This window comes from Ranitomeya variabilis, chromosome 4 (assembly GCF_051348905.1).
Source record: "Ranitomeya variabilis isolate aRanVar5 chromosome 4, aRanVar5.hap1, whole genome shotgun sequence".
Taxonomy (NCBI): Eukaryota; Metazoa; Chordata; class Amphibia; order Anura; family Dendrobatidae; genus Ranitomeya; species Ranitomeya variabilis.
Window position 1 is genome coordinate 562,861,965 of NC_135235.1, and position 60,948 is coordinate 562,922,912.

Consider the following 60,948-nt stretch of genomic DNA (forward strand, 5'->3'; position numbering starts at 1 on the left):
TTTATAGATGATATAAGAAATGTGCTGAAATTGGATGTGGCATAAATCAGCTGAGAGGAGCTCAGAAAAGTACAGATACAAGAGGTTAGCTTACTGATAGATTCTCAATTAACTAATTCTACATTAAGCAAAAGGCAGGAAGCAAAAAGCCTATAAAAGCCAAATGGTGAAAACCCACCAGCAAAACTTATTTCTAGCCCAAAATACATGCATTTTTAGATAAATAATAAAAACACACAAAAAAACTACCCATGCAGGTGTCCATATATTTTTCAGCCTTTCTACTTTATATACCCTTGTGGTTTATACCCACTAAAGGACCAACAGTTCAGTTAAGGGGATTTCCTAAAAGATGTTGAGAAAGATTTGAAAAAAAGGTCTGTCTTTCATTTTTGGCAGAAACAGTGCCACTCCTGCCTATGGGCTGTTTCTGGTACTGCAGTTTGTCCAAATGAGTTGTATGAAGAGGAGATGCAATACCAGACACAAGCCATTGACAAGAAAGCCTCCATTTATGACAAAGAAAAATGCAGACCTTTTTTCTAATCCTTTTCTAGCAATTTAAAGGAGAGAATACAGTGCGATTAATCAGATCCTCCCTGCTTTTTTTTTTTTTGTATTTGCATTTACATATTTGTGCATGGCAAATTTTATATTATTTACCCTAGCCAAAACAGTTATTTATTCCTTATACTGTGAACTTTCTTCCCAAATTTAGCCTCTGTGTTGAAAAATGTCATTTTTTTTTTACATTTTTGTTTTAAATGGTGTAGTAATTTTTTCCATCCACAGGTGGAGCTCAAGGGTACAAATTTTCGCACTGAATAAAATCCCTCGTTAGCACCACCGCAGGTTGTTTTGGGTACTGCAACGCGGAAAAGGTTGCAGATTTCCAATGGCTTGCAGACTAATGTGCTTATTGGAATAGGTTAAACTTTATACCTACTACCTGCCAGACGGTCACTGCCTAAAGTTATAAATTATAGAACGATTTCACTGCCCTTTTATGATAAAACAGAATTACATATAGCATTCATTGTTGTTTTTGTAAGACTTCATTACATGCTGAATTGATATAATGTGGGAGGCATGTAGGTGAGGCTTATAGGATAGCATCAGCGATTTGTAGCATACCCTGTAAGATGCCGCTGCCCATCTCTCACATGTAGATATGTGATATTCTCAGTAATTTATTTCCCCCAATGAATGTACTGTGTAAATTATTAGTGTACATTTGACTGATTCCTGGAAATTTACAATGTTCTGTAAGTCATGAATTACTATGGGTTTTATAGGACCGGGACGTCACTCGGACTCTTCCATCTGTCTTTCTGTTGTATTCTAGAAGAAGTCTGTATATTGTGTGTTCTGTAATTCTCAGTAAAGAATTACCTTCTCCTGCTCATAGGTTGTAAAGAAATAAATATCATATTTTCTACTGGATTTGTCTCTGATTAAAGAAAAAATAACCAATTATATAGGAAAATATTCAGAATTATAAGGGGGGGCATAAAACCATTAATTGACAGAAAGTAAGGGTGGGCATTTTTGTCATCACAGACAAATTTTATCACAGATCAGTGTTGAAATATCTGTAAGGCCGGTTTCACACGTCAGTGGCTCCGGTACGTGAGGTGACAGTTTCCTCACGTACCGGAGCCACTGACACACGTAGACCCATAAAAATCAATGCATCTGTGCAGATGTCATTGATTTTTTGCGGACCGTGTCTCCGTGTGCCAAACACGGAGACATGTCAGTGTTCGTGGGAGCGCACGTATTACACGGACCCATTAAAGTCAATGGGTCCATGTAAAACACGGACCACACACGGACCTTCTCCGTGTGCAGTCCGTGTGGCGTGCAGGAGACAGCGCTACAGTAAGCGCTGTCCCCCCCCACATGGTGCTGAAGCCGCGATTCATATCTTCCCTGCAGCAGCGTTTGCTGCATAGAAGATATGAATAATAGTGTTTAAAATAAAGATCTATCTGTCCCCCGTCCCCCCACCCCCTGTGCGCCCCCCCCCCCGCTGTTCTGAAAATACTCACCCGCTCCCTCGTTGGCTGTCGCTGCTTCCTGGTCTGGCCGCCCCTTCTACTGTATGCGGTCACGTGGGGCCGCCGATTAGAGTCATGAATATGTGGCTCCACCTCCCATAGGGGTGGAGCCGCCTATTCATGACTGTAAATGAGCGGCCCCACGTGACCGCATACAGGAGAAAATGGGGCCAGACCAGGAAGCAGCGACAGCCAACGAGGGAGCGGGTGAGTATTTTCAGAACAGCGGGGGGGGCGCACAGGGGGTGGGGGGACGGGGGACAGATAGATCTTTATTTTAAACACTATTATTCATATCTTCTATGCAGCAAACGCTGCTGCACAGAAGATATGAATCGCGGCTTCAGCACGATGCAGTGTACCACACGCCTACGTGAGCTCACGGACACGGATAACTCCGGTACCGATTTTTTCCAGTACCGGAATTATCTGGACGTGTGAGACTGCCCTAAAAAGGTGCCATATGTGACTGTGGCATGCTCTGTGGCAGGCGTCCATCACTCGTCCGTCAATAGCATAATTGCCCTGATGATTGGAGGCAGCACAGTTGCGTAACCTGACAAACTGGTGATGGTGGTGGGATCTGTGCGACCTCCCCTGTTCTCCCTGACAAAATGGTAGAAATCGCAGTGCACTAGTGATCCGGGGTGAACGATCCTGTCACTTAAAACTTTCACGGTCCCAGCAAGGATTCTGTGCAAATCTGAGGATCGAACTCAGTGTTTATTTATACTCTGGACAATACTGTACGTGTAGCAGTTACATCCCTCCCCCCTCTCTTGTTTTTCTGTTCTATCTTTTATTTGACCCCAAAAAAATTGCGCCATTTTACGATACCCGTAGCGTCTCCATATTTTGTGATCTTGGGTAGGGTGAGGGCTTATTTTTTGCGTGCTGAGCTAACGTTTTTAATGATAACATTTTGGTGCAGATACGATCTTTTGATTGCCCGTTATTTCATTTTAATGCAATATTGCGGTGACCAAAAAGATGTAATTCTGGCGTTTTTACTTTCTTTCTTGTTACGCCGTTTAGCGACCAGGTAAATTATTTTTTTATATTGCTAGATCGGGCGATTCTGAACGCGGCGATACCAAATATGTGTCTGTTTGATATTTTCTTTTATTGTTTTATTTTGAATGGGGCGAAAGGGGGGTGATTTGAACATTTATATTTTTTAAATATTTTTAAAAACATTTTTTTTTTACTTTTGGCATGCTTCAATAGTCTCCATGGGATACCAGAAGCTGCAATAACCCGATCGGCTCTGCTACATACAGGCGATGATCAGATCGCCTGTATGTAGCAGAATTGCTGACTTGCTATGAGTGCTGACCACCGGCAATGTGGCAGTGACAACCATAGAGGTCTGCTGGAGACCTTTGGTTGCCATGCCAGCCCATCGGTGAGCCGCGATCAGGCGACGGGGTCACCGATGGGCTGGATTTCCGGCGGACTTGTTGGAAGCACGTGTTAAATGCGCTGTCAGAGGTTAACTGTGGCATTTAACTAGTTAACAGCCATGGGTGGATCGCGACTCCACCCACGGCTGTTAGAGGCACATGTCAGCTGTTCAAAACAACTGACATGTGCCAGAAAGATGTGGACTCAGAGCACACATCAAAGGGAGGGAGTCCGACATTGGCGAACTATTACGCCCGTTGTCGGAAAGGGGATAATACACCATACAAATGCGTTGTCCAATTATCGACAGCCCTTTTAACTGAAGTTTTGCATCTTTCCTCCTTGCCACATCACAACTTGCCACAACTTTTCATGTAAGACACAACAGAATCTAAAATATTGGGATTTCCTTATGGGATCAGCACACAAATGCCATTATCTTTACAGCCCAGAAGAGCAATGAGAGCGGCTTGTAAACAACCCCCTGTGTGCAACCGCCATAAAACAGATTCATGATGAAGAAAGATGGAGACGTGGCAGTGCTGATATGGCACAGATCAGGTGTTATCTCAACTGTGTAGTGACTATTATCTATCAATTATAAACGAGCCTTATCAATAGATAGAAGTTTAGAACACTAAACACTGATATAATTCATTAAAGGGGTTATTTATACTTGTGTAAATGAAGCTTAAAGGGGTTTTCAGACTCCTGTAAATAACACACTTACCTTTAAAAATTGTCTTTGTTCCTGTGGCGCTAATCACCTGGGACCCCTAACAGGGCTTACTATGACGCACAGTGTCACATGACCACAGCCAATTAGTCGCTGACCAATGCTGTTCTATGGAAAACATGTTAGCGAAGTTATTGGGATATGTCCTAACTTTACGATGGGTGAGTATTCAACCTCTGAGACCCCCCACCAATAATAAGAAGCAATCAGTAACAGTCATGCAGCCTTAGTTTTGCACCTGGGTTCTGATGGGGCCCAAAGACCCCTCTGCCAAATGAAGACATACCGGTAGGTATTAGAAGTGGAATACAGTAGGTCACACAAATGTCGCATTGGGCTCAGAAGCTTGAGTTATGTCTCTACGACGCTGAATACTCATCCTGCACTAGCCTTGCTAATACAGCTGAGAAGTTGTTGCAATGTACCAGTATGGACAAACCAGTAATCTCCCTGCAGTGTAATTCTTACCTACATTAATCAAAAAATAATCCAAAACAATTTTATCCAATTTTTATTAAAATGCTGACCTTAAATCTTAATCCCATTATACCCATTGATTTCTGATGCCATCTGTGCCATTTGCTTTCAATTAAAGTCCAACATGTTAATTACACATTGTCCTACAACCATTGTGCTGACTCCAGCAGTGTAAGTCAATAAGTTATCTCACTTTTCTTACCCCGGGCACGAAAATGGCTCATTGTACCAGAAACATTAACATGATGGAGTTAGATGGTTAACAGGGTGCAGGATTACTGTGATCTATGCAGTGTTTAATGGTTATTATAGATGATTAAGCTTCTCGCATGCCATTAGCGGAAAGGTGTAACCTGCAGCTCCGGGGGCCCGATACAAAATCTGTACGAGGGCCCTAAATCGTTACATTATATTTATAGGACTGGTGTCCCTTGATATGGACTTTCTCATAAGTGTGAATCCAATTTTACATACTGCTTGTTACCATATTGCCAAAAATCTGAAACTAAATTCTTTGCCTTTTATTAAACTAATTGGAAAAGAAACCTCTTTATGCTTTTAACAATACAGAGCTCCAGCTGTGATCTAGGTTTGCACCGCAGATATTCACACAGCTTAGTCCCTAGGATGGCATCAGAAGCGTGTATAGAAATCATGGGGCTCCATAGGAAAATTCTGATTTATGTATCGCCCACTCATCTTTCAGCCCCCTTCGAAAAGATAAAGAGATAAATGTTCGGTGATGTCAAATAGGGAAGCTATGTATAGACAAAGTCTCAAAAGGGCATATCTGTAAACTTTTAAATATATGGAAGGTAGTCTTGCAATGTGATGTGCACAAAGAAATAGTGGCCCCCATGGATACCTCTATCATAACCCCATATAGATCCCCATGCAATATGACATCCCATAGTTGCTCCCAAGGGCTATGAAGCCCCCACAATGCTCTTAACAAGGTATGATGTCCCCAATGTGACCCCAACACATTAGAATGGCCCCACAGTGCCTTACAGCACTTTATGTTTCCGGCCAAGTACAGTATGATGCCCCCACAGTGCACTGCAACTTAGAATAATTCCCCCACAACGCTTCCAAGACAGTATGATTCCCCCATGGTCTCCACTTAACACAGTATGCTGCCTCCACAGTGCTCTGCAAAATAGCATGATACCCCCCAGTGCTCCCAACATAGTATGATGCCCCACAGTCACCAAACCAAACACAGTATGATGTCCCTACGGTGCCCCACAACACAATATAATGCCCCACAGTTCCCCTCAACACAGTGTGATGCCCCTTGTAGAATAAGCCATTGATAAAATAAAAAACAAATACTTACCTAGCTCTGTTCCCATGATATATTGCTCCAGTCTGTGCTATGCGTGGGTCTGCACATAAGGCGTAATCTAGTGACATCATTGTGCCTGCTGCATCAAGACTCAAACGCATAAGATGAGTGATGAAGCAGGGAGCTAATGGGTCTCTGTTCCACCATTGTAATCGTTGGATCTGCGCCTTGAGGAATCAAATAATGTTGAAATCTGGTCACTTTGTGGGGGCCCTAAAGCACATACAGAGGACTAATAATGCCTCTCCGTGACCTGACCAGACCCCATATTACCACCACATAGTGACCGAATAATACTACATACAAGGGAAAAATATCGCCACACAGTGACTAGACCACATATTACCACCACATTGTGACTGTATAATACCACATACAAGGGATAAATACCACCACACTGTGACCAGACCACATATTATCACCACATAGTAACCGAATAATACCACATACAAGGAACAAATACCGCCACACCATGATCAGACCACATATTACCACCACATAGTGACCGAATAATACCACATACAGAGGACTTAATACTGCCTCACCGTGACTACAACATATTACCACCACATAGTGACCGAATACTACAATATTGATCATGAATAAAAACCACAATACTAATATTACCATAAGTACCATTATACACAGGAGCTCTGTATATAGTGTCAGTGTACAGGTAATACAGAGATCACCAGTGACATTATACAGAGGAGCTCTGCATATAGTGTCCATGACCAGCATCAGCACATGGAGCACCCGGTCAAGTGCCGGGGCCCTGAACAGGCGGGGGAGGCCCACTTGCCGTTGGGGACACCGACGAGCTATGGGGGTCCTGTGCCAGTGTGAGTGGGCCCCCTGCCACTTAGTCAGCCCCAGCACTTGTGCAACTTACCTCTCCCTGTTCCACCGCTGTGGCATCTTCCGCATCTCCTGACTGTGACGTTTCAGGTCAGAGGGCATGATCACTTGACTAGTGTACACCCTCTGCCTGAACAGTCGCAGTGTAGAGAGCCGGAAGACACCGACACTGAGGAGTCCAGAGGAGAGCAGCGGCCAGCGAGGAGAGGTGAGTATTTCATTTTTTATTTTATTTAATTTATGGGGCTCATCATACACTGGGGCATTATATATGGGGCCCATTGTATATGGAGAATTATATGAGGCCCATCATACACTGGAGCATCATATACAGGGCTCATTATATATAGAGCATTATATGGTGCTCATCATGCACTGGAGCATCATATATGGGGCTCAATATATATGGAGCATTATATGGGGCCCATCATACACTGGTGCATCATATACAGGGCTCATTATACATAGAGCATTATATGGTGCTCATCATGCACTGGAGCATCATATATGGGGCTCAATGTATATGGAGCATTATATGGGGCCCATCATACACTGGTGCATCATATATGGGACCCATTATATATGGAGCATTATATGGGGCCCATAATACACTGGAACATCATATATGGGGCCCATCATATTATGAAGCATCATATGGAGCCCATCATATACTGGAGCATCATATGGGGCCCATTAAATATAGAGCATCATATGGGGCCCACTATATATGGAGCATCATATGAGGCCCATTATATACTGGAGTATTATATGGGGTCCATTCTGTTTGGAGCATTATATGGGGCGCATCATATATTGTATGGAGCATTATATGGGGCCCATTATGTATGGAGCATTATATGGGGCCCATTATGTATGGAGCAATATATGGAGCTCATTATACTGTATAGAACATTATATAGGGCTCGTTATACTGTTTAGAGCATTATATGAGGAGGCCCATTATATTGCATGGAGCAATATATGGGGCTCATTATTCTGTATGGAGTAATATATGGGACCTATTATATACTGTTTGGAGCAATATATGGGGTTCATTATTTTGTATGGAGCAATATATGGGGCTCATTATTCTGTATGGAGCCCTATGTGGTGTCCATAATACTGTATGGAGAACTATACTGCCTGGTTTCTGAGCTATTGTAGAATTTACAATACATATCACTCATGTAATGCAAGAAGTAAGTGAAATCATTGTAGGCATTGTACTATACCTATAATTATCTGCCTTTTTTTGTGCATCATGAATTGTGGTATGTGTTAAAGACACTGAGACTCTTTCGCCCGAGGCCCACGAAAACCTGGAGCCATCCCTGATAGTGTCAGTGTACAAGTAATACAGTGATCATCAGTGACATTATACACATGAGCTCGGTGTATAGTGTCAGTGTACAGGTAATACAGTGATCACCAGTGACATTATACACAGGAGCTCTTATATAGTGTCAGTGTACAGGTAATACAGTGATCACCAGTGACATTATACACAGGAGCTCTGTATATAGTGTCAGTATACAGGTAATACAGTGATCACCAGTGACATTATACACAGGAGTTCTGTATATAGTGTCAGTGTACAGGTATTACAGGGATCACCGGTGACATTATACACAGGAGCTCTGTATTTACTGTCAGTGTACAGGTAATACAGTGATCACCAGTGACATTGCACACAGTAGCTCTGTATATAGTGTCAGTGTACAGATAATACAGTGATTACCAGTGACATTGTACACAGGAGCTCTGTATATAGTGTCAGTGTACAGATAATACAGGGATCACCAGTGACATTGTACACAGGAGCTCTGTATATAGTGTCAGTGTACAGATAATACAGGGATCACCAGTGACATTGTACACAGGAGCTCTGTATATAGTGTCAGTGTACAGATAATACAGGGATCACCGGTGACATACACAGGAGCTCTGTATATAATGCATAGTGTATAGTGTCAGTGTACAGGTATTACAGGGATCACCGGTGACATTATACACAGGAGATCTGTATTTACTGTCAGAGTACAGGTAATACAGTGATCACCAGTGACATACACAGGAGCTCTGTATATAGTGTCAGTGTACAGGTATTACAGGGATCACCGGTGACATTATACACAGGAGCTCTGTATTTACTGTCAGTGTACAGGTAATACAGTGATCACCAGTGACATTGCACACAGTAGCTCTGTATATAGTGTCAGTGTACAGATAATACAGTGATCACCAGTGACATTGTACACAGGAGCTCTGTATATAGTGTCAGTGTACAGATAATACAGGGATCACCGGTGACATACACAGGAGCTCTGTATATACTACATAGTGTATAGTGTCAGTGTACAGGTATTACAGGGATCACCGGTGACTTTATACACAGGAGCTCTGTATAAAGTGTCAGTGTACAGGTATTATAGGGATCACCGGTGACATTATACACAGGAGCTCTGTATATAGTGTCAGTGTACAGGTATATTATCCCCTTTCTGACCTCGGACGGGATAGTACGTCCGAGGTCAGATCCTCCGCTTTGATGTGGGCTCCGGCGGTGAGCCCGCATCAAAGCCGGGACATGTCAGCTGTTTTGAACAGCTGACATGTGCCCGCAATAGCGGTGGGTGAAATCGCGATTCACCCTCTGCTATTAACTAGTTAAATGCCGCTGTCAAACGCTGACAGTGGCATTTAACCGGTGATTCCGGACGGAAATGAGCGCATCGCTGACCCCTGTCACATGATCGGGGGTCAGCGATGCTTCTGCAGAGTAACCATAGAGTTATTTGAGACCTCTATGGTTACTGATCCCGGATAGCTGTGAGCGCCACCCTGTGGTCGGCGCTCATAGCACACCTGCATTTCTGCTGCATAGCAGCGATCTGATGATCGCTGCTATGTAGCAGAGGTGATCGAGTTGTGCCTGCTTCTAGCCTCCCATGGAGGCTATTGAAGCATGGCAAAAGTAAAAAAAAAAGTTACAAAAAATGTGAAAAAAATAAAAAAAATATAAAAGTTTAAATCACCCCCCTTTCGCCCCATTCAAAATAAATCAATAAAAAAAAAATCAAACCTACACATATTTGGTATCGCCGCGTTCAGAATCGCCCGATCTATCAATAAAGGAAAAGCATTAGTGTCAGTGTACAGGTAATACAGTGATCACCAGTGACATTATACACAGGAGCTCTGTATATAGTGCAGTGTACAGGTAATACAGTGATCAGCAGTGACATTATACACAGGAGCTCTGTATATAGTGCAGTGTACAGGTAATACAGTGATCAGCAGTGACATTATACACAGGACCTCTGTATATAGTGTAAAGTGTGCATGTACATTTAATACACTGAGTCACCAGTGATGCCTCTAGGTGAAGGCCTTCATCTTCACTTTTCTTCTTCATCTGGCACAGACCGCCATCACTTCATCCTGCCTGGACTCATCTCTGCAGAAAAAAACAGTCATTTATAGCTGACCTCTTTCAGCGCACATTCCCCACTTTTTCCCTGACTTCTACACTATGCCAGATGAAGAAAAAAAGCGACATAGTGCTGCCCTGCACAGCTACAGGACCTCCCTTTTGTCCCTCCCCACCCATGGAAAACAATCTCCTAAAATAAATAAATTATATTACAGCAGTAATAACATTCCCCACTTGCCACCATAAATTAATAATGTATGTTCCTCATTCTGGCCCCCATACAGTAGTTAAAGGGAACCCGTCAGGTCTCCCATGCCCTCAAACCCTGCAGCATTCACGTATGTGTGAGTAAATTCCTTGCCTAATAAGCTCTGTATAACGTTTTTCTGTAAAAACTAGGTATAAAAAAAGCATTTATATTGGCGCCCATTTCTATGCTAATGAGGGCTTTGACTAGTCAATGGGGCGTTAGTTGCCCAGACTAGTCAGCCCTCTTTCCATGTTATCACACCCCTGTGGGCTTGATAACATAATTTGCAGGAGCGGCGTCATCTCCAGCACAGGCAAATCTTGCACCCACAGTAGACAGCAAGGACGCACATTCAGTTGAAACTAGCGGACCCACTCTACATCCTGCTCGGGGGCCCACCAGAGAATTCTTCGGTGTCCTGGTGGACCAGTCCGACCCTGTATATATACATATATATGCATAAATATATATCGGTTCTATATTGGCTGCTATTTAAGAAAAAAATCAACATATTTGGTGACGTCATATCTAAAAGAGTCTGATCTACCAAAATATATAATTATTTACACTGTACGTTAAACATAAAAAAAATGCAACGGCAGAACGGCCATTTTATGGTTGCAGCACTTCTAATAACAAAAGTAATGAAAAGCAATGAAAGCATCATCTGGACCCAATACGTAATCAATGTAAGCATCAGACCAGGAGCAGCTCCATCGACAGTTAAAGTTATGGGTCTTGGGAAATATTGACACAAATTTTTATTTTTTACATTTTTTTTTTTTTTTACAAATTTCCCAAATAAAGATTCACTGCTAAAATAATCAAAAACCTGGAAACATTTGGTATGACAGTAATCGTCCTGACCTGGAGAATCACTGTAGCAGGTCATGTTTGCCCTAGAACGAACAACGTAGTAACAAAAGCCAAAAACCAACGGTGGAAATGCAAGGTAGGGTTTATTTTTGCCTGTTTTTTGCAATTTCACCTCAGTTGTCTTTTTGTCAGGTTTTCACTCATTTATGTGGTAAAGTGAATTGTGTCATTCACAACTACAACTCGTCCCACAAAAAATAAGACTCGAGCTTTTTTTTTTATTAAACATGGATGAAGTGATTTGATCGGCTGCTATAGATAACAACGTGGACACAAGTTTCAATGTAAAAAGCCCATTATGTGTGCTCAGCGCGCCCTCTGCTGGCAACAAACCGCGACTGCAGGTATATGTCTGCGAACAGACGTGACCGCGCACGCCAGACGACGTCACAGAGCACGCCTCCATCCGTCACACCTATAGACGCGCGCCGTACAGGTGGGTGGACATTGGACGCGCGGACACATGATCGTTGGCAGCCTATCAGATGAGAGTGCAGGTGAGAGCCTGTGAGAGGAGACCTGGAGGTGGAGAAGAGGTGAGCGGCTCCGCCTGATGCTGCAGAATTCCACAAACCCTGAGACGTCTCCCCCTACCTGCAGGTAATTGGTTTCGTCCTCAGCTCGCAGGACAGGCGCTGGGGTTATTTTGAGGACTGAACGGATATAGTGCATCATTACATGTCAGCCCGGGGGAAGGGGCGCTGTGGGCGTGTGTGACCGCCCGGCATCCATGGTGAATGCGGCTATTCATGGCCCTCACTAGTGTGTGGCCCCAGTGTGCAGTGTTACATAGCATGTATGTACAACACCTCTGTACACAGCGTCTATGGTAAGATATCACCTCTGTACACAGCGTCTATGGTAAGATATCACCTCTGTACACAGCGTCTATGGTAAGATATCACCTCTGTACACAGCGTCTATGGTAAGATATCACCTCTGTACACAGCGTCTATGGTAAGATATCACCTCTGTACACAGCGTCTATGGTAAGATATCACCTCTGTACGTGTAGAGTCTATGGTAAAACATCACCTCTGTACACAGCGTCTATGGTAAAACATTACCTCTGTACACAGCGTCTATGGTAAAACATCACCTCTGTACGTGTAGAGTCTATGGTAAAACATCACCTCTGTACACAGCGTCTATGGTAAAACATCACCTCTGTACTCGTAACGTCTATGGTAAAACATCACCTCTGTACACAGCGTCTATGGTAAAACATCACCTCTGTACTCGTAGCGTCTATGGTAAAGCATCACCTCTGTACGTGTAGCGTCTATGGTAAAGCATCACCTCTGTACGTGTAGCGTCTATGGTAAAACATCACCTCGGTACGTGTAGCGTCTGTGGTAAGACATCGCCTGTACACATAGGATCTATCTATAAGATTGTGATTCGAAAACACCATCTGCTTTATTCCAGAATCAGTGCCCGTGCGCCTCCCTTGTACAGAGGCCGTGTCTGGTACTGCAGGTCAGCTCCATTTACTTGTAGAGGGTTGAGCTACATTACTGGTTACGGCCTCAGCACAACGGTGACACTTTAAAGGGCTTGTTCAGGACAAAACATTTGAGTGGATTCCAGCTGATCAATGGGGGTCCCAAGTGTCGGACCTCTACCCATCTCATATTGATGACGTATCGTGCGGATACATTGGATAAGGTGTTGCTTGCCAGTCCCCTCATCTCCTCCCGTTCTGTGCAGCAGCTCGTAGGGTGAGACGGGGAGAGGTTGCCTGCTCTGATAATGATAGATTCATGTCTGAGGTCAGGCTGGGATGGGTGTGATCACACATCTTCCTCCAGGGCATTTTGCAATTTAAAGATGTTTTCTAGGGTGACTGCTTTATTTTTTCTTTCTTCCCGAAACAGCACCACACCTGTTGGAGGGTTGTGTCTGGTATTGCAGCTCTGCTCCATGTACAGTGAATGGGGATGAGCTGTAACATTACAAACACCTTGCAGACCAGTGTAGAGATGGTTTTTCTAATCTCTGATAACCCTTTTAATTTTGCACATGGTAACTCTGGAGCTACCCGACCCCTTTGGCTGGGACACAGGTTGTGCAGCCAGGGATCGCCTGGTGTCACTGCGACATCTGAGTGCAATACAAGGGAACGGTGCTGACCGCAACCAGCAAGTTGCAAATTATTTCATCCGGTTGGACTTCCATGTCGCGATCGTAGTACCGTAGGCGGACTAAATCTGATCCCATTCACTTCTTTTGCACAGTGATGTAAACAATTAGCGATCTTTGGACACACAACCTGTATCACAGTTAATAATTTGGTTGTGACGTGTGCTAGGGCTGTATTCACACATTCAGGCTTCGCAGTCTACTGGGACAACTATGTAGGCACTGGTCGCAGGTCTCCGTATATTAGGTCAGGGTTCAGGCCTGGAGACCCACGGCCGCTCTGTGCATTATGACAGAGGTGTCAAACTGCATTCCTCGAGGGCCGCCAACAGGTCATGTTTTCAGGATTTCCTTGTATTGCACAGGTGATAATTTAATCACCTGCACAGAATGATTCCAGCACCTTGTGGAATGCTAAGGAAATCCTGAAAACATGACCTGTTGGCGGCCCTCGAGGAATGCAGTTTGACACCTCTGCATTATGAGATATGGATGAGTGAATCTGGCCTAAAGGCTCATTCAGACGTTGGGGGATTTATCTCGTGCCAAAAATCCATGCACGTGTCATCACGGATGGGGTCCTGATTGCTGAGAAAAACTAAAGTCTAAATGAGGCCTGATGCTCATCTCTATCCACATACTTTATTGACCTGTATTTAGATTAGGACATGCGTCCTCCTGGTCATTGTAGTCATTATGATGCCAGTCCTTCCACCTTTCTCGGGTAGGGTCACAAACAGTGGTCATTATGAATATAACTCGTGTCCATTAACAAGTTCTCAGATTACACTATTTGATGGCTGAGGCAACTATCTGAGTGGCCCAACTAGACAGATTTGACAGTCAGGTCATTGGGAAAGCTGGATGACACCTATTATGGCTGCTGTTAACGCTCCCACAGGGGCTGTCACTTTGATGGAGGAAGCGGCTCATAGGCAACCACCCCATTTGCCTTTTGTGCCAATTTTGATAAACTTCCCCGACTGTTAGTTGCTGCCATCTGTACCATAATATTCTTGGTGACTCACAATTGCAGGAAGTCTTGTGTCACCTCACATCTCAGTGTGATTGCTGTATAATGAAATTGCTCTGGTTTCTTCGAATGTTCTACAGCTGCTTCTCAGGCCGGTCACACTTCACATGAGGCAGGGGACAAGTGTTCGAGGCCCCCATACACATTAAGGTACCGTCACATTAAGCGACGCTGCAGCGATAACGACAACGATGCCGATCGCTGCAGCGTCGCTGTTTGATCGCTGGAGAGCTGTCACACAGACCGCTCTCCAGCGATCAACGATGCCGAGGTCCCCTGGTAACCAGGGTAAACATCGGGTAACTAAGCGCAGGGCCGCGCTTAGTAACCCGATGTTTACCCTGGTTACCAGCGTAAAATGTAAAAAAAACAAACAGCACATACTTACATTCACGTCCCCCTGCGTCCACTTCCTGACTGACTGAGCGCCGTACAGTGAGAGCAGAGCGGTGACGTCACCGCTGTGCTGCTTTCACTTTCACTTTGCGGCGCTGAGTCAGAGGAGGAAGCAGACTGCAGGGGACGCAATGTGAGTATGTGCTGTTTGTTTTTTTTACATTTTACGCTGGTAACCAGGGTAAACATCGGGTTACTAAGCGCGGCCCCGCGCTTAGTTACCCGATGTTTACCCTGGTTACCAGTGTAAAATATCGCTGGTATCGTTGCATTTGGTGTCAAACACAACGATACACAGCGATCAAACGACCAAATAAAGTTCTGGACTTTATTCAGCGACCAGCGACATCACAGCAGGATCCTGATCGCTGCTGCGTGTCAAACTAAACGATATCGCTAGCGAGGACGCTGCAACGTCACGGATCGCTAGCGATATCGTTATAAAGTCGTTTAGTGTGACGGTACCTTTAGATGTAACGTTGGCCAATATCTGTAGACTCATCCGACAGCCTCCTCCATCAGATGATGTCGTGGGAGATAATAAACTGGCTTCTCCGATTTCAGGCCCCCAATTCCTTTGTACTTTGAGATAAGCCAGAGGAGTCTACCGCAGGTGCTTCATAGGTAACACAGAACCGCTCCTTTGTATGGGACAGTCCGGTGAGATAACTTTCGGCTGAACCTTTGTTCAGTTGGCGCTATACATTGTGTATGGGGTCCCTTGGGCTGTCTTCACATGTTGCAGCCGTGTCGTGTCCTCTCTGGAGATGTTTTCCTAATAGGAGCTTTAAATCACGTAGATCCAGCTATCACAATTTATTCGCAGATAATCAAATTTTATTCTTAGTAACTTGCCCTGAATTACAAACAAGGATCACCAGCAGCGGAGGGTGGCACACGTTTTGTGCTTGTGTAGGCATCAGGGTGTAACAAAAAGACATCCAACCTGGTAGAAGTGCGGTGAAAACTTTCCAAACAGCTGATTGCCCTATATGTGCAGAATAATGGCTATGTTTGTTGTTGCCCAAAACATCAGATATAATTAGGAGACCTGTCTTTAAAAAACTGCCTGATTACCGTACTAATATCCAACCAAACAGAAACCATCAATGGGACTCTTGGCATCAAATAAATTATCCAAGGACAAAATTGTGTACTCAGAAGACAGCAGCCAAGTGTTCCAGAATTTTGATAGCTGCTTTATTTTTATGATGCCATTACCTGCCAGTTGCAGAATTTGCACCATGAGTGGAATTTTTGTGGATGAGGTTTTTGGGTCTGCATTTGACTGTCCTCCAACAGGGTGTACCGGAGCAGTTATTGGCCTGTTTCTTTGCCTCTTCTTGGTGTCCGGTATGTCTGGTCGCCCCTTGTCAGCCTTCACATAAATATAATGTCCAGGCCGTATAGTTGTCTCATGTCTGTGACCAGTATACCGCTGCTGGCAGTGGCTTTAGGCAAATCTCAACAAGTTAAAGGAAAATCTTGCACATGGTTGGTTGGCCATTGACCATAAGTCTAAAAAGCTGGTGAGAGATGTTTCCAACTTTGGCTTCATATTTACTGTGCCATGAATCTAGAAGCCAAGCCTAGAAGTATGTTTCTTGGTGGTCAAAGCTTTTATATGCACAGTTTAGCACTGTGAATCCTCTCCCAAAGACCAGATTGTTGAGAAGACCATCCTCTTATCCAGACCAGATTTCCTAAGACAGGTTACTTGTGCATACTGGTCCTCTTTTGTGAGAAGACCAGCCCCATGTGTGGAAGAACCACAGTTTTATGCAATCATGGCTGGCTATCTCAAATTTTCACTGTATTTGGTCCCACACAAGGGGTCAAAGATTGGGTCCTATGCATTGGGTGGTTTGATGATGTAATATGGAAGATAGATTATAGAATTTGTAGAAAATGACCAAGTTCTTGTCATTCACAGCTGCCGCGTCTTCAATGGCACAAGACAATGAGACTTCGGTAGGAAGTTCTTCTGTGTCCTCTTCCCTGGAAGTAGACTCCACTCTTCACGAGGGCTACGTCTGTACATTGACCCCGGAGCTGATCCTTAAGGCTAGGGAAGAATTGCAGGAGAAGCCAGAATGGAGGTTACGTGACGTGCAAGCTTTGAGGGACATGATTTGGAAGGACTACCCTAACCTAAAGACACGAGTCGATGATGCATTCCTGCTCCGCTTCCTAAGGGCTCGCAAGTTTGACTATGACAGAGCTCTACAGCTCTTGGTCAATTATTACAGTTGCCGTAAAGGGTGGCCAGAAGTATTTACCAACCTGAGACCTTCTGCGGTGAAACCTGTGCTGGACTCTGGCTTCTTGACTGTTCTACCTCACACAGACACAGAAGGAAGACGCATTGTCTGTATTCGCCCTGGTACGATTAAACTTTAATTTCTGTGGGTAGAATCTAAAAACATCATGGTTGGAGTTTATGGGATCCATTTTTTTTTAAATTTATTTATTTATTTATTTTTAACATCTGTTTCTCAAAATCCGTATTTCACCAAATACTTAAAAAATAAATGGCCCTGTGCTGCCCATCGCACCCCCGAGACATCAATTACCACTGCCACATAGTGGCAGCAAAGCTTACGTTTTGGTCTGTGGACAAAAAAATGTGTAAAAGGCGCACATTTAGGTAGAAATCTGCCTAGGCGGGGGACACAATGGGATGTGTCCTGTTAAGGGGTGGGGGACGCACGAGGATGTCAGGTCAGTAGGGGACCTACTGAAGACTCCCATGGCTGCCATCTTTATCCTCCTGTGAGATCCAGCCTGTGGCGTATAGTTGTATAGAAGAAGCGATCACTGATTTCAGGTTCATGTCCCCAAAGGAAACTTTAAATAAAGTTGCTTAACTGGGAAAAAAAAAATCAAAACTCCAGAAATGTGAGGTTTTTTTGTCATTGCTCTTTTGTAGCAATTGCAATAAAAAGATTTTTTTTTAAATATTGTATCTACGCAAAAAAAAGTATAAATAAAAACGTCATCTGATCGAAAAGAATTATGGGTCTCTGAAAATAGCAACACAAAGCATTTTTTTTTTTTTAAATACAACCCCCTCCCCCCAAAAAAAATAATGTTAATCAATAGATCTTGGATTAATAATAAGTTCCGCAATTGGATGCATTAAATAAAATGTTCCTGTGCTGAGATAATCTTATAAATGTGCCCTGCTGTGTAATGGCCGTGTCTGACCGTACAGGAACATGGTCTCATCATATCACAGCTCCTGGGCAGGGGGGAGAAAAAGAGGATAAAGGCAGGACAGTGGGGATCGCATTTTTTTTTACACAGCACAGGCACATTTATAAGATTATCTCAGCACAGGAACATTTTATTTAAACATATCCAATTGTGGAACTTATTATTCAAGATCTATTGATTAACATGAAGTTTGTTCGTGGGAAAACACCTTCAAGTAAAAAAAAAAAAAAAAGAAACACACAAACCTTATAAATGATTGATATACATGTAATCGTACTGACCTGGAGAATCATGTCCCCTTGCGATTTTTTTTTTTTTTTTAAATTTATTTATTTATTTTTTTTAACCGTACAATGAACACTTTTTTTTTTTTTCTTCTCCATTTACACCACACTTTTTATTTTTCTTGTTTTTGTAATCAAATGAAAATCATTGAAAACTATAACTCGTCCCATTGACAGTAAGTCTTTATATTGGTCGGGAAAAGAAAAAGTAATGGTCCTGGAATAAAGGGAGCGCAGAAAATGAAAACTCGCCCGATAGTGAAGGGGTTAGAGAGGGAGCTGCAGTGGGGGAGACTCCTGATTGGTTGGGAGACAAAACCGTGCTCACCCTGGCAGCCATACTGAGGATTGACTCTTCATGTTAGTTACATTGCTGCTTCTTTCCATAAGGTCAGTGGAATCCCCGAACTTTCCCAATTACCGAAAACCTCCGTGCCATTTACCTTTCGCTGGAAAAACTGATAGAAGCCGAGGAAACCCAAGTGAATGGCATTGTGATCCTGGCGGACTACGAGGGGGTGGGATTGTCCCAAGCGTCTCATTTTGGCCCATTCATTGCCAAGAAGATCATCGGAATTCTTCAGGTAAGAGACGTGTGTGTTTGTTTTTTTTCTTAAAGGGATGCTGACAAAGTTATGTTTCATTTATTAATCTTAAGCTTAATGTTTTATAAAAATTGTTTTTTTTGCAACAGCTATTTCAGTTTCATATATCTAATAACTGTTGGACACAGTAATGTTTCTGCCTTGAAATGAGGTTTATTGTACTAACAGAAAATGTGTAATCTGCATTCAAACAAAATTTGACAGGTGCATAAGTATGGGCACCCTTATCATTTTCTTGTTTTAAATACTCCTACCTACTTTTTACTGACTTACTAAAGCACTTTTTTTGGTTTTGTAACCTCATTGAGCTTTGAACTTCATAGCTAGGTGTATGCAATCATGAGAAAAGCTACTTAAAGTGGCCACTTGCAAGTTGTTCTCCTGTTTGAATCTCCTCTGAAGATTGGCATCATGGGCTCCTCAAAACAACTGTCAAATGATCTGAAAACAAAGATTATTCAACATGGTTGTTCAGGGGAAGGATACAAAAAGCTGTCTCAGAGATTTAACCTGTCAATTTCCACTGTGAGGAACATAGTAAGGAAATGGAAGAACACAGGTACAGTTCTTGTTAAGGCCAGAAGTGGCAGGCCAAGAAAAACATCTGAAAGGCAGAGAAGAAGAATGGTGAGATCAGTCAAGGACAATCCTCAGACCACCTCCAGAGAGCTGCAGCATAAACTTGCTGCAGATGGTGTCACTGTGCATCGGTCAACTATACAACGCACTGTGTTTTTTTGCCGCCATGCATAACGCCTTTTTGTATTACCAACAACTCAATCTTGGTTTCATCAATCCACAGGACCTTCTTCCAAAAAGAAATTGGCTTCTCCAAATGTGCTTTTGCATACCTCAGCTGACTCTGTTTATGGCGTGCTTGCAGAAACGGCTTCTTTCGCATCACTCTCCCATACAGCTTCTCCTTGTGCAAAGTGCGTTGTATAGTTGACCAATGCACAGTGACACCATCTGCAGCAAGTTGATGCTGCAGCTCTCTGGAGGTGGTCTGAGGATTGTCCTTGACTGATCTCACCATTCTTCTTCTCTGCCTTTCAGATGTTTTTCTTGGCCTGCCACTTCTGGCCTTACCAAGAACTGTACCTGTGTTCTTCCATTTCCTTACTATGTTCCTCACAGTGGAAATTGACAGGTTAAATCTCTGAGACAGCTTTTTGTATCCTTCCCCTGAACAACTATGTTGAATAATCTTTGTTTTCAGATCATTTGACAGTTGTTTTGAGGAGCCCATGATGCCACTCTTCAGAGGAGATTCAAACAGGAGAACAACTTGCAAGTGGCCACTTTAAGTAGCTTTTCTCATGATTGCATACACCTGGCTATGAAGTTCAAAGCTCAATGAGGTTACAAAACCAAAAAAAAGTGCTTTAGTAAGTCAGTAAAAAGTAGGTAGGAGTATTTAAAACAAGAAAATGATAAGGGTGCCCATACTTATGCACCTGTCAAAATGTGTTTGGAATGCAGATTGCACATTTTCTGTTAGTACAATAAACCTCATTTCAAGGCAGAAACATTACTGTGTCCAACAGTTATTAGATATATGAAACTGAAATAGCTGTTGCACAAAAAAAACAATTTTTATAAAACATTAAGCTTAAGATTAATAGGGGTGCCCAAACTTTTTCATATGACTGTAAATCTTGTACAGGTTACTCTAATAACACTGAACTTGGGGGTGCGGCGGTGCTATTCTGTATAGACCCCTGTCCTCTGCGTCCCCAGAGCTGGGTATTTAGTGCCCATCAGAACTGATTCTACAGATGCTGTACTGATCATGTGGATGTTAAATGGTCTCTTTCTTATTTAGAGAAGCCTGTTTCTTTAAGAGCCGCAACTAATACATCTGATTGCTTGTTATGCACCTGTCATAGGATGGATTTCCAATACGGATAAAGGCCGTCAACATCATCAATGAACCCCGGATCTTCAAGGGCATTTATGCCATACTGAGGCCATTTCTGAAAGAGAAGATAGTAAAGCGGGTAAGTGCAGCATTCTGCAAGCGGCCACTAGTCACTGCCCTCGCTACTTATGCATGCCCAGAATGCTGGGGATTTGTAGTACTACACTGGCTGTCATGGTATTGGAGGTTTTGACTCTTCCTGCAGTCAGAACACAGTATTCAGAATTCCAGCAGTGACACTTTCACTCCAGTAGTAGTACCGTATTTTACGCTTTGTAAGACGCACTTTATTTCCCCCAAATTTGGGGGGGGAAATGTGGGTGCGTCTAACAAAGCGGATATAACGCTTACCATTACAGGGGGGTGTCCGCCGCCGCTACCGCCCGCCGCCGCTGTCATCCGCAGCCGCTGCCGGGGTTGTCCGCTGCTTCCCCGGGTGATGCTGGAGGCTCCGGTGCTGCGGGGGGCTCTGGCGACATTTTGTGAAAGACCAGAGCTCCCCGGCAGTTCGTCCATGCGTTCCTGTATGACTAATTCCGGGAAAATGGCCGCCGGAATCTCGGGAGATGAGATTTCAGCGCTGAGATCTCATCTCTCGAGATTCCGGCGGCCATTTTCCCGGAGTCAGTCATACAGGAATGCATGGAGAGCCCCCCGCAGCTCCGGAGACAGCCCTGCAGCATCGGACACAGCCCTGCAACACAGGAGCCCCCTGCAGACCCCTCATCCCAGCCTGCAGCACAGGAGCCCCCCTGCAGCACAGGAGCCCCCCTGCAGCACAGGAGCCCCCCTGCAGCACAGGAGCCCCCCTGCAGCACAGGAGCCCCCCTGCAGCACAGGAGCCCCCCTGCAGCACAGGAGCCCCCCTGCAGACCCCCTCATCCCAGCCTGCAGCAATGCTCCACTCCTGCCTCCAGCAACGACCCTGGGACCCTGATCCACCACAGCCACAACCCCTGGTAAGTAATAAGATGCATGGATTATAAGACGCCCCACCAATTTATTAAAAAAAGTTTTTTCCTATTTTTCTCCTCAAAATTTGGGGTGCGTCTTATAATCCGGAGCGTCTTACAAAGCGTAAAATACGGTATGTGTCTTGTCCTTTTTATTCCCCCAGTAGTCACGGCAGGCTGCCCAAACTTCTGTCTGTGACAGAATAAAGGCATTAACAATCTGGTTGTCAGTCTTTTCTGTCCAAATGGCGATTTTTAAGTTTCGTCCTGCCCTAGCTCAAGGCGACACTAAACCTAGAATTAAAGGGGTTGTTCATTACTTATGCAACCAGTTTTTTAAATGAAGGAGTCTCCCTTGTAAAATAAAAATAACATATACTCACCACCCTTCAGTCTGCGTTTTACTATGCGAGCCCTGCAGCCAATCAGGGGCCGCTATTCATTCTTGCAGACAAATGCCAAACAAGACTAAGTAAGGGTGCACTGGTCGCAGGGTAAAGTGGCATACTAGTGCCACGTGATCCCCAGCAGACCCGGAGCCGACATCCCTGGAACGGCACTGCTGCGACAAGTGTATGTCTTTTTTTATTTTATAACTGGGACTACATCATTTTAAAAAAGTTGACCAGGTTGTGGACAATCCCTTTAAGAAAGTCAAAGCACAAGGCTTAGTTTAAAGGGGATTTTGCACGTAGAAACATCTTTGCTGTCATTTAAAACAACCAAGCCACATAGTACTCACCACCTCCCCAGGTCCAGCACTGGCTCCCTGCCGCTGCATCAGTCTCAGTGGTGGTGACATCATTTATTTTCGCCACCATATTCCACAGCGTTTTACAGACATTGCAACCCTCACTGTTCCCATCGGGGTTCACAAACTAAATTCCCTAGCAATATGTCTTTGGAGTGTGGGAGGAAACACAGGGAGAACATACAAACTCCTTGCAGATGTCCTTGGTGGGAATTGACCCCAGGACTACAGCGCTGCACAGCAAAAGAGCTAACCACTGAGCCACCATGCTGCCCCTTATATAGGCGCTGCAGCCAATCACTGATCTCCGCAGCTCTGCTGATGTAGAATTCCCATTCATTATGTTGAATTGAAAGGCACAACTAGTTTTTCCTTTTCCCCCTATAGATATTCCTACACGGGTCAAACCTGAGCTCCCTCCACAGCAATGTCCCCAAGGCCATCTTGCCGGAAGAATATGGAGGCACAGCCGGGAAGCTGGATATTTCCGCTTGGAGCCAGACCCTCTTGGCAGCTGAAAACGACTTTGTACAAGACTTTCACCAGGTCGACCTTGCCCGAGACGGCTCCCTCCAAGGGTTTGTAATGAACGATGGCGAATCAGACTACCTGCAATGCGAAGAGTCTGCACGTGGGGTTAAATCCCAGCTCTACTGTTACTGAATAGTATTCTTGTGTCGTCCAGACCAGCGGCGGAGATCCGGGCCGAGCATCCGAATAAATGTCCACTAGGTGCCCTGTTTTATATTGTCAGTTTTAAGTTCCCTTCCTCTTAACCCCGTGTTTCATTCCTACGGTTCTTAAAAGTGTAATAATTCACTGTATCATTGCCAAGTGCTCTTCAGTTCCATTTTAAAACTTTACCCTTTTTTTTTTATTATTTTTATAAAGCCTGTAATTATTTTATTGCTTAAAACAGTGTTCCCCACTCCGGTCCTCAAGAGCCACCAACAGGCCATGTTTTCAGGATTTCCTTAGTATTGCCCAGGTGATCATTGCATTACCTGGAAAGGCAAGAATGCCATCACCTGTGCAATACTAAGGAAATCCTGATAACATGACCTGTTGGTGGCTCTTGAGGACCGGAGTGGGGAACACTGGCTTAGAACAATAAAAGCTCTTGTTTGCATTACTACAACCCCCATCATGCCCTGATGTGATCTGTTCCTGCATTAAGATCTGTACTTATTGCAGGAAAGGTCAATTTAGAACATGATGGGGGGCCTTAAAATGTGGTGCGATAGAGGACTGCAGCAAGGGGTAGTATTTTGGGGGCCATTTATCCCTTGTCAAGGCTTTAGGTAGTGAACGGCCACTACACAATGCGTGGCGCTATAGGGTTAAAACTAAATCAGAATCAGTCGGGGGCGGGTATTGGACCCCAAGTACTCAAGGCATCCATAATGTGCAGTGTGTAAGCGCCTCCAGTGTGTGTTGGGTGAGGCTCTTGCCATTATATTGTGCATATAGGTAAAAGGGCATCCATGAGGATATGGTCATAATAAAGGCAACTGTTGTAATAATATATCACGTTGAAAGGGCTTTATATGAGCACAGAACAAATAAAATCATGCTCTTACAAGCAGAGAATATATGGAATTATGAGGGATATGCGGCTCACTACATGTCAGCTCGCTAAGCTCAAAAGTGCCCTCTAGTGGTGAATTCAGGCGGCTAGAATTATAGCAATTAAAGGGGTGGCCCTAGCGGAAATGAAAAGTCTGTAGTTACTCTGTTAAGGTATGTGTACACGTTCAGGATTTACAGCAGAAAATTCTGCTGCAAATCCTGGTGTTAGCAGGGAAAATGCTGCATAAAATAATTGTATTTTTCACAACTTATTAGTATTGGTAAAATCTGCTGCAAGAATTGATGGCTCCAAATCTGAAAGGAAAAAAATAAGCAGGGTGTGCAAGAGACTTTCAGAAACTCATTCACTTTGATTAAATTTATGCAAAAAAACCCGCAATGTGTACACATAGCCGTACTGCAGGTTAACAAATCGTGTCTGGTGTTTTCTTGCTAAACAGGTAATTTATCATCCTAGTCACCATATACTAATCTGGGCGTGCGTTCCTTAAAAGGGAACCTGTCATGAGGATTTCATGCTGATACAATCCATACCTTCATTGTAGAAATGCATTTTGCAGTTTGAGAATGCGACAGTTGAACGTGTCTGAAAATGAGCTGCAAGTGCTTCAGGGTTGAACATTGCACTTGCAGCGCTCCTGCCCTCCCTCCCTATTCCCCACCTCCTATGTCTGACTGACAATCTACCAAGAAACTGATTTTTTTTCAATCAAGGTAAGGATTTAATCAGCATGAAAGCACCTGTACATATACAGTGGCATGTAAAAGTTTTGTCACCTCTGCTCATAATTACTGTTACTGTGAACAGTTAAGCAAGTTGAAGATGAAATGATCTCTAAAAGGCCTATAGTAAAGATGACACATTTCCTTTGTATTTTAGGCAAAAAAAAATGTATTTTAATCTTTTACATTTAAAAAATTACAAAGAGGGGCGATGCAAACGTTTGGGCACCCTGCATGGTTAGAACCTAGTAGTGCTCATATTTGAAAGTATCACAGCTTGAAAACCCTTTCTTCTACTGTAGTCTTTCAATTCTTCCTTGTAAACTTCTTCCAGTTCCAGGAGATTCCTAGGTCATCTTGCATGCACTGCTATTTTGATGTCTAGGCACAGATGAGAGGACTGTAAGGGCCATTATAAAACCATCTGCTTGCACCTTTTGAGGTAGTCTGTTGTGGATTTTGATGTGTGCTTAGCATCATTATCTATTTGTACAAGTCAGCCTCTCTTCAACTTCAGCTTTATTTACAGATGGTGTTATGTTTGCATCAATTATTTGTTGAGATTTCATTGAATGAATTCATCCCTCTACCATTGGCTATTATACAACTCTAAAGCATGATTGATCCACCTCCATTCTCAACGCTTGGCAAGATTTTCTTTGCCCTTTTTCCTCCACATATACCTTTTGATCATTGAGGCATAATAGTTCTATTTTAACCTCATCAGTCCACAGGACTTGTTTCCAAAATGCTTCAGACCTGTTTGTTTGTTTTAGATGCAGGAGAGGTTTTCTTCTGATGACTTGCATGAAGACCATATTTGAGCAGGTGTCTCTGAGCAGTAGAAAAATGTACCACAACTCCAGGGTCTGCTAAATCTTACTGAAGGCCTTTTGCAGTCAAGTAGTTGTTCTGATTTGCCTCTCTAGCAGTCCCACAAGCAGCTCCCACTGAAATGTTGCTTGGTCTTCCAGACCTTATCTTGACCTTCAATGTTGTTGTTAACTGCCATTTTTTTTTATTACATTTTGAACTGAGGAAAGAGTAACTTGAAAACACTTTTCTATCTTCTTATAGCCTGCTACTGCTTTGTGGACCTATACTATTTTCAGAGTGGTCGACAGCTACTTAGAAGAATTCATGACTGCGGTTTTTGGCACAAGGAGGCTGGGTTTTTATAAAGCTGGGAAATTTGCATCACCTGGCCTTTCCCAATGATGATAGTGAGCATCGCATAACCCATCTCAAACCTTGGTCAAAGTTATCTTCAAAGGGTGCCCAAACTTTGTTGGCCCATTTTCCTTTTTGTAATTTAAGAAAAAAAAAAATACTGTCTAATATACAAAAGAAATGTATCATCTTTAGGCATTTTAGAGATCATTTGTTCAATATGCTTAACTATTCACAATAATAGTAAATTTAACCAGAAGTGTCCAAACTTGTACATGCCATTAACTTAAAATTCTCATGACTGGTTCCCCTTAAGATGGCATGGGCTGCAATGGCAAGAATGCCGCATTGTAACTAAATTGTCTAAAACTAGTGACCATTATTTTAATGCTCTCCTATCGTTGCGTAAAAACTTAATTTATTTGCTCCCCTGAAACTGCAGCTGCATCCCCTTCCTACCCACCTTTCTTTTAGTAAATATGACAGTAGATGTGCTTTTAATCTTATGGTTCCTTAATCTAGTTTTATGTAATTGGGTGACAGATCTATAGAAACATCCCACAAAAGTTTTCATTTGGTGTTGGGTAAATATAGTCATGTCTATCTGTGCTCTAGGTTTCAGCTGTGGTGGTAGGAAGGTATGTGGATAGCAGAGAAATGTGGCCTCCAGCCTTTTGCAAACTACACTTCTCACCAGGCCCTGACGGCCATGGCTGTTGCTTGACTGCCATCGTGGGTTCTAGTTATACTGCAGGCTGGAGACTACAGATCTGGATGGAAATGAATAGTTCTATTTTGCTCGGTGTATAGGAATATTTTTCTATGATGCACTTTGTCTATCACAGGGGCTGGAATGTGACCATGATCCCTATTTAAACCCATTGTCCTGTCTCTCCTGGTGAGGAAGGTGATCTTCTTTAGTAGTCTGTATGTTATATCATGCTGCAGTTTTGACAGTCACTGCTTTTACCATCAGCATTGAGGAACGTTCACACTATTAGATTTTTTTTTTCTTTTGCCCATGCTGTCCGTTGGGCTCATGGCCTGAACTAATGGTATCAGATTATATAAAATCTCTGTAAATACAACAGATTTTGGTTGTCAAAAACTTTTCAGGACAGAATCCCACCGCTCTGTGCTTCATGGCTGAGCCAATCATTTCTAGAAGCCCTTCCCCTTTATTTGATTGACCGCTCTAGCCTCATAGAGCCAGAGAAGGGCGGCGATAGAGTGAAAACAAGCAGGTGGGAAGGGGTGGTTAAATGATTGGCCCTGCCCTAAAGCACGGGGCACCTGTACTTTGTTTGAACAGTCTTTCTGTGCTGACAGTCCCTTTAAAGACTATAGAAACGCCAGTAGGAGTCTACCTTTAAAGAGAATCAGATACCAGGTTTTTTCAATGTGATTGGAATGCAGCACGAGGTAGTGGCTGGTATCCAGATTCTAGTGAGGTGTCACTTACTGAACTATTTGCTGCGGTTTTAATAAAATCCTTGTTTTCTCTGCTGGAGATCTAGCAGTTCTCTAAATGCTGAGCTCTGTATCCCTACCCCCTCCACTGATTAGTAGCTGCATACATTGGCAGAATGCTGTCGGTGGTGTGGGGTTACAGAGGACTACATGGCATAAGACAGATTTTTATTGAAACTACATTAAGCAGCCCATAAGTGACATCACATGAATCAGTGTCTCGGCACCTACATCGGGCTGCTCTCAGATTACATACAAAACAACACTGATATAAACAGGCAGATAATGTAATATATACTCTGTTGGGACCTTCGTGCTGAATGAAATGTTTATTTTTGTATTCTGGTTTATCCATTACCATTTTATAAATGGAGGTGCAATTTGCTTTCAAGTGTTACTTTGTATGCATGGGTCAAATAAATCCTGTATATATAGATCGTGCCTCATTATTTGTACTGGTGTCTCTTGGGGGGGGGAAGGAAGGAATCAATTTCCAGCACTTTCGTCACTTTTTTTTTCTTCAGCTCAAAGTTACTAGTGGCTGTTGATATACTGTATTTTTCACTCTATAAGACGCACCTCCAAATTTGGTGAATAATTTTTTTTTTATGTTAAATGGGGGTCTTTCCAATAATGCCAGTGTCCATCTTACAAATCATATATACACTGCTCCAAAAAAATAAAGGGAACAATAAAATACCACATCCTAGATATCACTGAATGAAATATTCCAGTTGAAAATCTTTATTCATTACATAGTGGAATGTGTTGTGAACAATAAAACATAAAAATGATCAATGTAAATCAAAATGAATAATCCACGGAGGTCTGGAGTTGGAATGATACTCAAAGTGGAAAATCAAATTACAGGCTGATCCAACTTCAGTGTAAATGCCTCAAGACAAGGAAATTATGCTCAGTAGTGTGTGTGACCTCCACGTGCCTGTATGGCCTTCTTACAATGCCTGGGCATGCTCCTGATTAGGCGGTGGATGGTCTCCTGAGGGATCTCCTCCCAGACCTGGACTAAAGCATCCGCCAACTCCTGGACAGTCTGTGGTGCAACGTGACATTGGTGGATGGTGCGAGACATGATGTCCCAGATGTGTTCAATCGGATTCAGGTCTGGGGAACGGGTGGGTCACTCCATAGCTTCAATGCCTTCATCTTGCAGGAACTGCGGACACACTCCAGCCACATGAGGTCTGGCATTGTTCTGCATTAGGAGGAACCCAGGGCCAACTGTACCAGCATATGGTCTCACAAGGGGTCTGAGGATCTCATCTCGGTACCTAATGGCAGTCAGGCTACCTCTGGCGAGCACATGGAGGGCTGTGCAGCCCTCCAAAGAAATGCCACCCACACCATTACTGACCCACTGCCAAACCAGTCATGCTGAAGGATGTTGCAGGCAGCAGATCGCTCTCCACGGCGTCTCCAGACTCTGTCACATGTGTTCAGTGTGAACCTGCTTTCAACTGTGAAGAGCACAGGGCACCAGTGGTAAATTTGACAATCGTGGTGTTCTATGGCAAATGCCAAGCGTCATGCACAGTGTTGGGCTGTGAGCACAACCCCCATCTGTGGGCATCAGCACTCAGACCATCCTCATGGAGTCGGTTTCTAACAGTTTGTGCAGACACATGCACATTCGTGGCCTGCTGGAGGTCATTTTGCAGGGCTCTGGCAGTGCTCCTCCTTTTCCTCCTTGCACAAAGGCTGAGGTAGCGGTCCTGCTGCTGGGTTGTTGCCCTCTTACAGCCCCCTCCACATCTCCTGGTGTACTGACCTGGCTCCTGGTAGCACCTCTGGACACTACGCTGACAGACACAGCAAACCTTCTTGCCACAGCTCGCATTGATGTGCCATCCTGGATGAGCTGCACTACCTGAGCCACTTGTGTAGGTTGTAGAGTCCGTCTCATGCTACCACGAGTGTGAAAGCACAACCAAACATTCAAAAGTGGCAAACATCAGCCAGAAAGCATTGGTACTGAGATGTGGTCTGTGGTGCCCACCTGCAGAACCACTCCTTTATTGAGTGTGTCTTGATAATTGTCAATTTCTATCTGTTGTCTATTCCATTTGCACAACAGCATATGAAATTGATTGTCAAAACAGTAGTGATGAGCGAATATACTCGGTACTCGAGATTTCCCAAGCACGCTCGGGTGACCTCTGAGGATTTGTAAGTGCTCGGAGATTTAGTTTTCAGCGCCACAGCTGAATGATTTACATCTGTTAGCCAGCATAAGTACATGTGGGGGTTACCTGGGAATCCCCACATGTAATCAAGCTGGCTAACAGATGAAAACTAAATCTCCGAGCACTTACAAATACTTGGAGGACACCCGAGCGTTCTCGAGTACCGAGTATATTCGCTCATCACTATCAAACAGTGTTGCTTCCTAAATGGACAGTTTGATTTCACAGAAGTTTGATTTACTTGGAGTTAAACAGAATATAAGTGCTCTCTTTATTTTTTGAGCAGTGTATGTCCCTCATCCTGGTATCTATATAACCCCCATGCTGGCACACTGCCCCCCCCGGTCACTTATTGCCCCCTGCTCAAATACACATGGTCCCCCCGGTCACTATATGCCCCCCTGCTGGCACGCACATAAGTGTTTATAATTTTAACTCATCTTCTGATGATGGCTCAGTGCTCCCAGCACCTCGGTTGCACTTCCTGTTTCCCGGGTATCGGATCATGTGACCTGGGCACACAGTGATGACATCACTGTGCTGTGCCAATCAGATCAGATGTCAACACAGGAAAAGCTACGGGGGAACTGGGAGCACAGAGCCATCATCGGAAGGTGAGTTAAGTGTTTGTTATTTTATCATGTGTGTGCCTGCAGGGGGGCATATAGAGTGACCGGGGGCAGAGTGCAGGCACATGCAACATGCCCCATTCCCGTTAACCAACTGAGCACTGCTTCAGCACCGAGGTGATGGACAGCGGGTGCAGTGAATATTACATGAGGCTGGAGCATGTGACCTCCTGTCTCTGCAGCCCGCTCCAGCTCCCTGACATCACTCCACAGCCGCGCCCCCCCCTCAGCACACAGATTCGGATTATGAGACGCACTCCCCACTTTCCCCCCACATTTGGGGGAACAAAAGTGTGTCCTATCTGAAAAATACGCTGTGTGTGTGTTACAGCAAGTAACTCATTTTTCCAATTAAAGACATTTAGAGAAAATCTATTTGATTCTTCAAGGTCCAAACACCAGTACCACCGTAGATCCTGAGAAAGGGGGCCCCCAGTATGCTATGGAGATAAAACTACATCATCTATAGAGTTCACTTATACAAGTTTTCCATGTCCCCTTTCATAAACTGGCAATGTTGCTCTGGAAAGACATCATGAGATGTAAACTACCGTTCAAAAGTTTAGGGTCACTTAGTAATTTCCTTATTTTTTTTATAGAAAAGCAGTTTTTTCCAATGAAGCCAACATTAAAATATAAAGAAATACACTCTATACATTGTTAATGTGGTAAATGACTATTTTAACCATACCATAGATATCTAAAGAGATCCGCAAAGAAAATCACCGTAGTGAGTGTCTGATATACATCTATAATGGCCAATTTCAGTATGAATGTGGTAAATGAAATAAGCATCAGGAGCAGAGAGTGAAATTCACCCATTGTACTCCAATACCAATAATGAACCACAGCAAGTTATTTTTTGTGATAGATACTTATAGACATCGCAGCCCCAGAATAGGGTTAGAGAACCTTACTGCCCAGCAAAATATGGTGAAATTCACAGCCACCACACAATGAGGACTGTACCGACCAATAATAAGCTGCATGTGGTTAGAACAGGACTGTTCCTTCATCGGTCCTTCTGGGCTCAGGTTAAGCCCTGGTTACAGACCAGCTTACCGTACTACAAGGAGACCTGCAGGACAGAGGCCCTGGACTGCAGAAAGATCAAACCAATAACAGTTAGTACATGGATAATGGCTCAGCATTGGGTGTACGCACTGTACTCATCCAGGAGATCACGTCTATTCCAAATCCTTAGATGTCTAACCCCAAGAAGGGTTATATATTATTGAAACTAAGGAATACAACGTCCGGCAGGTAATATCTCCTGCCACTACCAACGTCTGGCTTCTCATTAGAAGCTCTGAAAGAGAAACGTGGGTCATCACTCCTGTTTTACTGATGTAAGACACAGGGAGTCTGGACTCTGAATCGATGAAGGTGGTGGTAGTGCTAGTAAAGATCTTCCGACACTTGAAATTATTCGGAACTGCATTTATATGAGTCATTAGTCCAGACATTATAAGTATGTCAACTTATTTGTCCATATATGCATATTACGCTCATACATATCCCAAGAGGCAATCTTCTCAGGGATCTTTATACACTCAGACTGCCATTGTGGGAGTAACCATATTCCATGGCTAGAGAAAAGTAGGTTTCTTCCTCATAACAGAGGGAGATTATCTACTGTGAGGCAGTGAGACTATGGGGTCTTAACAGTAAGAGCCCTGGACACAGTTTCATTTATCTTAGGAGCCGCGACTGCTGTAAGAGCAGCGAGAATGGGATCCTCTGTCACACGACACAGTGCTGCTGCTTCACCACAAGGTACAAAAGGCAGTGCTGATGTCCCTGGTAAACATAACGCAACAGACTTATGGGACAAGAATCTGATTGCCGAATGTAGAGTTTGGGATGGATTAATAATAACGACAATAATAAACTTTATATAGCGTCAATATATTCCGCAGCGCTTTACAGTTTGACAGTTTCAAACACAACGGTCATAAGTAACAACCATATAATAATTAATGCAAAATAAGACGACCCTGCTCTTGAAAGCTTAGAATCTACAATGAGGCGGGGAAGATACAAAGTACAGGTGTGTATCAACAATATTTTATTTACAATGATGGCACAACCATCTCAGGGGGTGGGGGATAGATGGAGACAGTGAATGGGCTACACGCACAAACATAAAATGACTGATTAGGGAACGTGATAGGTCACTCTGAACAAATGTGTCTTAAGGGAGCGCCCAAAACTATACAAATTGTAGATGGTCCTAATATCTTAGGGCAAAGCATTCCGAGGCGGAAGGAATCCTTCCTTTCAACTCGTGGGATTTTCTGCTCCCGGGACAGTAGTATGTCCTTCTATAGGATTATAGAATGTATCAAAATGACATCTGTCATCTTTTAAAGCTAATTATGAAATAGACTTGCCTTTAGCACTCAAGGTAGAACCTACCTGAGAGAACTGTTCCAAACAGAAGAAATGCAGATTTTACTAAGCCAATTCAAGCATATCTGTTTGCTTGACTAAGCCCTGTTGTAAAGAATGAAGTAACAGAAGCTGGATCTGGGTCCAAAACACAAGGACTCCATATCCAGAGTTGATATAATGCCCAAGACAAAAATGTGAAGTGGTAGGCCGATGATACAATGTGCAGCCACACAACAAGGCACCAGACAGAAGGTCTGATCCAGTGGCTCACAGCCAGAGGCGAAAAAGGCACCAAGCCCGACACTCTGATACCCTCTGCCTTGCAAAAGGGCACCGAAACCTTGAAACCTTATAATGCAAAATGATGCATATAGGACCTATGAAGCATATAGGAACTATGAAGCAATATAATGCAATATGATGTACAAAGTTACTATGAAGCGTTATGATGCATATAGCAACTATGAAGAAATATGGTGCACAAAGGCAATTTGAAGCACTACGATGCATATAGGAACAATGAAACAATATGATGTAAATAATGAAGCAATATGATGCATAAAGTAACTATGAAGCGCTATGGTGCATATAGGAACAATGAAGCAATATGATGAATATAGAGACTATGAAGCAATATGCTGTAATATAATGCGCAAAGTCACTATGAAGCGTTATGATGCATATAGGAACCATGAAGCAATATGCTGTAATATAATGCACAAAAGGCAATATGAAGCGCTGATACGTATAGGAACCATGAAGCAATATGCTGTAATATAATGCACAAAGGCAATGTGAAGTGCTATGATGCACATAGGAAACCTGAAGCAATATGATGCACAAAGGCAATACGAGCACTATGATGCATATAGGAACAGTGATGCAATATGACGCGAAGAGTCACTATGAAGCGCTATGATGCACAATATGATGCAGAAGGGCAATATGAAGCACTATGATGCATATAGGAACAATGAAGCGCCATTATGCATATAGGAACCATGAAGCAATATGATGCAATAGGATACACGAAGTAACTATGAAGCGCTATGATGCATATCGGAACAATGAAGCACCATGATGCATATAGGAACCATGAAGCAATATGATGCAATATGATGCATGAAGTTACTATGAAGTGCTATGATGCATATAGGAACAACGCAACATAGTAACTAAGGCTGAAAAAAGACATTTGTCCATCCAGTTCAGCCTATATTCCATCATAATAAATCCCCAGATCTACGTCCTTCTACAGAACCTATTAATTGTATGATACAATATTGTTCTGCTCCAGGAAGACATCCAGGCCTCTCTTGAACCCCTCGACTGAGTTCGCCATCACCACCTCCTCAGGCAAGCAATTCCAGATTCTCACGGCCCTAACCGTAAAGAATCCTCTTCTATGTTGGTGGAAAAACCTTCTCTCCTCCAGACGCAAAGAATGCCCCCTTGTGCCCGTCACCTTCCTTGGTATAACAGATCCTCGATATTTGTATTGTCCCGTTATATACTTATACATGGTTATTAGATCGCCCCTCAGTCTTTTTTCTAGACTAAATAATCCTAATTTCGCTAATCTATCTGGGTATTGTAGTTCTCCCATCCCCTTTATTAATTTTGTTGCCCTCCTTTGTACTCTCTCTAGTTCCATTATATCCTTCCTGAGCACCGGTGCCCAAAACTGTACACAGTGCTCCATGTGCGGTCTAACTAGGGATTTGTACAGAGGCAGTATAATGCTCATCATGTGTATCCAGACCTCTTTTAATGCACCCCATGATCCTGTTTGCCTTGGCAGCTGCTGCCTGGCACTGGCTGCTCCAGGTAAGTTTATCATTAACTAGGATCCCCAAGTCCTTCTCCCTGTCAGATTTACCCAGTGGTTTCCCGTTCAGTGTGTAATGGTGATATTGATTCCTTCTTCCCATGTGTATAACCTTACATTTATCATTGTTAAACCTCATCTGCCACCTTTCAGCCCAAGTTTCCAACTTATCCAGATCCATCTGTATCAGAATACTATCTTCTCTTGTATTAACTGCTTTACATAGTTTTGTATCATCTGCAAATATCAATATTTTACTGTGTAAACCTTCTACCAGATCATTAATGAATATGTTGGAGAACAGGTCCCAATACCGACCCCTGCGGTACCCCACTGGTCACAGCGACCCAGTTACAGACTATACCATTTATAACCACCCTCTGCTTTCTATCACTAAGCCAGTTACTAACCCATTTACACACATTTTCCCCCAGACCAAGTATTCTCATTTTGTGTACCAACCTCTTGTGCGGCACGGTATCAAACGCTTTGGAAAAATCGAGATATACCACGTCCAATGACTCACCGTGGTCCAGCCTATAGCTTACCTCTTCATAAAAACTGATTAGATTGGTTTGACAGGAGCGATTTCTCATAAACCCATGCTGATATGGAGTTAAACAGTTATTCTCATTGAGATAATCCAGAATAACATCCTTCAGAAACCCTTCAAATATTTTACCAACAGTAGAGGTTAGACTTACTGGCCTATAATTTCCAGGTTCACTTTTAGAGCCCTTTTGGAATATTGGCACCACATTTGCTATGCGCCAGTCCTGCGGAACAGACCCAGTCACTATAGAGTCCCTAAAAATAAGAAATAATGGTTTATCTATTACATTACTTAGTTCTCTTAGTACTCGTGGGTGTATGCCATCCGGACCCGGAGATTTATCTATTTTAATCTTATTTAGCCTGTTTCGCACCTCTTCTTGGGTTAGATTGGTGACTAGTGTTGAGCATTCCGATACCGCAAGTATCGGCCGATACTTGCGGTATCGGAATTCCGATACCGAGATCCGATACTTTTGTGGTATTGGGAATCGGAAGTTCCCAGTGTATGGTTCCCAGGGTCTGAAGGAGAGGAAACTCTCCTTCAGGCCCTGGGATCCATATCCATGTAAAAAATAAAGAATTAAAATAAAAAATATTGATATACTCACCTCTCCGGAGGCCCTTGGACATCACCGCTGGTAACCGGCAGCCTGCTTTGCTTAAAATGAGCGCGTTCAGCACCTTCCATGACGTCACGGCTTCTGATTGGTCGCGTGCCGCTCATGTGACCGCCACGCGACCAATCACAAGCCGTGACGTAATTCTCAGGTCCTAAATTCCTAGAATTCGGAATTTAGGACCTGAGAATGACGTCACGGCTTGTGATTGGTCGCGTGGCGGTCACATGAGCGGCACGCAACCAATCAGAAGCCGTGACGTCATGGAAGGCCCTAAACGCGCTCATTTTAAGCAAAGAAGGCTGCCGGTTACCAGGGGTGATGTCCAGTGGCCTCCGGAGAGGTGAGTATATCAATATTTTTTATTTTAATTCTTTATTTTACACAGTAACATGGATCCCAGGGCCTGAAGGAGAGTTTCCTCTCCTTCAGACCCTGGGAACCATCAGGATACCTTCCAATACTTGGTGTCCCATTGACTTGTATTGGTATCGGGTATCGGCGATATCCAATACTTTTCGGGTATCGGCCGATACTATCCGATACCGATACTTTCAAGTATCGGACGGTATCGCTCAACACTATTGGTGACCCTTAATATAGGGTTTTCATTGTTTCTTGGGATTTCACCTAGCATATCATTTTCCACCGTGAATGCCGTGGAGAAGAAGGTGTTTAATATGTTAGCTTTTTCCTCGTCATCTACAGCCATTCTTTCCTCACTATTTTTTAAGGGGCCTACATTTTCAGTTTTTATTCTTTTATTATTGATATAGTTGAAGAACAGTTTGGAGTTGGGTTTTTCCTATTTCGAGTCCTTTTATTCCCACAAGGTATAAACCGCTTACAGTGCCTATTTAGGATGTTCTTAAACATTTTCCATTTATTATCTGTATTCTTATTACTGAGGATATTGTCCCAGTCTACCAGATTAAGGGCATCTCTAAGCTGGTCAAACTTTGCCTTCCTAAAGTTCAGTGTTTTTGTGACTCCCTGACAAGTCCCCCTAGTGAAAGACAGGTGAAACTGTACAATATTGTGGTCGCTATTTCCTAGATGCCCGACCACCTGCAGATTTGTTATTCTGTCAGGTCTATTAGATAGTATTAGATCTAAAAGTGCTGCTCCTCTGGTTGGATTCTGCACCAATTGTGAAAGATAATTTTTCTTGGTTAGTAGCAGAAACCTGTTGCCTTTATGGGTTTCACAGGTTTCTGTTTCCCAGTTAATATCCGGGTATTCCGGAGTAGTTAAGTTGCAAAGAAAAGTGAAACACTTGCTTATTGAACCAGAAAATGGAAAGCATGCTTCCAAAGTTACTCTGAAGCCCGATCATAAGGCTCTGTGCAGACAAGACCTGCAACTAACTAAAGTCCAGTCATGAGATGTAGCCTGGACATATGGCCCCACCATAGCCTAGAGGTCCAAGGCCTAGCTGCAAATGGGTTCCAGGTACAGCTTTGGCACAAAGGCCTGAGACTAGAGTCAGCCCAGAGGCCCCGGCCATCGATGCAACATTAAACCAAGCACTCACCTGTGCTGGCTCCATACCTGCTAGAAGACAGGGGGAGCTGGTAACGCCGAGAGCCTACCGTGAAAGGAAGCGGCGTCCATTCAGAAATGCTGCATTACTGCCTGTGCCCCCTTCCGTGTTCCATTGTGGAACGCACGCCGATCAAATGTGCCGGCGCTCCTCTCTGACGTCACTGGGAGCGCAACGGCCTTCTCCACCACACGACTTTCGGAAGAAGCGGTGTTTTGCCGGTCAGCGTCCGAGCAGAGAGCCCCCCACTGGGAGGAAGCGGCTCTACCCAGGAGCCCGTCCGCTCGACTGGTCCCTGGGGCTGAGGGACTCCCCACCGGGGAGTTTCCACCCTGGGCTACTTGACAGGGGGAAGGATTGGACCTGCCGCCCGATCCCCCTAAGCCCATTACACAGGCTGATGGCTGAGAAACCTCTCAAAGAGGAGTCGGCCATGGTCTGTCTGACCGGGAAAAGGGAAGGCTGAGATCCCCGAACTCTGAGTCCATCTGGTACAGCACTGATAGCTGAGGGACCTCTACCCAGTGAGGTGTCGGCCACGGACCACTTGACAGGGGGAAGAGAATCCACAGGATATCTTCGCTCTAGGAGCAACCTCTCATACAACCGTCCCTGTAGGGACAGGAAAAAAAAAAACAAAAAAAAAACTGGAGGGTGGAGGTGGGAGGGTCCTTTTAACCTCTCTATGATCCTGTCCCACTATAGGTCAAGGAAGGACGTCCTCCATGGTGCTGTCCTGAGGGACGTAATGGAAAAAGTGTTATGGACAGAAAAATCCAAGTTTGAGGTGTTTGGATCACACAGAAGAACATTTGTAAGACGTAGAACTACTGAAAAGATGCCGGAAGAGTGCCTGATGCCATCTGTCAAGCATGGTGGAGGTAATGTGATGGTCTGGGGTTGCTTTGGTGCTGGTAAAGTGGGAGATTTGTACAAGGTAAAAGATTTTGAATAAGGAAGGCTATCACTCCATTTTGCAATGCCATACCCTGTGGACAGCGCTTGATTGGAGCCAATTTCATCCTACAACAGGACAAGGACCAAAGCACACCTCCAAATTATGCAAGAACTATTTAGGGAAGAAGCAGGCAGCTGGTATTCTATCTGTAATGCAGTGGCCAGCGCAGTCACGAAATCTCAACCCCATTGAGCTGTTGTGGGAGCAGCTTGACCGTATGGTACGCAAAGAGTGCCCATCAAGCCAAACCAACTTGTGGGAGGGGCTTCTGGAAGCATGGGGTGAAATATCTCCAGATTACCTCAGCAAATTAACTGCTAGAATGCCAAAGGTCTGCAATGCTGTAATTGCTGCAAAGGGAGCATTCTTTGAGGAAAGCAAAGTTTGAAGGAGAAAATTTAAAAAAAAAATTAATTTTTTTTCGAACCTTAAATCAATGCTTGGACTAGATTTTCAATTCACTTGATTAATAAAAGTATGAGTTTTCATGGAACACACAAAATTGTCTGGGTGACCCTAAACTTTTGAACAGTAGTGTATTTTGTGACCTTCCCTTTATAGTCTTATAAAATTGACACAAGTTGAGTAAAAGGGTAATTTTATTAAATCCTTTATTAAACAGTGTATACATTACAGTGCAAATCTAAGTGCAGGAGATAATCTAGACACAACGGAGGCGGCCGCCCACCCTATAATTCAGCCCCATACATAGGTCAGCAATGTCACCTATTCTTTGTTATCAGGCTTGATTCTCAGGTCGGCCAAGCTTTCTCCGCTGTGTAGACGATAGGTACACTTTAAACCCATATCTGAAATTAGGCAGCATGAATAGTAAACTTATTTAAACTGGCAAAAGAAGTTCCCTTCAACTGCTAATCATTCCCTTCAACTGCTAATCACTGCGCCAGACCATGTGCCTTCTGGAAAGGTGGATGTTTCTTCTGGGACTAAGGAGGGAACTATTTGCATGTTGGGAGGATGGTGAAAAATGTAAAAAAAATAAATAAATATTTAGATATGTCCTTGTGAATCACCCCATAGTGAGGGATTCAGCCACAATACCCCATGGCCCTATACAACCCCGATGATCCATTGTTTGTTCAGTAGAGTGGAGGAGGCATCTGCTATTGTAAGACAGACTTATGGCGGCAGTCAAATGTATGGATGTCACAGGGACCATATATATCATACCAAAACCATAGATATATCCTAGCAGAAACACTTGCTTCCAATTTACAATAACTATATGGCCCCAATAGATGGCTATCTATGGAACCATCTCTAGTACTTGGCTCAATAGGCGTTAGGCTATGTGCACACGTCAGGATTTTCTGCAGAATTTTCCTGAACAAAACTGGAAAAAAAACCGCAAAAAATCCGCAAAATTAATGAACATACTGCGTTTACCGCAATGCGTTTTTTTCGTGGAAAAAAAAAAAAAAAACATCATGTGCACAAAAATTGCAGAATGCATTAAAAATGATGGTATGCGTTTAAGCATTTTTTCCCGCTGAAAAACCCCCCCAAAAAACACGAAAAATCCGGAACGTGTGCACATAGCCTTAGCCTAGCATAAGACACGGCAGATGGACATGTACAGTGACAGAAGGGGCTGCGATGCTCTGCATCACATCAAATAAATCTATCAAATACTGAATATAAAGAAAATCTGAACATAAAAATCAGAATACATATATTTATCTTTATATAGAAAATTTCAGATATATTACTGACATGAACGTTAATTTAACCGTTCAATTTAAAAAAAAAAAACAAAAAACAAAAATAACAGCATCAACGCTGATGAAGCAGATAAAAGCAGCAAAATACACATTATAAAGCTTCAAATTAAAAGGATCCGTGAGGAAAAGCATTTTAAGGAAAATGGCTTATGCAAATTGTCCAAGCAGAACTTTGGAGATTTTACCAAAAAAAAGGCGGCGATCCGAGGCATCTAACTGAAGTCTCTGTCAGGAAAGACACAGGGACCGATGAGTGTCCAGGTATAGAGGAGCAGACAGAACCAGCTGGATCCCATCTTCACCCAGACGGCAGGCCACTTGCTTGTTATGGTGTTCAAGTTGGCATCGGGGCTGTAATTCAAGGAAACATTTACAGATTTCACCTGCTTTTATCATAGCAAAATAAATAAAACCTGTGCACGACCGATTCACTGGCCAACAGTGAAAATGTTTCTGAAATGAAAATAGCTGGTTTGTAATAATTTTAGCATCCTAAAAACGAATATGTTACTTAAAAATCATTATTAGCTCTTGTTGCTGAGATACAGGTCATTTAAGATTATTATGCAGGAAAATAGGGAAATTTTGAATTTTCAACAAATGTGTATTGGTAAACCTGATTACAGACCTGTTGAACCAATGTCAGCCATTTTATAAATTGTGTCTGCATAGTTTGTACTAATTGAAGTCTCTTTCTCTTGTTGCAGTAATTTTGTGGAGAGAATTTACACTTTGAAAATGCCTCGTAAATGTGCAAATATTGTTAACAATTTTTGTTACGTGTGTGGTTATGTGACATTTGCCAACCAAAGAAGACCAATTACTCCACTTGTGAAGACTGCTTACCATCATTACTTTGCTTATACGTGGCACTTAAATACGTGGCACTTATACGTGGCACTTAAATACGTGGCACTTATATACGTGGCATTTTGAGACCTATAATTTTTCCACATTTTGGTCCACAGAGTCATGTGAGGTCTTGTTTTTTGCGGGACGAGTTGACGTTTTTATTGGTAACATTTTCGGACACGTGACCATTTTTTATCACTTTTTATTCCGTTTTTTGTGAGGCAGAATAACCAAAAACCAGCTATTCATGAATTTCTTTATACCGTTCTGCGTTTGGTAAAATTGATAAAGCAGTTTTATTCGTCGGGTCAGTACGATTACAGCGATACCTCATTTATATCATTTTTTAATGTTTTGGCGCTTTTATACGATAAAAACTATTTTATAGAAAAAATAATTATTTTGGCATCGCTTTATTCTGAGGACTATAACTTTTTTATTTTTTTGCTGATGATGCTGTATGGCGGCTTGTTTTTTGCGGGACAAGATGACGTTTTCAGCGGTACCATGGTTATTTATATCCATCTTTTTGATCGCGTGTTATTCCACTTTTTGTTCGGCGGTATGGTAATAAAGCGTTGTTTTTTGCCTCGTTTTTTTTTTTTTTTTCTTACGGTGTTTACTGAAGGGGTTAACTAGTGGGACAGTTTTATAGGTTGGGTCGTTACGGACGCGGCGATACTAAATATGTGTACTGTACTGTGCAATTTATACTCTTGTAATGAATTCTTCTCGCTACCTACAGCACATACTTCCATGGCGTGTATCTAAAAAACGAGAGCTAATTAAACAATTCTGTGGGTATATTTGAGTTTCTCGACCCAAAATTAGTAATATTTGCCTATTTTCATCAAAGAAACATAAAAAAAGTTGTTTTTTGTTGGCCTGTGATATGTAAAGTCTAGAGTGCTCTTTAGTAGATGAGTTGTGATATGGGTTTGCATGAAGACTATAAATTAACCCCTTAAAGAAAAAAAGCTACAACATATATATGGTACAATCTACAAAGCCATTCTGTGACAAGCACATGGTGAAGATGTCACTGCAACCATCAATGGGCTGTATCTTAGAAAATTACAGCGATACCTAGATTCAGAATTTGTGACATTAACCTAATCTGTAACCCACAGTGACACAAATATCCAAAGTCTCACCTGAACCAGTTGGTAAGGGTCATCATTACATAGAGGGAAGCAAGGCACAACATCAAGTGGAAGAAGCAATAACTGTACTGGACACCGTCCTTCTCATTATCCACAACACGCCGAACCGCGCCGTCCTCAACATCACCGTTCCCTGTGCCATCATCCAGCATAGCAGTGTCCTGGCCAGAAAGGGTCAGCTTCTTTACTTGGCTGCTGGTGGAGTTGCGAATACTGCAGAGTACATGACCGGGCAGAGAAAATGCGGTTACATAAAATACTCTAAATTACACTTGTGAAATACAGAGTGGGGGTAGGGAAGTGACTGTGCTGTGCTTATTCCTGGTACATGTCCAATACTAGCCAACTCTAAAAACAAATGAAAAAAAAACTATAATACTGCCCCCATGTGAAATACAACTGCTATAATACTGCTCACCGTGTAGATGAAGAATATACCATATATACTCGAGTATAAGCCGAGATTTTCAGCCCAAATTTTTGAGCTGAAAGTGCCCCTCTCGGCTTATTCTCGAGTCATGGTCGGCGGCGGGTGAGGGGGGAGAGAGGACTGTCGCATACTCACCTGCTCCTGGCGCTGTCCCTGCCTGTCCTATGGTCTTCGAGTGCCGCAGTTCTTCCTCTGTTCAGCAGTCACGTGGTACCGCTCATTAAAGTAATGAATATTATTCATTCTTGTAATGAGCAGTACCAGTGACCGCTGACAGAGGAAGAAGCCGCCGTCATGGCCTGGAGACCATCTGTCCGGGAGAAGGAGCCAGGGACCGCGCCGGAGCAGGTATTTCATATTCACCTTCCCACCGCCGCTCCGTCTTCCGCGTCCTGGGCACTGACTGTTCAGGTCAGAGGGCGCGATGATGTTTTACTGTGCGCGCCGCCCTCTGCCTGAACAGTCAGTGCAGAGAGACAGGACGCTGAGGAGCAGCGACGAAAGGTATGTCTTTTTTTTTTTTTTTTTTTAGTGCAGCAGCAGCACTACATGTGGCACAATGCTATATGGAGCGTCTATGGGGCCATAAAGAACTGCATGGAGCATTATATGGGGCATCTATGGGGCCATAAAGAACTGCATGGAGCATTATATGGGGCATCTATGGGGCCATAAAGAACTGCATGGAGCATTATATGGGGCATCTATGGGGCCATAACTGCATAGAGCATTATATGGGGCATCTATGGGGCCATAAAGAACTGCATGGAGCATTATATGGGGCATCTATGGGGCCATAACTGCATAGAGCATTATATGGGGCATCTATGGGGCCATAAAGAACTGCATGGAGCATTATATGGGGCATCTATGGGGCCATAACTGCATAGAGCATTATATGGGGCATCTATGGGGCCATAAAGAACTGCATGGAGCATTATATGGGGCATCTATGGGGCCATAAAGAACTGCATGGAGCATTATATGGGGCCATAAAGAACTGCATGGAGCATTATATGGGGCATCTATGGGGCCATAAAGAACTGCATGGAGCATTATATGGGGCATCTATGGGGCCATAAAGAACTGCATGGAGCATTATATGGGGCCATAAAGAACTGCATGGAGCATTATATGGGGCATCTATGGGGCCATAACTGCATGGAGCATCTATGGGGCCATAACTGCATGGAGCATTATATGGAGCATCTATAGGGCCATAACTGCATGGAGCATTATATGGGGCATTTATGGGGCCATAAAGAACTGCATGGAGCATCTATGGGGCCATAAAGAACTGCATGGAGCATTATATGGGGCTCCTGATTCAATATGGATATTCAAAAACACTTAACCTACTGATGTCTCAATTAATTTTACTTTTATTGGTATCTATTTTTATTTTTGACATTTACCGGTAGCTGCTGCATTTTCCACCCTAGGCTTATACTCGAGTCAATAAGTTTTCCCAGTTTTTTGTTGCAAAATTAGGGGGGGGGGTCAGCTTATACTCAGGTCGGCTTATACTCGAGTATATACGGTAACTACTATAATACTACCCTCAATGTACAATAATATAATGATTATAGTAGTTTATCCTTCTGCATAGGGAACAGTATTATAGTAGTTGTTTTATAAAACTGCCATCTATGTACAAGAATATAACCACTATAATACTGCCCATATATACAAGAATATAACTACTATAATACTGCCCCCATATATTAGGGGGCAGGATTATAGTAGTTAGATGCTATTATATAGGGGCAGTATTATAGTGGTTATAGTCTATTATATAGGGGTCAGTATTAGAGTAGTTCTATTCCTGCACATAGGGGGCAGAATTCTAGTAGTTAGATTCTATGTACAAGAACATAACTACTATAATACTGCCCCCCCATGTACAGGAATATAACTACTATACAACTGCTCCTGCCCCATATAACTACTATAATACTGACCCCCTATGAGCAGGAATATAACTACTATATTAATGCCCACTATATACACAAGAATATAGCTACTATAATACTGCTCCCTATGTACAAGAATATAACTACTCTAATACTGCCCCCTATGTAAAATATAACTACTATAATACTCCCCACTATATACAAGACTATAACTACCATAATACTGCCCCTATGCACAAGAATATAACTACTATAATACTGCCCCTATGTACAAGAATATAACTACTATAATACTCCCCACTATATACAAGAATATAACTACCATAATACTGCCCCTATGTACAAGAATATAACTACTACAATACTGCCCCCTATGTACAAGAATATAACTACCATAATACTGCCCCTATGTACAAGAATATAACCACTATAATACTGCCTCTATGTACAAGAATATAACTACTATAATACTGCCTTCTAAAGCTGCGGCTCCAGTGCAAATATGAAAACAGGCAAAAGTTCTCTTATGTTATGAATAAAACATCGGTGCAATGAGCCCGAATATGTGTAATGTACACTACGGCTTGTTCCCACCTGGAATAAAGGAGACACAACACAAACATGATGAGACCGATGATGCTCTGCGTGTCCCACCATTGTAGGGACCTGGGTGTCTCAGGGGTGGGAGTCAGTGGCAAGGACGATACATTGACGGGGCTCAATGTTGGAGAAGCGATTTTGTTCAGGAGGCTTATCAGGCTTGGGTTACAAGTACGATCTGGGAGAAGAAAGCATTAGAATTAAGTAAAGTTCAATTACATGGCTGAACAATCACTCCTCACGTACAAATATAAACGATATGAAACCAGAGAAAGAACAGCAATACCATGATGCTTTACCCCAAAAGTGAATCTGTCTGATAGCTGGCTGTCTTGATCAGAGGAAAGATCATCACTTTTAGAAAAATCACTTCATGACCATTACCATTAAAGGGGTTGGTCATCTTCATGGACATATTTATTTTTTATTACTTAAAAGCATGTACTTGGGACTAAAAATCATATTCGTAGTCTCATTAAAAATGTTGCATCGTTTGGATTGTACAGGCTCTTTGTTCTTTGCACATTCAACTTTAATGTGGTCTGTGATCATACATCAGCAGAGAGAAATGACAAATAGAAATGGTACATCTTCCTGTCAGACCGTCATAATGGGCTGACTGACGGATTCTCAGTTAAAGGGAACCTATCACTCCCCCCAGGCATTTGTAACTAAAAGCCACTTTGTGCTGCCCTAATGCTGCATTCTGACAAGGTGGCTCTTTTAGTTCGGGTCCCTGGCACTGCTGCAATAATCGCTTTTGAAGTTTGTCCCTCATACCTATGAAATCGTCCCGGAGGCAGGTCTTTTCCCCCCTAATCCAGGCGTCAATCATAGCCTCTGTACGCCGGGCGCCGCCTCCTCTTCCTTCTGTAGCATCCCCGACGCCTGCGCTGTAAGTTCGAAGAGCAGCGCAACTGCACATGCCCATAAAAAAACAACAGTGCAGGTGCCGGGGACGCTAATGAAGGAAGAGGAGGCGGCGCCCAGCGCACAGAGGCCATGATGGACGGCTGGGAGGCATCTGGATTAGGGGGGGGAAAGACCTGCCCCCCTGGCGATTTCACAGGTATGAGGGAAACTTCAAAAGCGATTATTGCAGCAGTGCCAGGGACCCGAACTAAAGGTACCTTCACACGAAGCGACGCTGCAGCGATAGCGACAACGATGTCGATCGCTGCAGCGTCGCTGTTTGATCGCTGGGGAGCTGTCACACAGACCGCTCTCCAGCGACCAACGATGCCGAGGTCCCCGGGTAACCAGGGTAAACATCGGGTTGCTAAGCGCAGGGCCGCGCTTAGTAACCCGATGTTTACCCTGGTTACCAGTGTAAAAGTAAAAAAAACAAAAACAGTACATACTCACCTGCGCGTCCCCCGGCGTCCGCTTCCTGACACTGACTGAGCTCCGGCCCTAACAGCAGAGCGGTGACGTCACCGCTGTGCTTTCACTTTCACTTTAGGGCCGGCGCTCAGTAATGTCAGGAAGCAGACGCTGGGGGACGCGCAGGTGAGTATGTACTGTTTGTTTTTTTTACTTTTACGCTGGTAACCAGGGTAAACATCGGGTTACTAAGCGCGGCCCTGCACTTGGTAACCCGATGTTTACCCTGGTTACCAGTGTAAAACATCGCTGGTATCGTTGCTTTTGCTTTCAAACACAACGATACACGGCGATCGGACGACCAAATAAAGTTCTGGACTTTATTCAGCGACCAGCGACATCACAGCAGGATCCTGATCGCTGCTGCGTGTCAAACTAAACGATATCGCTAGCGAGGACGCTGCAACGTCACGGATCGCTAGCGATATCGTTACAAAGTCGTTTCGTGTGAAGGTACCTTAAGAGAGCCACCTTGTCAGAATGCAGCATTAGTGCAGCACAAGGTGGCTCTTTTAGTTACAAACGCCTGGGGGGGGGGGGTGTGACGGGTGACAGGTTCCCTTTAACTCCTTCCGCAGCAAAAACAAAAGTAATGAACTGTAATATAAGTTGGTATGGATGCAAGGTGTAAGTGCATGTTCACACTGGCCACTAAACAGACAATCTAAGAAAAACAAAATAAGCAAATACCCATCAGTAAGTAAATAAATAGCAACGGTGCATGAAAATAACATAGGGTACTTACCACTGGGTTTTTTTTTTTTTTTTTTTAATAAATCAAAACACTAATTAAAAGCCATCCCACCTCATCAAGGTGACCCTACTCAGGACGGTCCTAAGGTTCTATAACCTTACCATATGTCGTTTATATAGCTCCATGACTGGGTGTCCAATTGTCAGGGCCTCTGTCCTGTTCGGCCCTTATTTACATGTATGTCATTTGACATATGATAAAGTTTTAGTCTACGGTCACACTATCAGTATGTGGTCAGTATGTTACATCAGTATTTGTAAGCCAAAACCAGGAGTGGAACAAACAGAGGGGAAAGCTATAATAGAAACACGTCACCAAGTCTGTATTTTTTACCCACTCCAGGTTTTGGCTTACAAATACTGATGTGAAATACTGACCAAATACTGATAGTGTGACCGCAGCCTTAATATTAGAGGTTAGGACCGTCCCAAATAGGGTCACTGATGTGGTGGGATAGCTTTTACATTTTATTTTTTTATTTTTTTTTATGTAAAAAAAACCAAACATTTTTATCCCTAATTACAAGCATTTAATAAAACAAGTCCCCAAAAAGTGGACAGTTTTAAGAGATCAAGAAGGGATGACATGAAAAAATAAAATAAATTTGAAAAAATGTAAAGCTTTAATTACCAAACCTTGTGCCTGAGTTTCAGAAACTATGTCCCCATGACAGCCCCATTTCCAGTTTTTCCAGTGTTGTCATAGGGCCATTGTGTAGATTTAAATCTATGCGAAATCAAAAATAGGAAAAGCTCCTACCACAAGAGAAACATTGTCCCCAAGATAATCCTATAAACTGCTGGACAATGCAAAGAATTGCACTCACCTGGCTCGTTGGACATCGCCGACCAGGTCAGATACAAGGTATACAATGTAATCATGGAGGACTGAAGGAGGCCTGATCGTGGCTGATATTCCTGCAATATGAAGAAAGAATATATATGTCTTTAGGAACATGTCCACATGATTAAAAAGGCAGGGACGTCATCACGGTTGGGTATCAAAGCAACTATGTGCTGTAATGATATACATCCTGTACACCCATCAGCCATACAAGAAAGCCCAATAACATGTAGCCCAGAGCATCACATTGTCTCCGACGCCTTGTTTTCTTCCCATAGGACATCCTGGTACCATCCTTTCACCAGTTTAAGTGAAGCAGACGCATCTGTCCGTCCACACAATGTAATTCATCAGATCAGACCACCTCCTTCCATTGCTCCATGGTCCGAGTCTGATGCTCATGGGCCCACTGTGGGCACTTTGATTCAGTTTTCTATCCATTATAATTGGTCCATTTGTCACAATCACTTAAGACTCTTAAAATTTGGCTTTTTTTTTTTTGGGTGAAAATCACAGTAAACTGATTTCACTCAACTAGAAAGTTCTATACAGCCAAAATGGCACACAGCGGAAGTGCTTCCTACACAAAAACAAACCCAGCCCATCTGTCCTGTACCGCTTCGTGCTTCTCATCAAGCGCCATTATCTGCTAGAAGAGCTCACAAGACATATCCTGTACCTGTACTCTAGGAAGAATGGAGATGACGGATACTATCAGACACAAGATCATGTTGAAACTGATAAAGAACTTGTTTTCAGTGCAGCCGCTGGGTATGGTGTAGAAGACATAGAAGAGGACGACGGCGGTGAGGGACAAGATGTAGAGCAGGCTGGTCACTGTCAGCAGCACTGGAGGAGACAAAACAATGGCAATCGTTAGATCAGGACCGGCCATACAAATGACTCCGTCCAAGCTTTAGAAGGGTCACCTTACCTGCATACCAGCATTTGGAATTGCCTTCCTCCATGCGCTCCACCCACGACTCATTCACAGAATGGGCAAAGTCAACAAGCAGAACTAACTGGATGGCGATGAAGCTGGCGGCCCCCAAAGCGCCGATCCAGAACCATGCTGAAATGACAGGAAGGAACACTATGATAATCCCTCTTTATGAAATATATAAACAAGACTAGAAAGTTTTTACCAATCACTCAAAAAGGTTTATACAGCAAGGTAAAAAGTGTTAAGGGGTCATTTAAAACATAACTTAATTTCCTAATGACTAAAATTCCAAAAAAGAACTAAACAAACAATTAATACCACGCAGTTTTATATGCCAATACTGATTACTGCAGTGTGCTGAACACGCTAGAGCACTTTTTCAGCAGTTGGCACCTTGCATAAATGCTCACTGCATGAATAATGAACCTCGCATTATAGGACAACTCATTAGTTAAACACACTGCTAGTATCACCATAGACAAAAAAAAAAAAAACCAACAGGTCCACTATTCCCAATGTAATCAGAAAAGACCAAAGGGAAAGCATAATCAATCTTAATAGAATCAATCCAATATTTATATGCTTATTGCCCAGGTGTATACAGTAATAAAGGTACGATCTCACCCGTCCTTGTTCCTTCCTTAGCTGAAATGGTCCACAGGTGTCCATACATTCAGGGGGAGGCCTCACATCATCCATACATTACCCCTGAACGTATGGACACCTGTGGACCATTTTAACCATTTCAGCTAAGGAAGGAACAAAGACGGGTGAGATCGTTCCTTTATTACTGAATACACCTGGGCAATAAGCATATAAATATTGGATTGATTCTATTAAGATTGATTATGCTTTCCCTTTGGTCTTTTCTGATTACATTGGGAATAGTGGACCTTTTTTTTTGTCTATGGTGATACTGGCAGTGTGTTTAACTAATGAGTTGTCCTATAATGCACTACATTTGGATTGAATTAATGTGTGAACCTTGGCGAGGTTTATTATTCATGCAGTGAGCATTTATGCAAGGTGCCAACTGCTGAAAAAGTGCTCTAGCGTGTTCAGCACACCGCAGTAATAAGTATTAGCATATAAAACAGCATGGTATTAATTGTTTGTTTAGTTCTTTTTTGGAATTTTAGTCCATTAGGAAATTAAAAGTTATGTTTTAAATGACCTCTATATGAAATACTATGAGCTTAGCTGCAAGCTGTACAGCTCCATGGGCCAAAAGTGAGAAGTGACATTTCCAGGAATGTACCGAGTCATACAGGAGTGACTGCACTACTGCGTGACGCCAAACACAGGTCACATGGCCCCAGTGTGCATGACATGTATGGATCGGTTTGTCCACTGATACACACCAAAAAAATTGCCAGGTCATATGTCATATGACTACATAGCTTTTTCTCCAGAAACCGCACTACTTATCCGCAGGCCATGAATGGGGAAAGAAAAAAAACAAACAAAAAGGACCCCTAATTTTAGTCGGCAGCTTAAAAAAGTTTAGCGCAATGGAATATGTAGGCTCAGTTTACATAGCTTTAATGGATTTGTTCACCTTTGAGAAAAATTTCACATTTGTTCGGATCCAGAGTTACATCCTGCATTATACTCCAGAGCTGCACTCACTATTCTGCTGGTGCAGTCACTGTGTACATACATTACTTATCCTGTACTGATCCTGAGTTACATCCTGTATTATACTCCAGAGCGGCACTCACTATCATGCTGGTGGAGTCATTGTGTACACACATTACTAGTGATTGACTGAAACTAATTTACATTAATGCATTATACTCCTGAGCTGCATTCACAATTCTGCTGGTTGTGTTAGCAAAGCTCTAATGCAGCAGTACAAATAGCTTTCTGTGAAGAACCACAACTCGCAGCCCCACCTGATGTCACAAATACATCAGGAAGGGGATGGGGGGGCTGGGTGTCACGTGGTAAGGTCTCCACACTGTCACCAACATGATGTTCCACACCCCCTTGGGGATATGTAATGTCAGATTGTCTGTATAAAAAACTGTGCCACTCGCTGTCCACATGGGGAGTGAGGGGGTTGCCTATGCGACCACAACACTGCCACATTGAGAGGCCCCTTTAACCAGCACCAATGACACAGAGCCTTGCCAGTCTGGTAGGACTGTCACCAGTTTCTCGTTAGATATAAACCCAGTCCTTTATCGGGATTATATTGAGCCTAAAACAAGTCACGGTAGCAAATGATGTTAAATGGAGAACTCAAAGTATGGATTTGTGGATCGAGATAAAAGAGCAACCCAAAGTTAAATTAGATATTTAATTGCCTGAAGGGCACACTAAACAATACACGATGGTTATACATATACAATCGTCAGATATGTAAATACAGGTGGCAGTAATAAGTATATAATACAAAAGCCAGTTACCAGTTGGTAGGCGTTGGTGCTGGCAGCCACATGGGAAGTGTGTGGTGCCAGCGATTTCCAGTTTCTTCCAACACGATACACGGCGTGACCTCCCTTAGGTCTAATATAAGCAATTAACCCTTGGTCCGCCACTTCCTTTACCTTCTCCTGGGAGGATACTAGTTTCTATCCCCTCAGGCTGGTAGCAGAAACTCCAAAACCTATGATGGATCATAACTTCTGGCGCCATTGAATCCAGCTGGGCCCCCGTTACGCTTGGACACCAAACACCTCTTCACTACCTGGCTTTTATTAGCCGTTTTTACATATCTCCCCATCCCGAGTGCTAGAACAGATCGAGACTCCAACAAGCTTTTGGCCAGTTCCCGAGATCTCAAAAATGTAACCGGCACACATAAGATGTACGATAACTCCATAACCCCTTCGAAAATTACAGCTTATTTTCATCTGGTGGTAGGGGGGAGGGGAATCTTTATAGCCAAAGCTGCTTAACTGCTTCAATCTCAGACTGGACACGACAGTCAATTGGCATGAAATTATACTCCCCACAGTCTTCACACTTTCCTTGTCTGACGTTATAGGGACACTTGCAAATCACCACCGCAAAATCCATGCAAAAATTGGAAAAGTAGGAAATGCTTTGAAATTTCAGCTTTAAATTGTGTTGAATTTTGAATGCATTTCTTAAGTATATTGCAGGCTGTAACTCAGCACAACCTTAGTAATGTACTGCAATCCCGGATAGAAGACGTCAATAACTATAGACATTTAAAATGCTAATAAAGAAAACAGAGTGCACTCTCCTGATTCATAATGGATACGGATGAGGACGCCATCACATTTACCTCTGGTGAAAGCTCCTTCTGGAATGTAGAAAGCGCCCACCATAATCCCCACAATGGCCAATATCTTAAAGAACCAGAACCTATAGGACAGAAAAGAAAAAGGTAAGCTGTGTATAGAAGCAGCTAAAGAGTGTCCTCCTAGCATGTGCACATCTGTCCCGATAATCAGTAATATAGTCGCATGTCCACCATATCTATGTATGGATGCAAACATTGCTCCATTCACATGACTCAGGCTTTGTTTTATGTGAGACAAATCAGATTTTTGGATGTTTAAATAAATAAATATATATATTTAAAAAAAAAAATTCCAGTGGAGGTCTTCTATTTTATTATCCCCCTTTGAATGGTACTATTATATATGTACGAGTCTAACACTGATGTTTTGATTTTATATACATTATACCCTAACACACGTTCCTTTAATGTGCATTTTTTCCACTGTAACTGGAGCACCCATAAGAGCCGCATTACTGGTAGAGCTAATCATGATTTGTTAGGGCCCGATGATAAAGTCATTGTCAGGTCCTGTATACGACCATTGGCAATAGACGCCTCTATTCAGTTCATGGTGCTCATTGTGTTCTATGTGGATAGTGAAGGATAAGACAGAAGTGGCAATTAACCGCTTCTTCAAAGTGCCACGGGTGTGTCTGAGTCACTAATCTAACCTATTCGACTTTAGGAAAACATCAGCTTGAATCCCATGTCATAACTTATCCATGGTGCTAAATTAAAGCCCCGAACCAGAAGCCGTGCATTTACATTGCTTTGACAATATCAGTTTAAAAGGGGTTAACATACAAGTATAAGAAAACAGCTACTCCCCCCCCCCCCCCTTCCCTCTCTCTAATAAACGGCGCCACTATTGTCAAACTGGTTAATATTGGTATTACAGCATTCAAGTGAATGAAGCTGAGCTGCAATACCGGACCCTGCTCAAAGGCAGGAGTTAGAAGAAAGGGTTTTTGGGGTGAAGAGGGAGGGGGTTAACCTTTAAGGGTAGGACACAACACCTATGCTATCACAATTCTACTTTGGGGCAGAAGTTACTTTGTGTTATCAGCTGAACTTTACCCCCAACCAATTCCATGTTACCCATTGTGTATAGCAGCTCGGGGGTCTTTGCTCGTCTTTACTCCGATCATCAGCAAGGAGAAGACCAGGAAGAACATGGACATGGCAAAGCTGACCCGGTAGACGGCCTTGTATCCAACCAGTACATTGCAGTTCACGAGTCCTTTCAGGTGGGGGAGCGCAGTGTCAAATCCTCCTTCACAAAACCCTGGGATCTGCGGAGCACAGGATATTAGCAGGCTGTGACTACAGGTGCACATATAGCCAACATCCTACAGTCACAATCCTAGCAATGAGAATGTCATTTAGCACATTTTTTTTTTGTTCTGTTTCTGGGAGATAAATATGCCAGCATTGCAGACTTACCTGGGCTTTCCTGATTTGCAAGTACTGTATTTTAAAAGGTATGAGAAGCGGAAAATTTTCACACATAGGAATGGCTACAATACGGGACATAGAAACCAGTCTGACTGCTACAGAAAGAAGTTTTCCCCCCATAGACATGACTAGAAAACAATCAAATCATTTCCTAAAACACCAATAAAGTCTTTATAAAGCTAAATACACTGGGTTAAATATTAACCCCCCCTCTGACTTGACGACTGCAGTGTATATAGTAAGAGTTAGCTCCACTTTTCACTTTGTGATGATATCTCTATAAATTCATCTCCTAGTGTGCATATGTGATGCCATCAATGGGAATCTGTCACCAGGTATTCGCTCCCATCTGAGAGCAGCATGATGTAGACAGAGACCCTGATTCCTGAGATGTGTCATATTGCGCTGCTTGCTGTCATTTTGATACAATCACTGTTTTCTCTGCTGCAGATGTATCACTTCTCTGAATGCAGAGCTCTATATAACTCCGCCCCCACCACTGGTTGACAGCTTTCTGCCTATGCACAGTGTCCACAGAAAGCTGCCAATCAGTGGTGGGGGAGGAGTTATACAGAGCTCATGAATAAGGAATGGCAGCAGGTTTACTAGTCCTCCAATGACAGTCTCCTGATAAACAAACAGTGGCTTTATGAACATTTTTGGGATGGTGAAAGTTGGGCCATTACTGTCCGATGGACCATTTGCCTTTGTTATAGTAGAGTAAGGCGATACAGTCACAAACCCTCTGGGAACAGAATTGCAGGATGGGACAGGACAACGGCAGAGGGTTCAGCTAGTAGGTTGTGACTTTATGGCAGGCCAGCATTAGAGAGAAAGTACCCGGAGACTTATATCAGAGGACGCAGGAAGTGGGAGCTTCCATCGTGCAGGATGACTTATTAATACATGCACAATATGGGCCGAGCTCCATTAATGTTGCCTGGGTTGTGCGGCTCAGCACAAATGACTGCTATTGATTTTACCAGCAACTTCCCAACTCAACCACTGGACCGAAGTGGAGCCTTTTCTAGAAGAGAGTAACCAGAAACCCTTGAGGTGGTGTTCCCGCACAGCATTTGCGCTGTATTTTTTTTTTTCTTGTGGAAAATATGAAGATCAAGCAAAGTGGATGTGAATTCATGAAAACCCGTGCAAATGTTTGATTAAAGACATTGTTCAACTGCGTTTTTCATGCATTTGTTCCCATATAAATGTGCCTGAAAAAAAACCCCCCAAAAAAACCCATTGTGCTTTTAGGAACAGAATCAGTGTTTTTGTACTGAATAAAAATGTATAAAATGTATTAAAAATAAAAATGAAAGTCAAATCTGCATAAAAAAAACCAAAAAAATAAAACACACAGCTAGAAGACGAATGGAATTAACAGCCATCTAAATGATTCTTTTGGGGTTGGTTCATTAAGGCTGGTATTGTATGCACCAGTCTTATGACGGTGATGGTGGGGTAAGGTGCACCAAATTCACAAAGATGTGAATCCCAGGATTGCACTGTGCTTTCATATAATCTAGTCTTGATGCCGCAGCGCCCTACAATAACCCAACAATTGGAAGCACGCTGCACAATCCACTTTACCTGCTCTGATACATTGTAGCAAACTACCAGTACAGGAGAGAGAGATCGTTTTTCTATAATCAGCATTTAATGTGTTGCACTAATTAGTTCCTAGCGCCAGGGCCAGACTGTGCACTGGGTCTTCTCCTACCGTTCATGAATGACCGCTTTTTCAGTGATCAGCATCCTCTAACATCTAGCTCCGCCATCCCAATGCAGCCTGGCTGAGAACTCAACCTAAGCAAATGACTGCTATTGATTTTACCAGCAACTTCCCAACTCAACCACTGGACCACTAACCACTAACATCTAGCTCCGCCATCCCAATGCAGCCTGGCTGAGAACTCAACCTAAGCAAATGACTGCTATTGATTTTACCAGTGTTGCACTAATTAGTTCCTAGCGCCAGGGCCAGACTGTGCACTGGGTCTTCTCCTACCGTTCATGAATGACCGCTTTTTCAGTGATCAGCATCCTCTAACATCTAGCTCCGCCATCCCAATGCAGCCTGGCTGAGAACTCAACCTAAGCATCTGCCGCCCAAGGCAATGACGGTGCGAGATTTCCAATAAAGGATGCAGGTTATAGAAAGAGCAGTGACCGGTCAGTCACAGACCGGAGGCAGGCGGAGGGGCAGGGACACAGTCAGGGAGGAGAAGACCCAGTGCACAGACCAGCCCCATGTGCACCAAAATCTAATTAGCATAGCACAAAACAGATTTCGTCACCAAAAGGTATCAATTTAATCTTTTTAACAGTGCCATTAGATTACAAAATTGTGCTGACGGGTTCTCAATTTCCAACATGTGAGAAGAACGGAGTCTGTTCAAAGCTTTAGTCCACAATATTAACTATCAGCAAGCAGCGAAATTCAGAAGAGTGAACGAAAGCCTTCAGATATGTTGTGCTAGGTGCTGTTACTGACATATCTATTATGTTTGTAATGGCTGACTTCATAAAACCCTGATAGCTCCTACACATCACAGTAAGAGGTTCCTCATGGCACAGATATGTAGAGTGCTGGGTACTACCCTGTAATCAGGTGGCATCACTGTAGATTATAGACAGTGACAATAGTGGCACAATGAGCTCATCACATTCTTCTACTCCTCTATACCCAGGTTCTAGACAATACCCGATGGAGCCTCACAAACAAAGACATAAGGGCAGTATTCCTCTACCTGTGGTTCACTAGCCGCTTCAAAACTACAATTTCCAGCATGTCTCAAGTGCATGAGCAGTCAGGGTATGCTAGCAGTTGTAGTTCTCCAATAGCAATAGAGCTACAAGCTGAACGCTGACATAACACACTGGATTCAATGGCAATATTTCATGCGAGTGTCTGTCCATCTGTCCGAGATGGTTTAGCGAATCCTGCATCGAGCAGGGGGTCGGACATGATCACCTTGGAGGTCCCTTCCGAGTCTAACATTCTAAGATGAATACACAGTACATTACACTACATGTATATGTTTAAAAAGGAAAAAAAAGGTTCATGGAAGGGCATCTTTAAAACTGAGTGTATGCTCTCCTTTTGCAGGCATAGACATTAGTTTATATTTTCTAGTAGGAGATTGTCCACTCCATTATCAGATCACTGTGACTGTATTAGAGTCATATGGCAAGTGTCATCTTACAGGTGCAGGTACACTTTACTGATACAGGCAACTGGATGCCATAGAGGGGAACAAGTGCCATGCACAGGCCCCTTCTCCCCAAGCCAATGTGTTTGTACTTCCCCCTTCATTACACATACCATCCCTGTTATTAGTGGTAGAGCCCATTTATACATCATTGCAGGAAGGTAATGGTAAGGGCACCAAACACTTACTCCACTCAGCTTGTCCGATATTCCTGGACTTAGCATTACAATGCAAAGCAGCGTCCCCAGAAACATGAGGAATGCATACAGGAGACGGGTCACGGTGGAGTTTCCGGAGCTGGGGCAGCAGCGACATAGGACACACGTGGCACCGCTGCACAGACACGGAATCTGAAAAGAAATAAGGATTAATGGGGTCAGAGCGATCAGCTGAGGCTCACATGAGAGCACAGGAGGCAAGTCACACGAGAATGCACGATACAGAACAGATGCTCTCGCCCCCACAACATCCATCGCAAGGCTCCTGACCACCCGTCAAAGTCTGCGAGGAGCCCACCTACCCGCTGTCATTTATTAAAGGGATTTGTCACCTTGCATCTAGGGTAACACTCCAACTCCCTTTGGGGCACATGAAGCAGAAGACCAATGTGATTACGGAGTGACACCACATCAGATGAGGGGCATCACCACTTGCAAAACTATTTACTAGGAAGTTTCTCCATTAGTGTATTGTAGCCTATTTACAAGGGGGCAGCGATCAGCTGCAAAGAGCAACGTCACTCGATAGCACATTTCCCTAAAGATACTGCTGTCAAAGGACTGGAGGTGAGCAACTATTGTGCAGGGCACTTTGGGGGTCTGGACACAAGGAGAAGACATTGGAGTCTTCATTTACATAAGCATCTGGAGGTCTTCTAGGTCCCTTTTATAAGTTACGATGTGCTATAATCGAGTGATTAATAGAATTGGTGCAAATTGTCTTGCAGGACCCAGGGCCATCATACATGGGAGTCATCTGTGACCACAGGACAGGAGACCCGAGCAGCGCCCCATACCTCTTGTCATCCACAGCCCTTCCTTTGATTAGACAGCCTGGTGCAAAATCACGTGCCTGTCAGACCGGTTAATCAAAAGAAGCGTGGGAGATGCTGGGAGGAAGGAATCAGCTCTCAGGGCTCCTGTCCTGCGGTCACAGAGGGGCTGGCGGACCGGGTTCTGCCAATCAGTTCACCAACTCTAATAACACAGCTAGAATGACCACAAGAGGTGGCAGAGTAAGATTTAAAGGGGCTTTTTAACAGCCACCACTCGATTAAAGTAGTAGAATCAGATGCTACTAAACCTTTCGCAGTTTCAGCATCAGGTCTCGTACTCTAGCGGCGACATCACAACTACAAAGCAAACCACCGCTGCAGCCAATCGCTCAGCAGGCTATAGTTGTAATGGAAACACCATCCAGCAACAGTTCTGGATAGGGGGAGGGTAAGTACCATCTGATTTTATTATTTTAGACCAGTGCTTGCTAAACTCTGTTATACTGCTGTCAGGCCTGGCTTAATGTGAACCTATGCCCACATCTGCCCAGGAGTGTTCCCCCTACAAAGGGAATAAATGTATTCCACCGCACAGAATATTAAAGGGAACCTTTCACCCCCTCCCCTCCCCCAGGCGTTTGTACCTAAGAGAGCCACCTTGTGCAGCAGTAATGCTGCATTCTGACAAGGTGGCTCTTTTAGTTCTTGGTGCTGTAACCGCACAAATAATCTATTTTGAAATTTGTCCCTCATACCTTGAAATAGTCCTGGGGGCAGGCGTTTCCCCCCTAATCCAGACGCACCACAGCAGTCACTCATGGATTCTTGGCACCGCCTCCTCAGCAATATTCAATTGTCCCAGTGCCTGCGCTGTCATCTGAGGCCTTGGGCATGCGCAGGTAGCGCGGCCCGTCCACTGACATGACTTGATGCCTTGATTACTGCGCCTGTGTGGTAGCGCTGCCCGAGATCCCGCCCCGCAGTCTATTCTGATTTATTCACACTGCGGGGCTGGGAATCTTGGGCATGTGCAGTATTTATCTGCGGCTCTCCCTCATCTCCCTCCTCATACTGTGCAGCGTCAGAGGAATCATCAGATATCTTTAGATTCCTCTGACGCTACACAGTATGAGGAAGGCTGAGGGAGAGCCGCAGATAAATACTGCACATGCCCAAGATTCCCAGCCCCGCAGTGTGAATAAATCAGAATAGACTGCGGGGCGGGATCTCGGGCAGCGCTACCACACAGGCGCAGTAATCAAGGCATCAAGTGATGTCAGTGGACGGGCAGCGCTAGCTGCGCATGCCCAAGGCCTCAGATGACAGCGCAGGGACAATTGAATAATGCTGAGGAGGCGGCGCCAAGAAGCCATGAGTGACGGCTGTGGTGCGTCTGGATTAGGGGGGAAACACCTGCCCCCAGGACGATTTCAAGGTATGAGGGACAAATTTCAAAATAGATTATTTGTGCGGTTACAGCACCAAGAACTAAAAGAGCCACCTTGTCAGAATGCAGCATTACTGCTGCACAACGTGGCTCTCTTAGGTACAAACGCCTGGGGGGGGGTGACAGGTTCCCTTTACAGTGGTCTATAGCTGTAACTGAACTACAACTCCCAGCAAGTACTGTCAAACCTTACATCTACATGGAAAATGGTTTTAGAGACGATTCTTTACTGTAAGAGCAGTGACACTTGGGAACTCTATCCCCCAGGGAGTGTGGGTGACAGATTCAGTCAGTGTGGCCCCTTGGAATGTAAAGACGGGGCCCAAATACAAAAGACCACCCCCCATACAGGGAGGCTGCCCACCTGCTGAGCCCCAGCAGTGGTCACAGACATGGAACTCACCAGCTGTTACAGAACTAAACATCCCCCCCAGCTGGGTGCTGAAGTGAAGCAACAGCCCACCATGGAACAAGTCACTGACAACCGTCTCCTTACCCAACTGGCGATAGAGCAGATGCCGAGGACGCCCCCCATGATAATCAGCGGCTCCGGCGACCACAAATCCTTTGTTTATACCAGCACAGCACCGCCCGTCTCCTTTTCCTTCCCAGACACTGCGCCTCTCTGCGTAATGACGTCACCTCATCCGCAGAACTCCTCCTACAAGCTTACAAGGTGTGCGCATGCGTACTGCACTGCACTCTGTGAGACGCGACACGGGGAATTTTTAAGGCGGTGACCTCTCTGTAGCACGCATGCGCATTTATTTGCGGTGTTTTAGTTTATGATTTGGGATCTTATTGTGACGGAGACGCTGAAATCTTGTTACTATACTCTGTTACTGGAAACTAGACCCTACACCTAAAGACTTTCCTGTTTTTGGTGTGTCATCGCTGAGACATGGATCACTTATAATCTTTATTATTTATTGTGGTTTCCTAATTAGGTTCCATTCTAATGTCGCTAGGAAAAAAAAGACTCTGTGCTGCCTGGATCTCATTTTCATCCAGTTTTGCCCGTGTGTCTTTTCACCGTTGTTGTTTTTTTTTTTCAAAAACAAAAAGGTAATAAAATTTCAAGTTTCTCTGAACCGTTAAACAGTAACAAAAAAAAACGACAGCACATAGGTGGCTCTGTTCTAGGACCCCTACTCTTCTCAATCTATACACTAGGCCTGGGACAACTCATACAGTCCCATGGATTCCAGTACCACCTCTATGCCGATGACACTCAGATCTACCTCTCTGGCCCAGACGTCACCGCTCTGCTGTCCAGAATCCCAGAGTGCCTGTCAGCCATATCCTCCTTCTCCTCTCGCTTCCTCAAGCTCAATGTGGACAAATCTGAACTCATCATCTTTCCTCCATCCCACAGATCTTCCTTACCTGACCTATCTATCGCAATCAATTACATCATGCTTTTCCCCGTATCGAAAGTCCGCTGCCTCAGAGTAACCTTCGACTCTGCCCTGTCCTTCAAACCGCACATCCAAGCTCTTTCCACCTCCTGTCGCCTCCAGCTCAAAAACATCTC

The 60,948-nt window shown here is 43.5% G+C and overlaps 3 protein-coding genes across 5 annotated transcripts in view; 2 read left to right on the plus strand and 1 right to left on the minus strand.

Annotated features, from left to right (window-relative positions):
• HNF4A (hepatocyte nuclear factor 4 alpha) overlaps positions 1 to 1,441 on the plus strand; it is a 192,314-nt gene extending 190,873 nt beyond the window's left edge. For both annotated transcript variants that reach the window (XM_077252784.1, XM_077252783.1), the window contains exon 10: positions 1 to 1,441. This exon is cut by the window's left edge and continues 806 nt beyond it. The gene's annotated coding sequence lies outside the window, so the exon portion shown is untranslated.
• A 10,375-nt stretch (positions 1,442 to 11,816) lies between these two features.
• TTPAL (alpha tocopherol transfer protein like) lies at positions 11,817 to 28,137 on the plus strand. Of its 2 annotated transcripts, none has more exons than XM_077252787.1 (6): positions 11,817 to 12,042; positions 16,947 to 17,396; positions 18,904 to 19,097; positions 21,008 to 21,118; positions 23,131 to 24,128; positions 26,031 to 28,137. In XM_077252787.1, the coding sequence occupies exons 2-5, from the start codon at positions 16,961 to 16,963 to the stop codon at positions 23,404 to 23,406; spliced, it is 1,017 nt and encodes a 338-aa protein (XP_077108902.1). In that variant the 5' UTR covers positions 11,817 to 12,042; positions 16,947 to 16,960; the 3' UTR covers positions 23,407 to 24,128; positions 26,031 to 28,137. The 2 variants fall into 2 exon arrangements, with proteins under 2 accessions (XP_077108902.1, XP_077108901.1); XM_077252786.1 differs by having other exon boundaries at positions 12,041 to 12,271.
• Positions 28,138 to 39,005: 10,868 nt separating this feature from the next.
• SERINC3 (serine incorporator 3) lies at positions 39,006 to 60,118 on the minus strand. Its single transcript, XM_077252789.1, has 10 exons — positions 59,911 to 60,118; positions 57,162 to 57,323; positions 53,402 to 53,595; positions 52,304 to 52,383; positions 49,039 to 49,176; positions 48,784 to 48,953; positions 48,088 to 48,178; positions 45,119 to 45,302; positions 42,173 to 42,394; positions 39,006 to 40,517 (listed from the first exon to the last, which is right to left on the minus strand). Exons 1-10 carry the CDS (start codon positions 59,947 to 59,949, stop codon positions 40,379 to 40,381), a joined length of 1,419 nt encoding a protein of 472 aa, XP_077108904.1. The 5' UTR covers positions 59,950 to 60,118; the 3' UTR covers positions 39,006 to 40,378.
• Positions 60,119 to 60,948: the final 830 nt, after the last annotated feature.

Bases quoted from the DNA above. Each gene is read 5' to 3' on its own strand.
- TTPAL (XM_077252786.1), top strand. From the start codon at position 12,241: ATGTACAACACCTCTGTACACAGCGTCTATG. The intron at 12,272-16,946 runs GTAAGATATCAC...TGTCATTCACAG, and splicing joins CTCTGTACACAGCGTCTATG to CTGCCGCGTCTTCAATGGCA. The intron at 17,397-18,903 runs GTACGATTAAAC...TCTTTCCATAAG, and splicing joins CATTGTCTGTATTCGCCCTG to GTCAGTGGAATCCCCGAACT.
- SERINC3 (XM_077252789.1), bottom strand. From the start codon at position 59,949: ATGGGGGGCGTCCTCGGCATCTGCTCTATCGCCAGTTGG. The intron at 57,324-59,910 runs GTAAGGAGACGG...ATTTCTTTTCAG, and splicing joins TCTGCTCTATCGCCAGTTGG to ATTCCGTGTCTGTGCAGCGG. The intron at 42,395-45,118 runs GTGGGAACAAGC...TGTACTCTGCAG, and splicing joins TTGTGTCTCCTTTATTCCAG to TATTCGCAACTCCACCAGCA.